We start from the raw sequence: 66943 nt of genomic DNA on the forward strand, positions 1-66943 counted from the left end.
TTAATGTGGTTTAAAGTTCAATTTATTCTCATTTCACCCTTCACACGATTTTATTATGCTCGCATAATGATAATAAAGTATCTTGAATCTTGAATCATTTGAGAATTTTACGTGTTTTAATTTAGAAACATTCTATTTGTGGGTTCGCCTGGGGTTCGCTCACCCCTGATGGGAATCACTGACCCGGAACGCTGTCGTCTTGTCTGGTGGCCCAGGTTCAGGTTTACCCAGATCTGTCAGCGTCGGTCTTCATCAAGCCCCCCCCCCCCGTTGCGCTTTGGGGTCGCTGCTGTTACCTTCCTATCTTTGTCCCCCCCCTCCCCTCCACTCCTCTGTCCTCCAGGCGGCGCTTTTGAAGTGAGGCAGCACTCGTTCTTCACTGAGGTGAACTGGAACAGCCTGCTGAGACAGAAGGCAGAGTTCATTCCTCACCTGGAGTCCGAGGAAGACACCAGTTATTTTGACAGTACGTTTGCTGTGGGACGCTCCAGACATGGATCACAGAGCGCTTTGAGTTTAGGAAAATCTGCACAACTTCCCAGAGCCTCCTTCAGCACTTCTGTAAACGTAGATCGCAGCTTTTTATAGAGACTCATTTTTCACTACTCTGTGATTTTCGCTTCATTTAGAACCTAATTAGCGGATAATGTGCGATCATTAAGTGAGACGGATATTAATGAGCACGGCTGCGATCGCTCTTCACTGTCACCCGTTATGATGCCATGATATCTCCTTGCTTTTCCTCGCCAGCTCGATCTGAGCGCTACCATCATGTCCAGTCGTACGACGAGGACGACACCAACGACGATGAGCCGGTAGAGCTGCATCGCTTCTCATCCTGCTCCCCTCGTTTCAGCAAGGTCACGTCTGAGCACGGCTCCCGCTTCCCTTTATGAGATTGTTTGACACATTAAAACGGGCGTCCATCGTTCCACGCAGCATTGTAACGCTAACTGTCCCGCACCTGCAGGTGTACAGCAGCATGGAGCATCTGTCCCCGCTGGACCATAAACCCTCTGGCGTGACTCTACGGGAGCACAAGGTCCCCCGGGAGGACCGAGTGGCCAAGAGAGAAAGTCTGGGCAGCTTCACCCTCAGGGACAAGAGCTGGAGGACTGGATCGCCTGAGATGTGAGATGTTGAAATGTCGGGTTGATTCAGTGTGCTTCACATAACGATGGTGTCATAATATGACATCATGACCTATGATAAGGTACGAATGGCTTGTTGTTGCAGGAAGCGCTTGTCCTGCTCCGAGTCCTCTTTCACCGAGAGTGAATTCAGCCCTCCTTCCGGCGCCCGACGACGCTTCTCTGCCCTGATGGACACGCACCGCCTGGCCTTCCCTCTGGAAGTTGGCTCTGAGCTGTCTGTCCCGAGCAAGCAGCCCCCAATGAAGACCAGGGGGGCTTCTCTGGAAGGGGCGATTGGCTCAATCCACTCTCAAGGCGATCTTAGACCATTCCTTAAAGACAGCAACGGACTCACGGCTGGAGGTCAGGGGGGGAAAGCGTGGCATCGTGTGTGACCCTAAACCTGTATTTGAGTTGAATTATTTACTGTCGTGATTCCTGTCACAGACAAGCATTTGAGACCAGCGGATGCATCGCCGGCTTTACCGAGCAGCGCTGCTGTCTCGGGGCTTTCGGACCCACAGGGGCCCCGCGGGGCCACCACTGACTTGGTGCTTCGCAGAGTTCGACACCAGCACCTCGCAGCAGAAGGAGAGAAACGTAACTCGCGTCCAGGAACCAAAGTGATCAAATCTGCCTCTGCTACAGCTTTGTCTGTCATCATTCCTGCAGGTAGCCATGCTGGTTAAATGATCGCCGCGAAAGAGCTGCAAAAAATGAATCAAAGAACGTATGTGACAAAACTTTCACTTCAACTCTGTCCTCAGTGGAGCAGCATGGAGCCTCCCCTCTAGCAAGCCCCATGTCCCCTCGCTCCTTGTCGTCCAACCCCTCCTCCCGGGACTCCTCTCCCAGCAGAGACTACTCCCCCATGGTCAACGTCCTGCATTCTCCAATCACCATTCACCGCTGTGGCAAGAAGTATGGCTTCACACTTCGAGCCATCAGAGTCTACATGGGAGACAGTGATGTATACAGCGTGCATCACATGGTGTGGGTAAGAGATAGTTCTTAGGTGTTTCTGCCAGTGTTAAGATTCATTTCTGTTCTCTGAGCCTCCATTAGAGCTCAAAGATGCAGAAAACGATCTTTTTTTTTTGTCAGTCTGAATCGGCTTGATTTCTAATCACAGCATGTAGAGAATGGAGGTCCTGCCCAGGATGCTGGACTTAATGCTGGCGATCTCATCACTCATGTAAACGGGGAATCGGTTCATGGTCTGGTCCACACTGAGGTGGTGGAACTCATCCTGAAGGTGAAGAATAATACTGACCTAAAGGTTTTTCTTTTTCCGGGTTTTATTCCGTAAATTGTCTCTGTTTAAATTGCTGATTTTATATCTTTATGATGTATCAAATCTACAGAGTGGAAACAGGGTGACAGTCACGACTACTCCATTCGAGAACACCTCGATAAAAGTTGGTCCTGCCCGCAAGTCCAGCTACAAATCCAAGATGGCAAGGCGCAGCAAGAGGACGGGAGCCAAGGAGGGACAAGAGTGTGTTACTGCCAAATCAATGCATCATCATCATCATCATCAATGGTTTATTTATTCTCACCAAATAACTTTTTGTCTTTTCAGTAAGAAGCGCAGCTCCCTGTTCAGGAAAATCACCAAGCAGTCCAACCTGCTCCACACCAGCCGAAGCCTCTCCTCCTTAAATCGCTCGCTTTCGTCTGGGGACAGTCTCCCGGGCTCCCCCACTCATGGCCTCTCTGCTCGCTCCCCCACCCAGAGCTACCGCTCCGCTCTCGAATCCCCTTACCTGGGTCAGTGTGGAACTCCAAGTCCTCGTGTCTGGTCTCATCTGGTTTGACGATCTGAACCAATCACTTATTAAGGAAAATATATTCTAAGATCAGGAAACAAAGTAAAAAAGCAAAGAGCAACTGAGGTGCGCTGTAGGAGTTTGTTGATTATAGTTTTCTTGTCAACAAGGGGCCAACAATTGTAGCTACGCACCAACAAAGACTGCTATCAAGTAAATAAATAACGGTTATACATAATACATGATTTTAAAAACAATCCCATACTGACTTTGCACATTTCTAATGAGGATAGAAAGCAATCGGCACATTTTTAGACCTCAATGATCTGCAAGGCTGTTGATGGAAAAACAATGCCAACATATATTTTGTTGTAAAATTGATAAAGTCCACTGGGAAATAAACAGCAGAAAATAGCATCACTTGCTGGGTGTGGTTGGATGGAGTCAGAAATATGCGGCTTTAAATTGGCACGCATTGATCCGCTATTGATTATAACACTAGAGCACGTTGAGAAGTATGAAGAAAATGGGTTCCGCTTTACTCTTCATCCTCAGACCTCATGTTTAAGGAGTATAAGAGACAAAAGAGCAAAGCAGATACTGTCAACAATTCATCGCCTCTTCTCCCCTTAGGCACCTCCTCCCAGGGCAGCTCCCCAGCATCAAGTACCCCCAACTCCCCAGCAGCCTCTCAGCACATGAGGCCCAGCTCCCTGCATGGCCTGTCTCCCAAACTGCACCGCCAGTACCGTTCCGCCCGCTGCAAATCCGCCGGCAACATCCCTTTATCGCCGCTGGCTCACACCCCGTCCCCGACCACCTCGTCTCCTCCTCCCCTCGCTGGCCACACGGTTGGGAGCTCCAACACCACCCAGGTGTTTGCCGCCAAGCTGCATTCCTCGCCTCCTGTTGTCCGCCCCCGTCCCAAAAGCGCGGAGCCACCCAGGTCACCCCTGCTGCAGCGGGTGCAGTCGGCTGAGAAGCTGGGCGCGCCATTGCTGCCTTCTTCATCCTCGTCATCGTCGTCGCCTTCTCCTCTGACAGGCGGGGTGTCGTTACGCAAGCATAGCCTGGAGGTGGCGCATGGCGATTACAGAAGAGAGTCTTTCCACTGCGAGCACAGCCTGCAGAGTTTGCTGGAGATGGAGGGAGAGAATGGTCCTGCTCCACCGTCTCCTTCATCGTCTTCCTCTCCTTCCCCACCGATGGGAGGGGAAGCTGGAAGCATGAAGCCTGTTAGGAGGCTGGGAAGGCAGGAGTCTCCTCTTAGCCGTGACACACTGGTCGCAGGAAGAGAGAAAGAGACCCAAACCACAGCGTCTGAGCCCACTGGGTCACGAAGCCAGAGTGTGGCTACAAATGTCGACTCCAAGACGAATACGGTGCTGAAGAAGGATACGAGTGTTTCTGCAGTGGAGACCAGTCCGGCTCTAGCTTCATCCGCTGCAGAGGCTAAGCCTGGCCCCGGGGACAAAGCTCACAAAGCTGGCAGCTGGACGTCCAAGAGTAGAACCGGTGAGAAAGCCTCCACCTCCAGCTCATCAAAGGGCTTCCAGCAACAGCAGAGCGCTCAGACAAACAATGGGCCTGCAGCCAAAGCTCAGGAGAAGACCGAAGAGAAAGTCAAAGGCGCTGCAGGCGCCGAAAGAAGCAGCTCGCAGAAAGCACCGTCTGCTGAGCAAAGCAAACCACGTGAGAAAGGAGGCGCCGCCGAGACAGCCAGAGTCAAAGGACCCGCACCCCCGGCTCCCCCCCAGGCCCACGGCCGCGCTGCAGCTCATGCACCAGCCGCTGCAAGATCCAAGGAGAAGGGCTCTAACAGTTACCGCATAGGGAAGAACGACAGACCACACCTGGAGGTCCTCGAGGAGAATCCCATGTCTCCGTCCTCCACTGCAGCTTCACCTTGCTCGAGCAAATCTCGGCCCACGTCTCCGGGGGACAAGGCCAGTTTTGTCACCCAGCTCACAAGTGTGGCCAAAACAGTGCTGGGGCCGATGAAAGGGGCGTCGCCAGAGGGAGGCCGGGCGAAAGACGGCTCCAGGTCGAGCGAAGAAAGCCGAGGAAGCACGGCAGGGAAAGCAGAGTCTTCGCTTGGAGCCGGCCGCCGGGCGGTGCAGACGGCCACCTCGGTCCAGTCCGAGAGGGGCAACAGCCGGGCCGGCAAGCATCACTCGTGATAGGAATGGGATAGGATCCTGCAATGGGATGTGAATGGGGGGGAGGGGGGGGTCTTGATGCATGTCTGTACATGGTAAATAAGAGAATCTAAAAACAACAAAAATGAAGCAGACCTTCAGGTAGTGATCACTGTGAACAAGACTTTCCGACCAACCATTGACTGTAAATAAGCAGAATTCAGCCAGAAATGGGCGTCGCTCATTTAGCTTGGTTTTCATTTTGAACGAACAACTCAAACTGTGTTCCCTTAAAGTTCAGTTACTTGTTGAGTTCAGGGTTTGCATCCTGTCGTCAGGAAACCGACAACGGTTCTGGAAGCTGGAGCGAGTGAGCAAAAATGCTTGCAGTGACGGCTTTGGATCAGTCGGATCAGTCGGTTCTGTTTCAGGGCTGAGTTAAGAGGACGTTTAGTTTAACTTGCACAGGGACACAATGCAATGTGCTAATGAGGTGCTAATGAGAGCAAAGGGTTGCATTAAGAGGGGCAAACACCGTTTTAAATGTTGTCTCCATTGTTCCGTGATGGTGAAGTTCCCTCTGTCGTGTGGATAATGTGGTGTTTCAGTGTTCTTAGGTCTTGGGAGCATGTAAGGAACCATTAGGACAGTAGAGTTTACAACAGAATAGTCTAGAAATGCTCATTCACTCATTATTTAACATTTATACAGACGTGCATTGTCCAATATTGCGTGTGAGGAAAAGTGCCAGTCATTTTATTTAGGGGTGATGGGATTTATTCTGTAAATGTGTGATGGATATGCAATTGCATTGAAGACAAAAAGATAGTTGTGGAACTCCAGGCTCAGAGCTGTCTTAGACTGCCCCCTTGTAGACGACCAGAGGTCTGCAGAGAAAGGTGTCCCGCTTGTCCTCTGGTAGTTTCCAGTTCATTCATTGTTGTTGTGAATCTTCATTATTTTGTGGATAAACTCATTCAGATCAATTTCAGAGGAGTTTTGCAGTATGTGCTCAAAAAGTCTTTGTTATCCACGATGGTGTGTTGGTCCCGACGCAGGACAATTTGCACTTTATTTTGTGTCAAATATATTTATTTTATTGCTTTTCTATTTATATTTTTGCTTCTTCTTATATGTACTAACGTTTTTAAATGCCATCAGATTGTGATTTTCTGCGTACCGATGAAATTAGTCGATTATGAAAGTTTACATTTAGTCTGAAGATTCTACCCCGTTGTAATTTCATTGCCGTCATATCCACGAGACGGAAGTTGTAATATTACTGTCGTGTCCATCATTACTGTCTTCTTTAAATGTTTAACTTTAAAAGAAAAAGAAAAACTCTCTCAATCTACATCAAAAACTGACCTTTAACGGCGCGACATATCTACTGTTGTCAAAAATGCAAAAAAGCGTTGAGAAATAAAAATGCTGAGAAATTTCTAGTTTCTGACTTTTTGTGTACAAAACGATCGAGACGTGTACACATATACGTACATGTGATACGTGTGTACTCTCCATCATTCACACAGACCTCCACCAAGCACCTCAGTCCCTCTATACTGTGATTTACACCAATCCAATCCAGAATACCAAAATATAATATGCTCCTGGTAACATTCCCAACATTTAGTGAAAATTCCATCTAGATCTGTCCAACTTTTTGAGTTCTGTTGCCAACAGACAAAGGAACACAACAGAAAAAACAACATCACTGTGAATTCAAGATAAAGAGAAGTGGCTACTGGTTTAATCATGAGATGCCTTTATTGTACTTTTTGGAATCCAGTGACACTGACACGAGAAAATAGTCCCATCCCTCCCCCCTCCTCCTCCTCCCCTTTATATTACTGAGGGGGGGCCTGCAGGGTGGGATGTACCGTGATCCCGCTTGTAGTCTTAAATAAAACACAGAGATAATAGTGAAGACACATCCAGGTGCATTTCCACAGACGGCATGCGTTCAAAAGCGGAGGCGAGGGAACACAGCGACTCCTGTGGGCTCCGTCTCAAAGTAAAAGACGACAAAAATAAAACCACTTTAAGAAAATTAAAAAAAAACAGCTGTCATGTATGGCCCTTGATCAGTCTGCAATTCAGGCTCCGTCGGATTTCCATTTACAGGAGAAAACAAAAACCAAAAGACACGACTATTCATAACAGGAAGAATGGTTTAAATATGGAGGTGGATGGTTGATAACTTTATTATTGTAGTTTTTTTAATTAATGGTATACAATAATGAGCTAACAGTTGTCTCACTAAAAATCAGCTCATCTAGGTAAAACTAGGCCTTTCCTCCGGCCGGCTCCCTGCTGTATCTACGTAAAATATATAATGTCCAGTCGAGGGGCTCAGCGGGCCGTCGAGCCAGTCGGGAGCGGCTCCCTTCAGTCCTCCTCGCTTTTTAAATGCCATCAGATTGTGATTTTCTGCGTACCGATGAAATTAGTCAATTATAAAAGTTTACATTTAGACTGAAGATTCTACCCCGTTGTAATTTCATTGCCGTCATATCCACGAGACGGAAGTTGTAATATTACTGTCGTGTCCATCATTACTGTCTTCTTTAAATGTTTAACTTTAAAAGAAAAAGAAAAACTCTCTCAATCTACATCAAAAACTGACCTTTAACGGCGCGACATATCTACTGTTGTCAAAAATGCAAAAAAGCGTTGAGAAATAAAAATGCTGAGAAATTTCTAGTTTCTGACTTTTTGTGTACAAAACGATCGAGACGTGTACACATATACGTACATGTGATACGTGTGTACTCTCCATCATTCACACAGACCTCCACCAAGCACCTCAGTCCCTCTATACTGTGATTTACACCAATCCAATCCAGAATACCAAAATATAATATGCTCCTGGTAACATTCCCAACATTTAGTGAAAATTCCATCTAGATCTGTCCAACTTTTTGAGTTCTGTTGCCAACAGACAAAGGAACACAACAGAAAAAACAACATCACTGTGAATTCAAGATAAAGAGAAGTGGCTACTGGTTTAATCATGAGATGCCTTTATTGTACTTTTTGGAATCCAGTGACACTGACACGAGAAAATAGTCCCATCCCTCCCCCCTCCTCCTCCTCCCCTTTATATTACTGAGGGGGGGCCTGCAGGGTGGGATGTACCGTGATCCCGCTTGTAGTCTTAAATAAAACACAGAGATAATAGTGAAGACACATCCAGGTGCATTTCCACAGACGGCATGCATTCAAAAGCGGAGGCGAGGGAACACAGCGACTCCTGTGGGCTCCGTCTCAAAGTAAAAGACGACAAAAATAAAACCACTTTAAGAAAATTAAAAAAAAACAGCTGTCATGTATGGCCCTTGATCAGTCTGCAATTCAGGCTCCGTCGGATTTCCATTTACAGGAGAAAACAAAAAGCAAAAGACACGACTATTCATAACAGGAAGAATGGTTTAAATATGGAGGTGGATGGTTGATAACTTTATTATTGTAGTTTTTTTAATTAATGGTATACAATAATGAGCTAACAGTTGTCTCACTAAAAATCAGCTCATCTAGGTAAAACTAGGCCTTTCCTCCGGCCGGCTCCCTGCTGTATCTACGTAAAATATATAATGTCCAGTCGAGGGGCTCAGCGGGCCGTCGAGCCAGTCGGGAGCGGCTCCCTTCAGTCCTCCTCGCTGCCGCTGGCCGAACGCTCCTGGAAAACAAACACATTTGTGTTAAAGATTTAACTCTATAAAATACTACAGAACTGTAAAAACACATTTTTCCTTTTATCTGACCAAACATTATTTATGATTATGCTTTACTTTACGTCACTTTAGAATAATCTGCTAATTTAGTTTCCTGACAGACAACTTTCTGACTTTGGTGTCGTGGGCGTACGAACGCTGGTGGGTGACAGGAAATGTCTGGTTTATGGTTAGAAACTTATTTGCATAAATGTAACTTCAAATATTAAGATGTTTTAAAAAAAAAGGTAAAAAGTCATTAATGAGCATCAACCTCGATTAAAGTTAAGTAAACCAATATTTTGTGGCTTTAGGGAATACACTGGTATACGACAACTTCCCAGCTCAAGAAACAGGAATGTCCCAGGAGCACCTGAACGCACCATTGGCCTCCAGTGGGATGTGTGCTCACTTCTTTCCTCACCTCCTCCTGCTCCTCTTCGCTGTCGTCGTCGCTCACCACCGGTTTGGCCCGGGCGCCGCGGCCCCTCCGCCGCTGTCCTCTTCCTCCTCGGTCCCCTTTTTCTTTGCGGCTCAGTTTAATCTTCACTTTCACTGAACGCGCTGTGAGAAAAAAAAAAAACGCAGTTTAATAAAGTGTCCCTTTAAATGATCGCGCAAAAGTAAGGCCCTGCTTTTCCGACACTCACGTTCAGACTCCGAGCCTTCGTCGAGCTCCTCGTCGTCTTCCTCGCTGTCCTCTCCTTCACTCTCGTCCTCCTTCTCGATCTTCTGTCTCACGCTGGTGAAGACGGACTGGAGCACAATGGAGTCCTCGTAGATCTGGGAGGTTTACAGAGAGACCCGTTAGCCGACCTTTTATCAGAACTAGCGCCGTTAGCTGGAGTGTGCGTTAGCGCGCGGCTCTGTGGTCACGCACCAGAGACCCCTCCAGGTTGAATGTCTGGGCATTTTGACACAACAGCATCACGTCCTTCTCCAGGTCATTCAGGCTCCGGTACTTGTGGCTCCGGATCCTCTCCTGGAGGCGGCAAAAGAGGACGGAGGTCAGAAACACGGGACACAATCGGAAGCGAAGGCGTCCCACGATGAGGAGCTGGCGTTCCTCTTCATCCTCACCTTGATCTTCCTGAAGTCCACCGGCTTGCGGATGAGCTCGTAGTACTCTGGGAGCTCCTTGCGAGACGGCAGCTGGATGAAAACCTCGCTCAGCTGTCGGCCATTGCTGCTGCGACAAACAAGCAGCAAGCTTAGTGGTGAGCGCTGGTTTGAAAGCGATCGGGCCGTGGCCGGTGGCTTCTTCAGATGACACGGACACAAAGCTTCAACAGAAGGGCCTCACCCGTCCTTGTACTTGATGACGGCGTCGACGATCTTCTTCATCTTCTTGGTGAGGGAGAGCGGGTTGGGCGAGAGCTTCTCGGCAGGCGGGCGGCCGCGCTTCTTGGCCTTCTTCACCTCCTCGTCCTTATCCCGCCCTCGGCCGCAACTGGAGCTCGGCGTGGACGGGCCGCCGTCGTGGTCGCGGTCTCTCTTGCGCTTTCTGGTCGTCTTCTTGTGACGCACTTCCTCTTCGATGTCCTCGAGGTTGCCCTCTTCGATGGCCTGCGGGGGGGAGGGGACGGACGAGAGAACTTTGAGCTCAGTTCACATGGATTCTTTTGCGCGTCCCGAGACGTAGCGAGACTTCGCGCCGTCCCACCTTCAGCCATTGCTTCTCAGTCAGAGAGTCGCTATAGTCCACCTCCTTGCGTTGGCGGGATCCTCTGCCAAACATCTTCTCCTCCTCCTCTTCGCAAGTTAGCCGCTCAACCTCGGCATCGTCTTTCAAGATCCAGCTGGGCATGTCGTCCTCCTCCATCAGGCGAGGTTTCCTCTTGGGGTTGCGGGCCTCCTCGCGACGGCGGTCTAGATCCATGCGCTGGAGCGATTAAAAAATAAAATGACGCAGCCGGCTTAGAAGCAGATTGTAAAACAACGTGACAAATATTGGGTGTAGAACCGGGCCCAACCATAAACTGCTCAAACTCCTCTTCAGTCCTGGCGATCATCTGATTGACAGTCTCGTCGTCCGGCACTTCATCTTCCTCCTGCAGACAAACGAGACTCAGTGAGCAACGAGAGAGACTCGGACTCGCGGGCTAACTGTCAACCTGAGGACGAGTCGCACGATGTGTTCCAGATTAAACTGCATTTGAACATTGGAAAGTAAAAAAGAGGAATAAAGAGGTGAAGAAGCTTGAAACGTTCAAGTATATAAACAGCCACATGCAAGTAAAGGAGGCAAAAGTTTATTCTGGATGAAAGCTCAACTCCTGAGAAGGAACCAAGAAAAGAGAAGTCCGGATCGCACCCACCCACGCCCCCCGAGTGCGGCAGCCTGCTTGAGTCCCGCCCTCGTCCTGCTCCTCGTGCTCCAGAATGGCCTGTAAGAAGGCCCGGCGCTCGCAGCCCGAAGACTTCTGGTCGAACATGCCGGCCTGGATGACCTTCTGGTCCACGTTCAGTTTGTACTTGGCCGCCGCCAGGATCTTCTCCTCCACACTGTTGACGGTGCAGAGGCGGAGCACGCGCACCTCGTTCTGCTGGCCGATGCGGTGGGCTCTGTCCTGGGCCTGCAAGTCCTGCAAGGAGTTCCACCGCACATTTAGCTGCTGCGATTGTGCACGGCACCGGAAACTACGGCAAACACTTCCACTCATTAGCGTTCTCGCTGGCGCCGATACCTGATGAGGGTTCCAGTCGCTGTCGAAGATGACGACCGTGTCGGCGGACTGCAGGTTGAGGCCGAGGCCTCCTGCCCTGGTGCTGAGCAGGAACACAAAGTAATCGGAGGCCGGGTCGTTGAACGTCTTCAGCAGCATGCCGCGGTCCTCGGCCTTGGTGGTTCCTGAAAAGGAGGACGGCAGCTGACTCGGGAGCGTTCCACATGAGCCGGTGACGGTTAGAGCGCCGGGTTTATGACCACGTGGCCGCCTCACCATCGAGACGCAGGTACTTGAAGTTCCGGTAGGCGAAGTAGTCCTCCATGATGGTCATGAGCGTCGTCATTTGACAGAAGAGCAGCACTCTGTGGTCGGTGGCCCTCAGCTTGGGCAGGATGCGATCCAGCAGCTCAAACTTCCCGGAGGAGCGGAACAGGTCAGGGCTGGAAAGGCAGGAATGAGGAATGATGCGACACGCCGCACATCCACACACACACCTGGAACGCCACGCTTCACTCACCCGCTCACAATTCCACCGGAATATCCCAGATGTTCGGAGAAAGACTCCTGTGGGGGAAAAGAAAACAAAAAAATAAAACGGTTCCATTCAATCCTGAAATATGATTCGACTCTTCTTCAAACAGATAGCACTTCTGATCCGTTACCTCGATGTGCTGGAACATGTAGGGATGGTTGCAAATCTTCCTCAGCTGCATGATGGTGTTCATCAGGGTCTTCGTGCCACCTTTACCCTGAAAAACGCCTTTAAACTTCCACTTACTGCATTTTGAGGATTTTAAATGATCGATCCAATGATCCTGAAACAGGAAGTGACTTTTAGAGGCATTTCCTGCTCACCTTCTTGTCTTTCTCGGACCCGTCTGTGAGCAGGACTCCCTTTGCCTGCATGTGTCTGTATAAGACCCTCTGCAGAGCAGACATGTCGCACTTGATCACGTACTCCACCTGTAAAAAAAAACAAGGGAAGGAAGCGAGGAATACATCAATACCAGGACCCGCCAGCAGGAGAGGAGGAGGCAACGTGCAAGGGAAGCCAACCTTCTCCGGCAGCTGGGCCTCCACTTCCTTTTTGAGTCGGCGCAGCAGGAAAGGCCTGAGGACCTTGTGTAAACGGCGGATGATGAGGATGGTCTCTTCTTCGTTAAGATCAACCTTTTAAGGAGAACGAGAGCGGCGGTAATAAGAAGCCGACGGGAACGGAAAGGCGTGCGTCGTTTTTTGTGCGCCCGACCGCCCGCACCTTCTCTCCGGTCATGGCGAACGGGGCGTTGAACCACTGCTCAAACGTGCTGCAGCTCTTGAAAATGGTGGGCAGGAGGAAGTTGAGCAGCGCCCAGAGCTCGGGCAGCTTGTTCTGCAGCGGCGTGCCCGTGAGCAGCACGCGGCGCGGCGCCAGGTAGTGCGTGTTCAGAACCTGGGTCAGCTTACAGTGGTGGTTCTTCATGCGATGGCCCTCGTCCACAATCATGTACTTCCAGCGAAGCTGCGGGAGGGAAAACGCACGGCTGAGCGCCGGACGCATCGCGACGCGCCGCCCGAAGCGTTCTTACCTTCGCCAGCACTTGCTTGTCCTTGATGATGTACTCGTACGTGGTCAGCAGCACGTTGAACTTGCCGCTGCGCAGGATGGGAACGAACGCGCGGCGAGCAGCCGGAGACCCCTGAAAGCCAACGCAGGCGCCTCTGATCTTTGCCCTTGAACGGATGTTTGACCTCGGGGGGGTTTTATTTATTACACTGTGAATAATGTCAACTGACCTTGTAGGAGATTTTCACCACCGACGGCGCCCACTTATCGAACTCGTAGACCCAGTTTGATAGAGTTCTGTCAGCGAAAGCAACAGGAGCATTAACAGCCGCGTATTAAATCGCCGATCGTCTTGGCGTTCGGGCGCCGGGGCTTACGATAGCGGGACGATGATGAGGAAGGGCCCGTTGAGGCGCTTGTTCTCCATGAGGTAAGTGATGAGGGCGATGGTCTGGATCGTCTTCCCCAGTCCCATCTCGTCAGCCAGGATGCCGTTCAAGTTGTTGTTGTAAAGAGAAACGAGCCACTCCAGACCTTTGACCTGAGGACAGACCGAAAGCGCAGAGACGTCAGAGGCTTCCCGGGACCGGCTCTCCTCGCGCTGCCGCCGCCTCGGACTCGTTTCCGGTTCTGTACCTGGTATTGCTTGAGCTGCCCGTTAATCAGCAGAGTGGACTGCTTGTCCACTCTCTCAGTGACGGCGTGAGCCACGGCGTAGTAGGACTGCAGGCCTCGGTTGAAAGCCGCATTGCCGTACTCGTCGTCCACGTCCTGCTTGGCGTGTCTGGCGGACGAAAGGAGAAATTAGAGCCGGCCTCGCATCCCACTTTCATCATCACCGGGGACGCCGTCTTACTCGATGATGTGCATGACATCCACTTCGGAAACCTCTTCGCTGTCCGGGTGAGGGATCTTCTTCTTTTCCTCTGCTGGTCCTGAAGAAGGCCGAGGCTGCTCCTCTTCATCTTCCTGTCAATTAAACAAAACCAAGAACGGTCAGACAGAATTACGAAACAACCGTTTCCTTTAACGCAGACACTGCTGTGGGTTTTTTTTTCGTACCTCCTCCTCTTCCTCCTCATCGTCTGAACCGCTGTCTTCGCTGTCCGACCGTGGCGCTACTTCATACCTGAAGACATCCAGAGTGGAGATTACAAACACAACACTTATTCCCTTATTCCGGAACAGCAGAAACAAACGGAACGTTTTGGGGCGTGGCTCAGCAGGCGCGACACCGACCCCGGGTTCATCTCCAGCCAGGCCTCCAGCTGGCCGGCCTTCGGCGCCTCGACGCCAGTCAGGATCTTCCCGCTGTCCACGTGGATGACCTTCACCGGCAGGTCACTCATTTGACTGGTCTCATCTAAAGGCTGGAGGAGGGAGGAGCAACGCCGTCAGGAAGACGCCACGAGCATCGACTGGCTGCACTTTGAGACGGCGTCTTGTCCACACTCACCTCTCCGTCAGGACCCAGGGCGGTAGCCCCGCCCTCCGCAGCCTCCGGCTTCTAAAAACACAGCAGGGACGCGTGAGTCGCTGTGCAAATGGCCTTGAAATGAAAGAACCCCCGGCCTTCAGACGCCCACCTTCTTTTTCTTCTTCTTCTTCTTCTTCTCTTTGAGGGCTTGCACGGCTTTGTGAGCGCGGACCAGCTCGGTGAGGTTGGCCACGTACTCGTCCGTCTGCTGCAAGAGGTAGGCCAGGCGCTTGTCTTTCTTTTGGTCGATGAGTTTACGGTAGCCTTCTTCGTCTTCGGCCTGAGACGGGATTCACAGAGAATGTTAAGACGTTAAGACGCTGGAGTAACAACCGTCCTGCTCAATAAGTCTCGCCGTTATGTCGTCTCACCATCAGCCGCCGCATTCGCTCCTTCTCGATGCGCTCGTTTTCCTTCTTCTGCTCGCGCTCAGTGTTGGCGTGATACGTGGCCACGGCTTTGGTGGCCTTCTGGATCTTCGCCGTGATGGATCGGTGGTACTCCTTGAAGTCCTTGGCGTGCTGCAGGATGCTGTTGAGGTATTCCTGTCGGCACAAAAAGCCACCGCTGTTATCAAGAGCTGGAAACAATGAGAATTAAATTATTCTGTTTAACCTGCTTTCTGCTGTTTGCCGTGAGAAAACGCCGCCGTTCCCTTTTTGCGACGCTTGTTCATTTGAGGTCAAACCACATTTTAAACCGGCGCCCGTCGACAGGAAGTGGGTTTTATTCGGATACAATCAGAATCCGGCTGTAAGAGCCGGGGTCCTCCGGCGTACCTGGTGTTTCTGGCGCCGTTTGCGCTCCTGTTCGATCTTCTGCTGCTTCTCCAGCTTCTCCGTGATGCGAGCCTCGCGGAGAGATTGGCGTTTGCTGCGCTTGTAGGCTTTGGCGTTAAGGGCGGTTTCCAAAGCGGTGTCACGGCGCATGCAAACCACCACCTCCTGACGCAGCTGTGGGCACCCAACAGGCAGCATGTTAACCTCCGACCCCTCCGCCGCCGGGAACGATGACGACGGTTCAGATAGAGACCGACTCAATGAGCAGAGGTCAAACGCGCCGTCGGTGCTCTAAACGTTCCGAGCAGATAAATGTCCTGATTGCTACCTGTCTCTGGAAGTTAAGCAGCCTCAGAGCTTTGAGCTCGATGGTGGCTTTGGTGCGGAGGTCACCGGCTAGAGAACCCGGTAGGTTCTCCAGCTCCTGGATACGATGAGCGATGCGAGCCTGTAGCCTGAGGAATTCATATTACACATGAGTAGTGGTCAATATATAGCATCGCCCACAATGCCCAGAGACTCACACATTCCTGGATAGGTGAATGAGTTAGAATCGGTTTGCCTCCCGAGCGCCACCGAGGTGCCCTTGAGCAAGGCACCGACCCGCCAGACGCTGCTCCCTGGGCGCGGCTACGTAGCTTGCCCTCCACTCGACCATCTCAACATTAATTTGTGTGTAAAAATTGTTTGTCGAGTGGAAAAAGAATTTCCCCGCGTGGGATGAATAAAGTGAACGTTCTTCTTCTGCTAAAAAAAACCCAGATCGCTTCCTGTGACCAATGTTCATTGTGGTTTAACCTCCGAATATTAAAAACGCTTAAAAACAAAAATCCAACACTGCTCGCAAATGTTTTTTACACATCTGTCCTTGCTCCGCCTCACCTGTACTCCCTCTCCTGGAGGATCTCGACGGGGTCCAGCCCACGAGGTTTTTGGATTGGGGTGATTCGGTTATGCTTCTGGTGAAGCATTATGGGAGGGGGCAATGCGGGCTGCCCCGGGGACTGTGTCTGAGGAGGCATTACTGGGGAAGCGGCAGGGGGGACAGCGGGAGGAGCAGGGGAGGGTCTGCCAGTGGGCTGAGGTGGAATCAGTTTCTGAGGTGGGTTGGAGGGGGCAGCAGCGTTTACCATCGGTCCTGGAACAGAGGAATCGCAGCAGGGCGGTTTTAAAGCAAGTACGCATTAACACATTGAGCGCTGAATGAGGGGCGCCTCAAGTCTGTGTTTACCTTCAGGCCATGATTTAGGCGGCCCATTGGTGGGCTGGCCTTGCATACCGAGGGGAACGCCTGCATGTCCAGGAGGCACCATATTGGGGCCCACCATGCCTGAAAACAAAACAAATACATATTTCATGGAATTTAAAAAAGACACGTTTGCATTCAGCCACTAGGTGTCTCTGCAGAGCATCAAATTCTTCTTTGTTCAAAACCTGATACAATTTATTTGGGATATGGCTTTCTGAAGCGACGCGTTACATGAACTCAGTAACGCTTCCTGACTCAACTCACCATGTGGTCTGTTGAAGTTGGCCTGAGCTGGACCTGGCCCTGACCCAGGCCCACCTCCAGGCCCTGCAGTGGGTGGCATGTTGGCCATTGGTTGCTGCTGCATGCCTGGCATGGGTCTCTTACCCTGCACAGCCAGCTGCAGGTGTTCTGGTAAGGGCTGACTGCGCGCCAGCATCTTGTAAGCCATAATCTGAGCCCTGAGTTGATGCAGCTGGTTCTGGTTGAAAGGAGTGGGCCCGCCTGTGCCGCCTGGTCCGACCCCAGCACCCGTAGGTCCGCCTGGACCTTGGGGACCACCACGGTTAGGCTGGCCCATTCCCTGGTTCGAGTCCCCACTGCCCTCCATAGGTCCAGCCCCGGGGCCGGAAGGACCTCCAGACATCATGGGGCCAGAGGGAGGTCCGTTGGCTGGGACGGGACTCGGAGCATGCTCGGAGCCTCCCAGTGGGGAGGGATAGCCTGGTGGAAAACAAACCAGATGCATGATGGGTAAAAGAGAATCATCTTCAAAGTGCTTTGAAGAAAGGTTTAGAAGCTTTGTCTCATACACAGTACAACGCTTTCTCTTCGTACATCTCTCTCTCTCTCTCTCTCTCTTCGTGTCTCTGCTCCCCGTCTACTGACTGTGTGCCTTTCCAGCTGCCTTTGTTGCTATCTGAAACGGGAAGCCCATGAACGCTGCCCCTCCCACTGTCCTGCCTCCCGCTGCCTCCTCATGCCGTCGAACCAGAAGCCACACGAGCACAAAAACCGGCTGGGTGGGTTCAGACACACACACACACACACACAGAATGCAGTGCGTCTACATGACTCAGTCATCTGCTCTTCCTTTGTGGAACCTTTCAGAGTGAAACAGGAGGTGCTCGGGTTGAGTCTCTCTTCAGCTGCTACAAAACGGAAATGTTTCATCTCCCCCGAACGTACGACGCAGGCTGAATAATTTGCGATGCCGTTACCTTGGGAATGTTGGTCCAATGGGCTTGGAGGGGGTCCCATCCCACTGTGTGCTCCTGGTCTCATGCCCATGCCCTTCATCTGGCTGTAACGGGGGTCATCAGGCATCCCCTTCTCATGCATGGCTTCCATGGGCTGAAAAACACACAACAACACATTTTGAGACAAGACTATGAATGGCAATGAGATAAATCAATGAAAGCAAACACAGAGCAATGACAACATGTCGGAGCGAAAGATGAAACCACAAACAAATAAAGCGGTTTAATACTTTGTGCATTTGATGCATGTTGTCCTGAGGATATCCTGAGGGTCCCTGTGGAGGGTGGGCGTGTCCCGACCCAGGAGGTCCCGGGCTCGGCCCCATCATGCTGTGGGCGGATCCTGGAGACGGGCCTGGGCTCGGGCCCATCATCCCACCTGGAGACGGACCTGGGCCCGGGGAGGGTCCAGGTCGAGGTGTCCCTCCCATTGGGGGGTCGGGGGTGGACATCTCTCAGGGGAAACTGGGAATGTGTGGAAGCAGCAAGTACCCCTGGGAAGGAACAGAAAAAGGAATTGGGACAACGATCAAGAACCGATCAGTGATGTTCACATGTTCTGTCCACATTACAGAGCAGCCCAGCCCACATCAATCAAGCTGAATTATTATTATTAAAAAGTTAGGATGTTGATTTCTATTCCTCCTAAAGCGCAAATTCACCGAGCAGCATCGGATGTGATCTGACAATATCAGTTTCGGCCAATAAAAATAAACAACCCGTAATAAAACTAAAGGAAAATTATGTGCCGGTATATGGACAGTAAGAATCCTCATTTCCACCATTAGCAGAATGCAGATGTTTGCTACCATTCAGTTAACAGGTTTAGTGTTTACGGGGGGAGACGTTCTGATGTCATTCACTGGAAATGACTCAGTCCACAAAGGTTTAGTCTGGACTTCCACAAGGACCGTCGATGTAAATAAGAATGATGACCTGTCCACAATGTCAGGGTTTGTTATGGTCACAAAAGATGTAAACATAACATATAATATCATTAGAATTAGAGTTTTATGCTCTGGATATGTTTAAGGCACAGACAGGATGTGAAATGTATGTGAAAAAAAACTTAAGACGTGGCTTGATGAGGACAAAAAAAAAACCTCCTTTAATTAAATACAGTCGAGAAGGAATTAAACTAAATGGATTGTTTTGGGTGAATGAAAGATGATTGAATCAAACTGGTGTTCTAATTGAACAGAACACAAAGAGGCAAGTGTGTGAACAGTTGTGAACGTGTTCAGGGGGAGATTCTCCAGCGACTAAAATTAGTGTTGAAATATAATTTAATTCAAGAAAGCATAGACAGTAAAAATAGATGTAAGACCATGAACTAACTGAATATTGTGGGACACTGCACTAGTCTGGATAACAAATACCTCTGATCATGCATGTTTGTTTTGAAGAAAGGGACATGGAAGACTTGTGTCCAAACGGTTTGGATTATAGTGTATTATTTTCTGCTATTTAAATAGTCACTTCCAGGATCAGGACTACAATAATTGTATTATATATATTATATTAGCCAGCATTTGTAGCTTGGCTAACGTTAGTCAGGCCTAGCCGGCTTTAAAAGTTCGACTAACATGTAATTTGACAAAGTGCAAACGCTGTCATTTTAAGCCCACGTTTCAAACGACGCACTGATGTGCACCGGCCGAACATCTGGTTCGGCCGTATAATCATAATTACACTTAAATTCTGGTAAAACTACAAAGAAAAGAAGCCGAACACAACAAATAAGCAGGCTGCTGACGATGCCTAGCATGCTAGCACAGCTAGCCTAGCCGGCCACGCTCTCCCGGGACAATCAGGCTGGAAAACGAGCCGTTTTTCCGAGATGTTTATCCGGATGCGGCGACACGTGAAAGGTTAGCGCATCGCTCATCGCCGGAGCCGATTGATCCATCGCGCCTCCCGTACTCCGGCTCGGCGCTGCGCTCTGAGCGCATTTCAAAAACACATTTCCATTCATTGTGCGCTGTCGCGCCGCAGCAGCTGCTGTAATGTCGGTCTTTCTCCCCCGCAGGAGGGGGGGGGGGGGTTCCTCAAAGGCACACGTCTCCTCACATCAGCGTGAAACAAGGAGAAACACTCCCGATCCAACAACGACATTATAAAAAAGGGACTTACGCGAGCGGTGAATGTTCGAATCCCCACCGGCCGCGGCGTCTCTCTTTTCCTCCCAGCCAGAAACAAAGAGCGATCTACCCAGTCGGGTTTTTTTTTTTTTTTTTTTCCTCCTCCCCCCCGCCCTCCCGGTAGATTGTATCGCAGCGACCGGCCCTGCGTGCGTGGCTCTAGCGCCCCCGTTCGACGCCTCACGCACTTCACGCATGCCCAGAAGGCCATCTGCCACGCCAGAGAAGCCTGCGTGGGGGGGGGGGGGGGGAAAGGTGGCTTCCCTGGAGAAATGTTTTAATGTTTCATTTTATTTATTTATTTATTTTAATGTTTTGCAGATATCCTTAAAAATAAAATGAGAACCAGATAAAGTAGAGTGACAGAGGAGTCTAAGGCGGTTCTTTCAAGTTGTGCAATTTTCCTCTTCAAACAAGCTTTAGAGCATAAATTAATCTATATTTAGCTTTTTGCCGTCTTGGATTGATACTCAACTTTATTTATAAAGCAATTTAAAACAACGGTAGCTGACAAAAAGTGCTGTACATGCATAGATTAAAACAAATAAGTGGAACATAAGAACAATAAATAAAAGTCGGCTACACATGGAGCTGTCCAGTGCTGATCCTGAAAGTGACGTCTTTTCTGCGGCATTGACTCGGGGAATGTTCTTTATCTTGCCCACTTCGGTTGGTTTTTTTGGTTTGGTTTGTCCATGACAAGACAAGGTGGTGGCTTTTTGGTTTTGCTTTGATTTTGTATCGATTCTCTTTGTTCCTGCGTGATTATTGCATTTGAATGGAACTTTTCCCTCATTATTAGATGTGTTAATTTATTCCCATCACAAACTTTGGTTCATACTTATGATTTTTCTAATTTACAGTATGGCCTTATCTCTAACAATTTTTAAGTTACAACCTTTTAAAAAAGTGAAATCAAATACTTTATTGTGATTAATGTGGCAGCTAAAGAGTTAAATAGAAAAATTAATAGTAATTTAACAGCATATTAAGGAGTAGTTACATTTATTTTACATTAAATGACATTATATTTAGTTAAATTTTTACTGTGTTACGGTTTACATTTGGCCTTTGGAGGGCAAACATAATGCTAATGTGGCCCTCGGAGAAAATGAGTTTGACACCCCCGACATAGAACAAATAAATAATGCACCTAAATGAAGGGTGTCGCCTGATGTGCAATGGTAAGTTGCTGTGGGAGTTCATGTTCAAACACATCTTAAGATGCACTAAACAGAATTAAACACAAGTTTCTTTTTTCCCCCTCAATCTGTTTATTAAAGATAAAAGGACAGGAAAACAATCCAGCTCATATTTATTTGTGGTAACATTGGTCCTTTTCAACTGGATTTGATCTCTTAAGTGTTTTTCTTTCTGTGGGAGTCACATTTCTAATTCCCTAATCCACCATAAAGACAGCACATCCTGTCACATGCTGAGAAACAGTGGGGGGATTGTGCATTTCAGAAAGCTTGACTTTGATGTTTTCTCTATCGTTGTTATTTTATATATTATTATTGAATAGGTTAAATAAAGATCTCATGGATAAAAGTCAAAATCTAACATCCTTCATCCAATAAAGTCCCTCGGACAAATATTAAATTAAATATTTCAAATTTAAAACAATAAATTTAAAAAAAAGGCAAATGAACCAGCAATAAAATATATCGTAGTGTGTTTCCGCCTCTGCCATGTCTTTTGAGAAATCCTCGTCCTTCGATGGCACAGCTTGTTTTTGCACTCAGTAGTAGCCACATAGTTAAATTCTCATATTTCAGTGTGTCCACTGGTCATAGATTTGATTTTCAGTTCATAATAGAACAAACTCTTCCAGGCTGTTGGTGGTGTCGCGACTCCTCCGCCCCGTCTTCCTCTGGATGTAGGCGACGCTGTCCGTGGGCGCGCTGCTTTCCTCATCCATTTGGATTTTCCCCTCCGCGAATATGAACATGAGGTACGTCTCTGCAGATGTGGAGAGCGCCTGCGGGACAAAAGAGACAACATTATCTATTAAGTAAATTCTGTAAGGCGACATCATGCTCAGATGCTTTTTACGCATCACTCATATCCGGGAGAAAGGCCAACCGTGTTTCATCCAAAAAGGTAAAATAGCACAGCGGAAAGGCAAATGCTTCACAAGTAGAGCCGGATGTCGGTCACACACCTCATGAACAATCGTGCGCAGAGATTCAAAGTCCTTTTGGCCTTTGGCATAGAAACCTATGGTGCAGCTGGGGTCCATGCGAGAGAAAGGCATCTTCCTGGGATGGTTACAGTGAAACGACTGCATGCGGAGTGAAGGCAAAATAAAAATGCCACCAAAGAGACAAAGGTTCCGTTAGAATTATCGACAGAGCTCAGTAATTCATACATGCGAGCGTCTACCGGAGCAGCTGGTAGGTGTGTCAAATGAAAAAAAAAAAAGAGGGAGCACTTCCTCTTACCTCCAAGGGAAAGTTCTCCTTTGTCATGTCTACCGTAGGCTGACAGTAGTGAGGGTCCAAGTACAGCAAATGGTCGTCTTTTGCGTACCGGGGACAGAGGAAGTCAAATAAGTGGAAGTACAAACAGCTGAGCACAAAGATCACGATGTCGACTGCATTACCCTGGAAGCCAATGAAATACAACGAGTGCTTCGGTTTGCCTCCGATAATTCCAATGCAGCATTGCAATGACAGGAGTCTCTATGGAGAAATAAAAGTGTTGCTCTTTGAACCATTTTGCTCCCTTTAGAACGTGAACTTCCGTTTTCAGACCACAGACATGTTAATTTATTAAATCGGCCGTGCAACCACATTGTGCACGAGGACAAGGGACAGAAGCATCATTTGCATAAAAAGGTGAAGGCACAATTGTTTGGGTACTTTGACACATGCGATGTAGGAAGGATTGAGATCTTGTCCTCCAAGTCGCACAGGAACCAGGATGATGAGAGACTTCCAGGACTGAGGGGGAGGACGCTCACACAACGTCTTCACATCGTCCAGATAAACTGAAACCGCAGAAAGGAGGAGACAAATCAGGACGAGACAAATCAGGAGGAGACAAATCCGTCTCCTCCTCTGGAACGTCTGTCAAAGAGGATTTGTGTTCCCTCACATCTAGAGGAAAAGGCTACATTGAGAAAACAATATTATGATAATGGTTAATAAATAAATAAAATCCCACTCACAAAATGAGCCTAAAGTCAACCTGTAACCACGGAGACGTGGTTACAGGATACAGGCAATAGAACAGAAATCACTCACTGGTGCAGTCTTGTGCAACATACACGACCAGATTGGGAAGGACGGCCGACGCCGCCACCGCTTTCCTGAAACAAAATGAAACGTACATCAGGATGCTTAATCCGGTTGTTTTCGGAGAACTGGACCAGCGGGTCACAACTTCAGGTCTCACCGGAGGATGTGTGCTGCAATAGAAGGTCCATACCAGTCCCCTGCCTTCTTCCCTGAGCTTTTCCCCAACTCCACCAGGCTGTGTATCCCGAAAGGAGCACCGGGACGATCTGCGAACCACGAGGCCACCCTTCTATGTGAAGCCTCCGTGGATCTGTCAAGGCACGAATCCAAGCTCCGCCTCCGTCCTCTCTTTGAAGTCGGTCCATTCTCTCGACCATCTGCGGCATGAATGACCAGCGGGTCCAAGTCATCTCTGACCGCACGGTGGCTCACAGGCCAAGTCCAATCTCAAAATAACGTGAAGATAAAGCGATATGAGTGTCGGGTCATGTGACTGTGATGGGAATCAGATATTTACCTCCGCCAGGGAGGTTACGTTTTTTGACACCGTTTGTCTGTTAGCAGGATTATGGAAAAACAGCTGGATGGATCTTGATGGGGGAAAACAAATCTGAAGATGGGTCTTGGTCTAACTTAGAGCCCATTATATTCTGAGAGCAAAATAAAATTAAATTTAACACTGAAAACTCCATTTATGGATTTAAAATTCAGTTAAAAATCAACTCAAATGCAAAAATCAAGCTACGCTGACTTAATGACTTTCACACACCAGCTTCCAAAAAAAGAAAAAATGTATTCTGATGCTCCAAACAATGGAGGAACACATTAAACCAGACAAACCGGTCCTGATCAAACCCAGCTACCAGACCCACCAATCACAGTACAGACGCTGTTATTGTGTCACAAACAAGCAGCTTCCTGAATACATGAACACATTTAAATGAACGTCTGGTCACCTGGAGGCATCAGGTGCAAGAACAGGCCTTTTGCTAGCAGCATCTGCCCCGTGCGTAGGACACAACCCCAGCCACTGTCAGTGGTCAGAGCGCCGCCTTCCAGCTGAGGGAAACCCCGTCTATATGTCAACCACAGCAGCGATACATAAGAGCGACGGAAAAGCTCACTCTTCTCTGAAACAGACGCAGCGCTTGAATAACTAGCTTCATGTGGCTTTAAAAAACACATGAAAAAAGAAATCATTTCAAGAGGCTCTGGCACCTTGGCTCTTGAGATCATAGGATTGCCCCAGGATGATCACGGGAGAGCTCTTGCTAAATTTGGATTTCTGCTTCAAGGACCAGCCTGAAACATGCAAGAGCACAAACAGGATCGTCTAACAAAACAATAAGATCCGCTTTTATTAAAAACCATTACTAAAACAAACCGTATTTGACACTGTTCCACACCGAGACCAACTTGGACTTGAGGCCTCTGTGCTCTGCCTCCTGGACTTCCCTGCTCTCATCCAGGAGCTGAGGCCAGGCAAACTCGCAGGAGAGGACGAGCCAATCGTCCATTTGGGCATCTGGAGGGTGCCGGCCCCGACAGTGCGAGGAGGTGGTGGGATTCATAATAACCGTTTTCTGAAGCAGTGTCAAAAATGACTCCTTATGTCCAATAGCTGCCCGCAAAGACACGCAAAATAATTATACAACACCACAGCAATTTACACTTAATTTGATTATTTTATCTTATAAATAAAAGAAGCCTTTGAACTCTTTTCGGGCCCTAAACAGAAGTCCAGCCGTCTCCACTCATGACCCGGATCTGGAGGACAGAGAGTTTTTACGAAGTGCATTCTGGCCCTGGAGCTCATTTCCTATTAAAGAGCTGAAAGTGAAAAACCTTGCATGACAGAAACCACATGACCGCACCTCGTGACGCAAGGAATTTCAGCTATGTTTATTCGATGCAGGAGATCCACGTACAGATGGATCGCTTCAACAAGCAGCCGTCCAATAATAAGAGTAGCCATTGATTCGTTTATCGTTCTCTGCTGAGTGTCATAAAAAGTTACGTAAATCAATAGGATCAAACCAAAAATGTGAAAAAAACTGTTCTAGTCATTTATAAAGTCAAGGTAATCTAGTAATAAATAAATATAATATAATATATAAAATAAATGTATTGATGTAAGATGCTGCGTTATCTTTATATGTACTGCAAGTCTCCAATGGATGTATTTTGTAAAACCACGAATTGTGGCTTTAACGACTAGAACTACGAGGAACTACTAAATAAATAAAACTTTGAGAAGCTTCAGTGTCTCATTTCCACCCAGTGAATGGCTCGCCAGTTGTCTAGCAGTCACAGCCAGAGGGATTATAAATGAATAATATTAACATCTTACCTTCAGTCGAACATCATCGCGTCGTCATTAATTACATTTCCTTGGGGAGGTTTTCTTCAGGAAGTTACAGCCACGCAAGCGCTGAGAAATTAATGACTTCCTGTTTATACTTACCACGTGTTTAGGCTGCAGTGATTGGTCAACAGTTGACCAATGAGCTTACACTCGTGTTGGTCCGTATGACAATGCCTCAGGTGTTCTCACCAACACCTGTGTCGTTATTGACTGCCACCGTGTTCGGAGGCACTGGGTTCGAGTCCCACTGTGGGAGTGGCACTGTGTTTTCATTGTGAAGGACTGCCAGGCCCTCAGAATTGTTGAGAATGAGGTTCAGAGAAAATACACATGAAAATTGTCGGGACCAACACACCATCGTGGATAACATAAAGACTTTCTGGGCACATACTGAAAAACTCCTCTGAAATTGATCTGAATGAGTTTATCCACAAAATAATGAAGATTCACAACAACAATGAATGAACTGGAAACGACCAGAGGACAAGCGGGACACCTTTCTCTGGTCGTCCACAAGGGGGCAGTCTAAGACAGCTCTGAGCCTGGATCATTTTTGTCTGTCTCAAAACACCAAACAAGACCTCGCCACTACGATGCTCTCAACATATCCATAGCTTTGTGGATCTGAATTGCATCTCATCATACATTTAAATGTAAACCAATAAAAATCCCATCACCCCCTAAATAAACTGGTGACTGGCGCTTTTATTCACACGTAATATGTCCTTTATTTCTAATCTGATTTAAGGTTTCCTCTCCTGAGGTCACTCGTTGACCCTGAAGCACACAACCTCCTTCCCTTCTAGGATCTCCAGACATGCAACAACACTTGTGTAAACACGAGGGGTCGTTTCTGCTGTGGACCTTCTTGTGTGGTTGATTTCTCACAGCTTGGCTGACTTTAAGAGAATCAGATACTCCAGCAGGATAATCTTCCTGTGTGAATGTGTTTGTACAGTTTGTATCTGTGTCACATTTTCAGGATTCATTTGGTATCCATCCTGTCTTTCTTTGCACCCGCCTTTTAAGATACACAAGACTATCTCAGCCGAATCCTAAGCAACTTTTCCCTTTTTTTTAAATGTCTCAGATCGACACAAACAGGAGGTTTCCCCAACAGATTCCTCCCACACCCTGTTACTGTTTCACCCCGCCTTCTGCAAAGTTCTTTATCCTTATCTTCTTTTCCAAGGCCACTGTTGGAAGGCCATTTTTCCGATTGCCTCTCGTCGTCAGCAAATGATGACTGACTGAACGCACAAAAGTGCGAGCCAAAAATCATTCCTGGGATTCTGATGTAGCAACAAAAAACACACCCACGCCCCCCTTCTTCCAGAGCACAGGAACCGATTTTATCTTCATCTGGAAAAGAACCTGATTTGAACTAGAAGAAGTGCACGTGAAAAGAGAACGAGAAACTGCTGGTTGCCAGATTATGTGATGAGAGTTCCACTCATCGTGAAATTAGTTTAGAGAACCTTTTTCATTTTTAAAAAGTCGGTGAGAGAACGGACCCAGTGTGTAGCAGAAGCCAGAAAATTCCATGTCACTTCTTATTAAATGCAAACCATTGTCCAGAGCGGTGGGTTTAGAGGTGGGCGGGAATGCGGACAGAATGCCTATCGAACAGGACACGGCTCTGTCGCTCTCCTTGTTCTCCTGCCTGACATGCTGCATCCATCTGAGAAATGTAGCGGCAATGTAGCTAAAAGAAAATGCTGAGCTACAAGTGTCCTAAATGAATGCACTTGTGCTGGAAAGTAAGAATATCTCCCTCAGGAGAGGAAAAAGCAGGCAAATGTCTGGGCCACCCCAAGAAGATCCTTCTTCATGTAACCGATCATATTGGAACATTTTGGGTGCTCTGTCTCTATATGACAGGAAGAGGGTCATTAAACGCACCACTATGACCAACCTGATGTACTTTAGCTTTGTGCTTTTGAACGAGTGCCACTGTTCCGGGGGAATCTTGCATGACGCATGCTGAGAGGAAACATCTGGATTATCAGGCCCTGCCTCCGCTCTGCTCATCTTAAAGTGATGTCTCTAGTTTAACTTAATCTCTGCTGCGGCTTTAAATCCCATTGTAATCTCTCTCTGGACCCGGTAAATCATTTGTTCGGTGATATTAAGACGAAAGCTGCGCCGACATGAAGCTGTTACATTTTGTAGGAGGTGAAGTTTGTACGAGTTCCCTGAGTGCAGGCTCTCTCTGAATACTCCAGATTCCTGCAACAGTCCAAAAACCTGCAGTGCAAGTGTTCTGACTCTAAATGATACAGTCATAATTTATATTTAATATCACTGACACTATTAGAATTATTAGTGAGAAGCCATCTTGTTCTGTGGACTGAATCCTGGTCAGTATCCTAAAACCTAGACTGTATCAATCAAGGTTATTATTGATCAAACATCTACAGTACACACCTCATTCATCCCATTTTTGGGGGGTCCTGAGGAGTATTTCTCATCCATTTCGCGCCCTATTACGCATAAATCGCAGTTAAATTTCAGGGGATGAAACATTCAATTTATGCAGATTCCACGCACGTCTTCCCCGAAGGGGTTAAATTCATAGTAAAAACAGACTCACAGCTCCGCCTCTCGATTGTGGAGGCTGTGCGCCTCAGAAATCACACCACTCCAGATCCCGCCTCCCTCCTCTGGGGGGGTGGGGCTTGGTTCCACCCACGCTTGGACCACATTGAAGTGATGTTGTCAAACATCACAGTGTGCAGAGCAGCATCCCTCCTCAGACCCGGCAGCAGAGACGCATCGAGGGGCATCGAACCTCAGAGAATCAGAGAGCTGTCCAGAAATCCTCCAGAGCGGCCGACAAACATGAGCCTGTCGCTGCTGCTCATCACCTGCTGCGCCATTCACACCAGTAAGTGCACTATTAGGTTCATTCATTAAATCCGTTGTTGGTTGGTGCGTTAATCTAATTTAATTTAATCTAGCAGTGCTGCGCCTCAGATTATTGCTGTCCGATATATTTTAGCAATATGTTACATTTATATCTATCCCATGAATGAACAGTTTATCAATGATCCTCAACCGTTGCAGCTTCCACGTTCACGCTTTTGTTTTTGTTATCTTCTGCTGGCTTCTTAACGGAGATGCATGTTTTTGCGCTTTTCATTCACTGGCGCGCTCCTTGCAGCACGAAAGGTTCTACCAATGAGGGGAGCGCAGTGTGAACGCAGTCTGGACCGGGCTTTCTGGAAAGCCGGGTTTTTTTTTTTACGCCATTCATTAAAGTGGGAAGTGGCGCCATCCGCGTTAGACATTTGGATTTAAATTTGGATTTCACCAGTAGTGAAACCAAAATCCCCCCCTCCCCCCACCTGCCTGCCTGTTTGCGTGTTTCTCTTATCACCTCCAACGCCCACATCGTGGGAATGAATGAATGAAGCGCCATTCATGGTCTTAACACCGACTCTGACGGGAAGACGCAGACAAACCTGTTCCCAAAACATGTTGGGACTGGTCATCACCGATATCTGCACTGGTAAAACATGCTGCACCCCCCATGTCCTGAAAAAGAGGAACTTTATTTGTTCCAAGAAATGTAATGGAAATGTACATTTAAAGTAATCATGCATAATGTCCTGAACTTGAATCCCATTAATAAATAAATATTCCCATCCTTGAGGTCATGAATCGTGAATTTTAGAATGAGAGTTTATCTATGAATGGAAACGTTCCACCGCTTTGTTGCGTCTGTCTTTCCCTCTGATGCATTCAGGGAACGTTCAAAATCAACCTCGGTTTTACGCTCATGGACAGTTAGTTAGTTATTTAGACTAAGTTAGACTGTTAGACTAACTAACGACCTGTCAGCCATGTTTGAGTCTGCCCGTTTACGACGTGGCCATTCACGATTCATGCTGCGTCTTTACCCTTTACTTTCTTATAGGCACCATCTTATAAAAAAAAAACTATTCATGAATAAAGTAAATCTCTCACTACATCAGCTCGTAAAGAAGCTAAATTCTTTGCTGCTTGTATTGAACACCTCCTTCAGGTGGCCCTCCCGGGTTCTGGGGGGCCAGAGGGAGGAGTGGCCTCCAGTACCTTTTTGTATTTTTCTTTTTTTTATCAGTGCTTCCTGTTCAGTTCTTAAATATGGGTGAAGGCAGAGAGACGCACATTTGTGCCAGCAGGCTCCAGAAACAGTGGAGTTTTAACTCTAATGTGACGATCAGCAGCAGCTCCCTGATAACAGCAGCGTGGCTGTTTAAACATCACCTGACGTGCGCATGTTTGTTCACGTGTGCGTCAAGCCCAAGTCATTATGTCCCAGCCAGTAGTTCTACCATCGGTGAAGACCTGACCCTCGCCATAGTAAAATAAAGCAACCTGCAAAGAGAAACGAACATTCAAAACAAGAATGATCTGCGATGTGCTGACAACAGTAGTTCTGACTGACATGCATGGTCCCAGGAGGAGGAACCCTCTTGGATTTGATGATCTCCAAACGTTGCCATGTTAGTGTCAGCAAGCAGCTGCACAGCTGCAGAGCTCTGTTGGCTTTGCGCTCTGCAGAGTCTTTATTATGTGACTTCTCATTTACAGTTGCGTCTGCGTTTTACGGGCAGCCTTTCCTCCATTGGCTCTCGACACCTGAAACTGTGAGGCTTTTTTTTTTATTTATTTTTTTAGCTGAACTGTTTAAATCTGTCTGCTGTAGATGCGTTGGCAACATGTGGAAGCAACCAGTTCCAGTGCGGGAATGGGAAGTGCATCACAGACCGGTGGGTGTGCGATGGCACGGATGACTGTGGAGACGGCACAGACGAGCTTCCTGCTACTTGCTGTGAGTATCGTTTCGCTCGACGATAGAACCGACAGCCCTCTCGGTCTGATGGCGAGGCGGGATCACTTACCGTCCTTTGTTTTCCAGTGGCCAAAACGTGCAGACCAACTGAGTTCAGCTGCAGCGACCGCCTCAGACAGTGCGTGCCGAGCACGTGGCGCTGCGACGGAAAAGCTGACTGTGAGAACGGAGCGGATGAAGAAAGCTGTGGTAAGAGGTCACGCACACGTCTGCCTTGCCTCAGCCCGCCCGTCTTTATTTGTCCTCCCCCCTCGCCCCCGTTTCGTCTTCTCTCTCTCTCTCAGCTCCGAGGCACTGCGACGCAAACACAGAGTTCCGCTGCAGCAGCGGTCAGTGCGTGTCGTCCGCCTTCCTGTGCGACGACGAGGCCGACTGCGGCGACGGCAGCGACGAGGCCAACTGCCCTCCTCCCACCTGCAACGCCGCATCCTTCCGGTGCAACGACAGCGTCTGCGTCCCCCGCCTGTGGGTCTGCGACGGAGACGCCGACTGCGCCGACGGCTCGGACGAGTCGCCCAGCAGCTGCGGCGCGCAGACGGCCGCCCCCCCGTCCCCCGCTCACCGGTGCGCGTCCTTGGAGTTCAGGTGCCGCAGCGGAGAGTGCATCCACGGTACCTGGAAGTGCGACGGAGAACACGACTGCGTTGATCGATCGGATGAAGCTGACTGCAGTGAGTCTTGATTGCAAAAAGATCTTGAAAGCATGATTTAAATCGCCATCGCTCATATTTCTACCCGTTACATCCCTCAAGCACGCCTCACCTGCCGACCCGATGAGTTTCAATGCGGCGATGGCACTTGTATCCACGGCAGCCGCCAATGCAACCACGAGTACGACTGCCAGGACATGAGCGATGAATTTGGCTGCGACAATGGTATAGGAGCCGCCTCCTTTTCGACCTCCTATGCAGATTTAAACTCTGTCTGTGACTCTAACTGCGCTTCTCACGTCCTCCTTGCATGTACAGCAACTCACTGTGACGGCCCGACCAGGTTTCAGTGCCAAAGTGGGGAATGCATCAGCGTGGAGAAGGTGTGCGACAGCCAGCGGGATTGTAGGGATCTGACCGATGAGCCTCTGGGGCAATGTGGTGAGTCCAGAAGCTTCGCGTTCATTACCGTCTGGTTAAATCCTGCTTTTACGCATTTAACCAGGGCGTCTGCAGCTCAAGGAGGATCATTTAGCGTCGATCCAAATTCCTCTTCTTCCCACTGCAGGCTTCAACGAGTGCCTTTTCAGCAACGGCGGCTGCTCGCACACCTGCAACGACCTGAGGCTCGGCTACGAGTGCCTGTGTCCCGCTGGGTTTCACCTGGTCGACGCCAAGCGCTGCGAAGGTAGCACCTTCGCACCTCTGCATTAAAAACAGTCCAAATCAGTGTCTCTCCCTTTTGACACGTTGCCATGGCATCGATCAGAAGAATATGTGCGATGCCAAGAAACGGAATCAGGCGGTGATTCTCATAATTTCCGATGTCGGCACACTGATATGTTCTTCGTAACAGATATTGACGAGTGTGCAAGCCCAGACACCTGCAGCCAGATCTGTATGAACCAGATCGGCAGTTACAAATGCCAATGTGAGGAGGGCTACCAAGTCGACCCGGCGACCAAAGCCTGCAAGGCTATCGGTAAATATCAGCCCGTCTTATGTGTTCTCTTACATTGCTAAAGAATAATGCATTCCAGTCCTTTAGCTGCATGGAAAATTGATATTTTATTTATAGGCCTTTAGAAGCTGCTAACATAAAACCATAACTCTGATTTCATAGGCACAATAGCTTACCTCTTCTTCACCAACCGCCACGAAGTCAGACGGATGACTCTGGATAAAAGCGACTACACCAGGGTGATCCCCCGTCTGAAGAACGCTGTCGCTCTCGACATGGACATGGTCACCAAAGAGATCTACTGGTCGGACATCTCCCAAAAGAAGATCTACAGGTAAGAAGGAATGACTGCAAATAAAAAACGGCCTTTATAGGAGGAGTAAGCAGCCTTTTTACTCCTCTCCGCTTTTATCCCAGAGTGCAGATGGACTTGGCCGAAGACCCCAGTCATCACAGCGCGATCATCAGCAGCAACATCGATGCTCCTGAAGGCATCGCCTTCGATTGGATCCATGGCAACCTGTACTGGACTGACGGTATACACGGCACCATCTCCGTGGTAACCGCTGATGGGAACCGCCGCAAAACTCTCTTCTCTGAAGACTTATCAAAACCCCGTGCCATTGCGGTCGACCCCCACAGCAAGTAAGTTTAATAGCGCTAACAAATAACCCAAGCCCAAATGTTTGTTTATTAATTTGCAATACATTCATCTTCTCAGCTTCGTTTACTGGACTGACTGGGGGAATCCTGCAAAGATTGAGAAGGCTGGTCTTAACGGAGGCGACCGCACTGCTCTGGTCACCGACGGCATCGTGTGGCCCAACGGGATCACGCTCGGTAAACACAAGCGTTCGTGCCTCTCTCGTGTTTTCACCTGCTTTTGCATGCATGTGTGTGACTTTATGTCGACTTATCCCCCCCCATCCTGGCCTTCTCCCCAGACCTGTTGAACCAGCGGCTCTACTGGGTGGACTCTAAGCTGCACACCCTCTCCAGCGTCGACGTGCACGGTGGCGGTCGGCGCACACTCATCGTTGACGAGCACAAGCTTGCTCACCCGCTGGGACTCGCCGTGTTTGAGGTGGACACATAAACCAAGAGCCTGTCAAACAGCCCCCCCCCCCACTGTTGCTGAATGTTTAAACTGGGTTGTTTTTGCTCTTCTAGGAGAAGGTTTTCTGGACCGACGTCAGTAACAGCGCCATCCTCAGTGCAAACAGGCTGACAGGAAGTGACATCACACCAGTAGCAGAGCACCTGTCATCGCCAGAAGACATTATTCTTTACCATAACCTGAAACAGCCTGCAGGTAGTGAAACCTTCCACATACCGTCCTGAATGCTGAATAAAAGTCTTCAAGCAGAATCAGTGGATTGGTTTAGCCCTTTAAAGGAATAGCTTTTAGAGCATTTAGACAAGTTTGGTAGCAAATCATTGCTGATTCCAGTCCGGTTAAGATAAGCTAACTGACTATCCTAGCGTATTATCTTAGATTTAGTGTATGTGCAGTGACTTTAAATTAAAATGTCATCCCCTTTTCTTTTGCAGGCAGAGACTGGTGCCAGATGTCTAGTTGTGAATTTATGTGTCTGGCAGCTCCTCAAGTGGGAAGACATCCCCCCAAATATACCTGCGTTTGTGCAGACAACATGACGCTAGCCAGGGACATGAGGTCCTGTGGAGCTGGTAGGTGCATTACAAAGTAAGACATACAGACGGTGCTCACTTACCGACGGTCTCATTTAACGAAGACTCGCAGTTGCGACGGGCTTTCCCAAATTTAAGCGAGTACGTCATTAAGTGAGGACCAGCTGTACTATAGAACAATGTCCAGACGCATTCTCTCACACTCGTCTTAATTCCATGCCTCGCCAGCTGACCCAACACCTCCAGCTCGGGAGCAGCCTCAGGTTCCGGTTGTCAGCACACTCCATCAGCAACCGGTGTCGCCAGGCGCCACACCGAAACCTCAGGTCCTCACCCCCACGCCGCTCCTAATCACAAGCAGCGAGACCAAGCCGGGTCCGCCCACCGCCGAGCCTCCTGTTCGGACCACCACACCCAGGTCAAGGGTCTCGTCCCCCGGGACCTTGAGGTCCGAAACCTCCCAGAACCCCACTGGGGCTTCAGTCACCTCTCCAGGTAAGTTTTAGTAAAATGTTCATTTGGTTTGTTTTGGTAACTCACGGAGATAAATCGATCCTGCTGATGAATATATTTAAATAGTGTCGTGTTTTTCTTTTGATACCGGTAAGCTTAGTGTTTGGGAGGTTTTGTTCCTTTTTGTCCAGACTGGTGCTCAGCTGATAGGCAACGCTTAGAATGCAGGTCGACTTCCTTGCATTATAATGCTTTGAACCGTTCTTCCAGATTTCCATCGTGGATTTGCTGCAGCCGTACCCAGCGCCGGCGCCACCCCTCCGTCGGCGCTGTATATCGTCTTAACTCTGGGTGAGTTGCTTTGCTCCTTGCACGCGGAACAAGCACACAGTGTGAAATAACTACAGCGCCGAGCATCTTGTTTTATCTTTCCCTCAAATCCCATGTCTGGCTCGCGCAGCCGTCCTTTGTCTGGTGGCCGTTGGCGTCTTGCTGCTGTGGAGGAACTACAGGCTGAAGAACGCCAACACCATTCACTTTGACAACCCCGTCTACCAGAAGACCACTGAGGACCAGGTGCACATCTGGAGGAGCAACAGCCCCGATGATGGGTACTCCTACCCAAAAGTGAGTACAGATGTTTTGTGCAGCTGTTTCGTCTCTCTCTGGTGTGTGTGTTTGGTGTTTAGTCTGACATCCATTGACTTACTGTCCTATCAGAGACAAATGGTGAGCTTGGATGAAGAGGCGGACAATCCGACCTTTGTTGAAAACTGAAAGATGTCGTGCAGAGCGGAAAGAAGAGCCTCGATGATGAACTACCTAAACGTTTTGTTACCTCACACGGCACAAAGCTAAGGAAGTCAAAGCCACTGTCACTCGAGCTTGAACGCTACATCGTCACAGACGGGGTGCTCTGCAGCGGGGAAAACGGGGAGCCACAGTTTGTCAGATTGCACAGGTTTTGTTTTTTGATAATGTATTCTCAACGACTTGCTTTTGCTTTCCCAGCTGTGTTGCTGGTTAATATATTTCAAGGGAACTCATCCAAACCAAGCGCTGAATGTCCTCCAGTTAACGTTGGGTGGAATTCACCGAGTGTTGTAAATATATCACGGTTTTGTATTTTTTATGTTTTATTTCAAGGGAAAACTTAGCGAATGTGACCCAAATGTTCCAGTTTGCATGCGTGTCGACCCTCCGAACACGTTTTCAGCTGTCGCCCCCGACTTGTGATCCTCGGCCTGTTGAATGTAGGCGACCTTTAAACCTTCCCTCTCTGTGCTCCTCCCGGAGTTCTCTGATTCAGACACGTGACCCGAGGAGCCGTGCCTGATATCTGCTGCTGCACGTGTACATTTACAACCAGCCGAGGAGCCGAGCCTCTGTCTGCCTTAAACCAGCGGTCGTCTCTAAGGAAACCAAGTGGTCGATTGTTTTTTTTTGTTTTCTTAACACAGTCTCTCTGAGCCCTATATTTCCCTTGCTAACACATTTGTGCTGATCTATTTTGTGTTGGTGCTTTTGGACTGTCGGCCTGTTTACGGCGAGTTGTGTGAGGTTATATGGTGGAGGCGCTCTGACTAGCGGCTAGTTAGTTCAGCGTGAGTCAGTCACCGGTTACAGGCTTCTAGGTCCTAAAGGGTGCTCATGAAGCTGTGCAGAAAATACTTTTACATCCACGGACTAAAAGCAGAGTGTAAATATGATGTTCATAAATGTAGATATTTGATCTTTTTTGATTAAAGGCTCGTGTTTAGACGTTGAACATGTAATGTACATAAATAAACGAGTCTATTTATTACAGAATTTCTCTCATTTTTTTGAAGACTGAAGAGTTTATTCATATTAAGCTAAACACCAATGCATCAAACTCTTTTGTCAAAGTTTCTCCTTCCTTCTAGCGACGCTACAGAAAACAAGTTATTTTGTAAACCAGCGGTTTTGGCTCCTTTATTTGTTCACGTGAATAACTTCATCAGGACCGCTCATTAAGCTCCAAACATGTTTTTATGACTTAAACCAAATTGAATTAAGACAAAAAGTGGATTTCTTTTTCATATAGCGACAGTGCATCCAGAAATAATTCACAGTGCTTCACTTTTTCCATGTTTTGTGTTCCAACTTTCATTTTCTTCCTCGGCATTCTACAAATAAACTTCACAAAAATCTCAAAACGCTGCTTTTCATGTTGTCATTCAGCGGTTTTGTGAGCAAATATTTAGTCCTTTGTGGTGGTGCATTAAGTAACTGTGAAACTGTGTCGACGTCACTCCATCTACGTGGCTGAAAGCAGCACATGTGGCAGATCTGCAGCTGCATATTCCAGTGTTTTCATCCGACACCTCTGGAATGCAGACATGGGGGGGGGGGGGGGCTTTGTAACTCTTCTAGAGAAAATGGGAAGCGTTTCCTAGAAAGTTTCACAGCAAAGGGCTAAACGGTTACAGTTTCTGAGAAATCCAACACTGAAAAAATGAAATCATTCACTTGGTGAAAACACAAACATGAAGTTCAGTCGACTTTATTAGAAACCGAGATCTACCATGACCCCATGACCTGGATGGCATCCCATTGGTGGAAGTTAATAGTACAATGATAATCCTGCACCCCACAGTTCAAATAAACACTGCTTCATGTGACAGCTTCAGGGCGAGTCGTAACAGGAGCCATCACAGCAAAGCAAGCCGCGCCGTGACCTCACGGATTTGCTTTGATCCAAAGTTCATGGCTGAGGAAAAACCGGAAGTTTTGAGCTGATGACGCAGCTGCTCGTGTTGAAGTAAACAGAGGAGGCGTAGTTCATGTTGACCGTCAGCCCCCCCTCCACACACACACATCTAAGTCAATCTGAACACAGTAATTATTAACACCGTACCATCGAACAGGCAGTCGGAACCTTTGTGAAAGCAGAGGCCCCAAACACTGATATCTGTTTTCGTTGGCAGCGACTGCAGAAAGAATTTACTCTTCAGAGAACGTCCACCTGAATTCCTCGACATCATTAATCATTAATGAGGTCAAGGTCACGAGAGACGGGGTGGATCACTCCAGAGCAAATCCTGATAAAGCCACAATCCGATAACGCCTTGCTTTATTGATAAATGAATTAACAAATCAGATCTGATGTGATCTCTGTTGCGGGAATGCAATGATTCCACCTCACCTGATCGGCCGGATGCCCAGAAGTTGAACCGTCGCTGACCTCTGCTCGGACTTGGAAGCCGTCATCATGTTAGTAGCGACACACGAATCAATTATGTGCAGAGGTTGTGTCCTTAAATCATCTCATTCTAAGAAGGGGCAACAATGTCCTTGTCCTCTCAGATGACCTTCTAGTTTTATCAACTCTTGTGACACTTTATGCCTTTGATAGGAAAAGGGATGAGAGGTGGATGATGACAAGTGAAACACACAACAGACAAAAACAAAAAAAAGCCAGATTCTATTTCTCATTCAATGAGTATATTAAATTGTCTTTGAGGATTCTGGTTTGTCCTGACTGATAAAAATAAATAACGCAATAAAATTTTGAGAACAGCATTACCCGGACGCAAATAAGAGAACACTTAGTGGTGTTTTCCAAATTTAAAAAAATCTGATGTAAGGTAATTGTGAAATTGTAATCATTAAGGAAAGTATTTTTATTTCACTGCCACTGAGCAGCACACGGACTTTCAGCACCATGGACAGCACCCAGGGCTGCGCCTCCAGACTCCCACCACTTGTACTGTAATACATGCTACAGTTTGACTGTACTTGTACTCTAACATTGTATCTAATAAATATATTCATCATCATCATCATCGATCGGCCAAAGTCAAAATATATTAGCGCGCCCTCTGCAGGACAAACAATGTAATCGCTGACTTGTACACCGGAAACCAGGTGAATTTGTGTTTCCATTTAAAAGCTTGCAGCTTTTACGTGAATCTCATATCTACCTTGAAAGTCATTCAACCGTCCCTTCAACTCCTCATTCATGACATTTAGATTATGCAGCTCTTCCATATAGGAATGACACTTTTCTTTGGCATCCTTCGCCCTCTTGGAGCAGTTCCTGAGTTTCTTTGTTGTCTCTTCCAGCTGCTCCTCTCTCTGCTCCAACTTTCTTTTCCATACTTCTGGACACCCACTATATGTATGATCCTGGAAAATTAGCATAACCTACAGTAAGGATAGCATGACTGGAATAAAGGGAATACATTTCAAGACTCGCAGTTGCAAGAAAACATGCATGTAACTTCTTCATTAATGTTGGGTACTGATATCTGGATTTTCCTTCGGTGTAAAGGTCTGCTGCTGTCCTGAATTTATAATCCAATATCTAATTCATTCAAAATATACAAAAAGCTGTATTTTTAGATTTTAGCATCTGAAAATATGTATTTATACCGGTACTCACCACACTGACTGCATGATCTGCATCTGCACTGTTTGCACCAAGAGCTTCTTCTTCAAGACGGTCGTCCTTCAATAGCCCCGCAGCTTTCTGTGACGTACGAGATCTTCTCGTATTGACTTGTTTCTTGAACGCACAGAGAAAAATGCATGTAGTGTTTGAAACACCGCCAATCCCTGACCACCCAACTTCTATGAGAGACCAACACATTTTTAAATCTGCAGGTCTAGTAACCCCCCAAGCTGAATCCTAAGTTTATTTAGAACTATATGGATTTATGGGTGGTTATACATTTGTCGGGCCAGCCTACCTTTAAACGTCGTGGTAAACCTACCAGGGTAGGCACGGCACCAACCCTTAGACGGACCACTTGTCCCGTCCTGTCAATAGCGCTATCAGCAAAATGAGAGCTGCATACCAGGGACCACGCTGAAGGCTTCCTGTCGGCTCGCCGGGTGTTGACCACCCACTGCCGGTGACGATCGGGGCTTTTGTCCTTGTTGGGGAATCTGTAAATGTGATATTAACCAAGGTGACCAATGTCAAATAGACATGATGCCACATCATGTATTAAAATACTAAATGCCTTCGTGATAATGGGTCTGCGGTCAAGACAAAGGCCTATAAAATCAATGTTAAACATAATAGTAATGTTACATGAAAGTAGTGTCATTTTGCAATTTATTTTGAGACAACAAAAATGTATATGCATAATAATAATAATTATACTGTCACTGGCAATGAAATTAAGACATTAAATCTATGGTTGAGATAAGACCTAGGATTTTACATATACGTGACAGGACCAAAACATTTTTTAAATCAATTTATTAATTATATGTTATCACAACAAAGCACGGCTACAATTATCGATTACAACATTTACGGTATGATTCTACTTCTATGACCAGCAAGATCATGCAGCAAGAGACCGTCATTACTTATTACAAGCTCCACAAATAAGTTCTTTATTTTTCCATTCAATGGATATAAATGCACACAATTCACACAAAACATGAACAACTGGAAGTGAATGCTTTAAGTTCTGGACAGATCTGTGTGCAAAGTCTTGACCAAATCTGCCCACTTGGTTCACTGTCAGGATTTATTCCCTTGTTCACTTACTTGTGAAAAGTAATGCCCGTAGCCTTACTGCTATCTTTCTTGTAGTTATAACAGTTCACTGCAAAGCACTGTGGCCCAAAAGACTTCTTCGCTGCAGGCTTAGCCTCTGCCATCTTCAGCACCGACTCCAACTTCCAAGATGGCGGACGTCCTTTCCCACGCATGCCTGGGTTGAAATCTCGCGATAACACAATCTACGCTATTAGACGTCTATGCCAGCGGCTTCAACCAGTTCCCTTTGCTAGCGTATGGATTATTTACTACCTTCGCCAAGGTGTTTATGTTTATAGAATAAAGTGTTTTTTTCAGGCAAAACTATGTCAGGCAAATCGGAATTGAGAATTAATCCCAAATTTGCGCAGAAATATGATAAATACCGACAGAAAGAAGAGCTTCAGAGACGTAAGTGTGTCACTGTTAGCTGGCGGTGGCTAACTCGCGGGCTAGCAGCACAACGTGGGACATGGCCCCTGGCTTTTTCGTGTCAGTAATGGCTTTAATATCTTTGTTGTTCTGCAGTGAAGGACAAATACGGTGACCGAGCTGATGAGGAAGACTCCGAGTCCAGCTCCGATGACAGTGAAGTGGTCAGCGAAGCTACTTGTCCCTTGCCTAAGTAGGAGAAGTGCTAACGTTGCTGCAATTTATGGCTTTACTTGAATTTCTCCTTCAAGGAATTGGACCCTAAACTCGAGCTGGACTTTTACCGAACCCTGTCACTGCTGAAGACCAAAGACCCAAAGATCTATCAGACAGACGCTAAGTTCTACTCTGAGGGTAAGATCACTCCATTGACGTTGCGTTCACAGCCACCGGGACATTGTAATTACTGCGGAATATAAATCTCTTTTTATTTTAGAGGCACCCACCCTCGATGAGAAGCCTTCGACGTCGAAGAAAACCGTAAAGCCCATGTACCTCAAGGATTATGAGCGTAAAGTCATCATGGAAAAGGGAGGGTGAGTAAACAAATCTTGAACTTTTAGCAGGGTTACTCAAAAAGGTCATGAACAAAGAGTTTGAGTATGACTGAGTAACCAGGGATGGTCTTGGTGGAAACAGATAATCAGCAGGTACTGATTCAGTCTGAATCATAAATCAAAGAGTGCCGACATTAGTCAGGTGATCCAGACCATGTGGCTATCAAAGTATCCCAAATCTAGTATTTTCAAAATACTACATACCAGTTGCTTCTTGGCAAGACATCAAAACTAGTATAAACCTGACGGCTGTGAGTTCTGAGGTAAAACAATTTTGTTCTACAGCAAATATGAAGACGATGATGACGATGACAGCGATGACGAGCAGGCTATCAGGAGGATGGAGGTATACCGAGTTCTCATAATAGAATCGGTGGAGACGCTAATAAGGGACAAATATCTGTAATTAAAGGTTCTTTTCTTTCTGGTTTTTATTAAGAGAGCTGCGTCTCCCAGCTACATTCAGGAGCAGCGGGAGCTGAAGGAAAGGTAACACTTAACCGACGCCAGGCAATCTGTCTACACGAGTAAAAGACGGTTTACGGAAGCTAATATCTCTCGACAGCTTCCTTAAATTTGTCCAGGATAGCGACAATGAAGACGATGGCGGTGGGGGAGATGGAGAATCTCAGCTGCTGACCAGGAGAATCAAAACACAGAACGAGAAGGTCGGGAACCGTCACCAGATACTTTTAACCCGGCATGCGGTGGAATCGGCAGAAACGTCATGCGCTGTTCATAGGACGAAGAGGAGGCGGATTATGTGGACTGGCTGAAGGGCCAGGCGGAGCCGGAGGGGGTGGAGGAGGTGAAGGACTTGGTGAGTGCAACACAAAATGATTTGATGGTAACTCGGATGTTTGTGTTTAACTTGTTTACCAATAAGACCGGTTTGTGTGGAGACAGAAATACTTACGGGACTACTGGAATGACCCGGCGCTGGATGAGAAGGAGCGCTTCCTGAGAGACTACCTTCTCGGCAAGGGCTACCGAGATGATGAAGACGATGGTGAACGGTATGCTGCCGTCTGTATGGCTGCCAGTTTTATTTTTATAGTAAGAACGTGTAACCAATATGAACTGCAACGTGTATGCCAAACACTTCCGACGCACGAAGGATTCCAACCTACGACGAGGTGGTCCGGGATGACGTGGAGGAATCTGAAAAGGAGGAAGAAGAGATGTTCTTGGAGCGGCAGGAAGCTTTTGAGAGAAGCTACAACTTCCGCTTTGAGGAGCCCGACTCGATGCGGGTCAAGACCTACCCTCGCAGCATCGCCACCTCTGTGCGCTCCAAAGACGACCGCAGAAAGGGCAAAAGGGAGGAAGTGAAAGAAAGGAAGCGAAAAGTACGCGCCATTATCGCCGACTGCCCGCCCTTTGATCTCTCCCGCTTCTCAGCTTTAAATCCTCCACTTCCTGCTTCAACCCAAACTCCCCTTTTGAAACAACTTTTCCAGGAGAAGGAGCAGAAGCACGAGCAGCTGAAGCAGCTCAAGAACTTGAAGCGCAGCGAGATCATGGAGAAGCTGAGGAAGCTCCAGGAGCTGACTGGAAACGAGCAGCTTGCGTTTAGTCGGGCTGACCTGGAGGGGGAATTTGATCCGCGGCAACACGATCAGCTCATGCAGGCGAGCGAAATCACGACGCGATTAAAACCGGCGTCAGACCTTCTCAGTATTTTCATGTCTGAAATCGAAATGATGATTTTTAAATGTCATTCTGTGAATAAACCTGGCGGACGGAACTCGCGTGAATGAATGAAGGCGTCTGGGCTCCAGTCCCGCCCCCACACGGGAGAGCTGCGTTTGGCTGATTGGAGCAATAAGGGCGTGCTGAGCTTGTTTGAGGCACACGTTTGGTGTCGCCTGCCTGCTGATTGGTTCTCTCAGCACTCGACACAGCTTTCAGAGGGAAGCTGATTAAACACGACTCCTCGGCCTCCGGACTCGCCCGGGTGTTTTACGTTTGGTTAATTAGCCTTCGTGCGTGAATGTTTGGTGGTGAAGATTCTACCGCCGCTGCTAACAGTGCAGTCGGTGTTTCCTTTCCTGCAGCATTTATTCGTCATCAGCAATGTGCTTAATTGCAGAAATTCTTTGGCGATGAATACTACGGAGAAGAGGAAGGCGAGAAGCCTCAGTTTGACGATGATGAATTTGAGGGTAAGATTTCTTAATGTTGCCTGATGCAGCAGCTTGTTTCATTGCCTTGAGTCGGTTTACCTGAAATATATTGTCCCTCTTCCCTGAAATCCTATTTATAATTTCAGATTCTTCTGGTGCAAATTGCTTTGTAAGATTAGATTTGAGTTTTTCAGATATAAAAAAAGGACTTACTGTATTTGGGAAAGCCATTTCTTTCTGAGAGTGTGCAGTTCTAAGGATGGTTTCTACATGGACTGACCTATTGCCTACCTGGCTGACGATAATGTGGATCTAAGCCTTTGGCTCGTTTGCTGCAGGGCGCTGGAACTGGGACACGTGGACGGGCGAGGACCCGGAGGACTGCGACGCGTCTGGTCTGCACTGTGAAGACGTTAATTTCATTGTGAGTTGAATCATTCATCCTGAAACGCTGCTTCATCATCTCCCTGCCCTGCAACGCTGTCTGGCTGAAAGACGCTTGTTCCTTGTTGGAACAGATGGATGCAGACTTTGACCCCAACCAACCAACGACCTCCAAGAGGAAGAGGAAGAAAGACAAGAGGATGCAGAAAGAGGATATGCCGCAAATGGGCAAGAGGAGGAGAAAGTCCTATTTTGCAGAGGCGGTTACAAAACCCAAACCGGTGTTTGACCCACGTAAGCGTCGGGATGCCGTCTGCCGGTCCCGAGTCTCTGAGTATCTTCAAGTGAAGGTGCTTCTGTGTTTTCAGAGGAGAAAACCTTTGAGCAGTACCTGGACGAATACTACAAGCTGGACTATGAGGACATCGTCGACGACCTGCCGTGCCGGTTCCGCTACAGGCAGGTCCTGCCCAACGACTTTGGTCTCAGCACTGACGAGGTGAGAGCACAAACCTCTGAACTCGCCACGCCCCCCATCATTAAAGTATTCTCTGTATGAACCGTGCAGGTTCTCTGTTTCTCTCTTCAAACTATCAGCTTTACCAGCAGACTTTTCGCTGCCTGCTTCCTTCCTGCTGACGGTCTGGTTGGCCGTTTTCGCTGCAGTGATGAGTGTCGGTGACTGACCTGGTATTGCTTCTCCTCCGGGAAGAGCTCTGACCAGAGATGATCTGAAATTAATCTTCTCTCTGAGCAGATAGAACTTCAGCAAATGCAAAGCGGACAGAGACTCGTCTGTTTGTGTCGCTTTAAACCAAAGTCCCGCCTTCTCCCCTCAGATATTAAACGGTGACGATAAGGAGCTGAACCAGTGGTGCTCTCTGAAGAAGACCTGCATGTTCAGGTACTTGTTCAGTCGCGCATGCTAAAGGTTGATGGTCTTCTTCACTTCAACGGCACTCTGATCATTTCCTTTGGGTCTCTCAGGTCTGACAAAGAGGAGAGTAGTGATTTGAATAACTACAAAATCAAGGCCCAGAATGAAAAAAAGAAGAGGAAAATATTCCGCTCCATATATTCGTAAGTATAACAAATATCTGCTAATTGTCTTTACACCTGTAAAAAATAATCCATCATTACTGCAGCAATAGGCAACGAACAATATGGCTTATTTCACAGAGAAAGTTCAGAAGGTCCGGAGACTAAGACCAAAGCGGGGACGAAGCAAATGAATCGTCTGAGAGAAGCTGAAAATGAAGAAGGGGATAGCGGCATCGCCTCCGTTGACCCGACAGAAGATTCTGTGGCCCAAACTGTAAGAGAGGCTGGGGACGAGGCAGAGGAGATCCTGATCCCCAAGAAGAAAAAGATTCAACTTGAAGAGAACCAGGCCGGGGTTTCTGCTGAGGAAGCAACACGTGAAACTGAGGTGAAAAGCAGGACTGAAGGGTCAAAGTGGTCCAAGAAGAAGCATTCAGGAAGACTGGGGGTGAAAATTAGAGGCCAGGAGTTCAGCAGACAGAGACTTGAGGCCTATGGCCTGAACCCGAAGAGGCTCTACTTCAGACAGCTTGGCCGAGAGAAACGAAAAGAACAGGGGAAGAAGGAAAAGCAGAAAAACAAGGCGTGAGACTCCAACTCGGAGAAGACTCATCAGATAATCTAGTTTTTATCAGACTTTAATACATTATGGAGATCCATATATGATCTCACAATGCTGAATTTGTATTAAAAATTTGATGGTAATTTGTGCAAGTTTACAATGTATAAAAATACATTTCTGAGGAGTTGAACCTGTTTCGGTTGCTGTTTAGCGGAGCCGAATAAACATGCGATTTAAACCACCTGTTTCTGGTATGTAGAACGTCCTTGACGACAGTGCCGTTGATTTTTGTAAAATCCTAAAGGTTATTTGTGCTGCTCTTGGCAAACTGAATGCTTTTTGTGTTGTAATCAATTGTTTCATAAATAAAACAAATCATGGAAATGCTCCGTATCCTCGCCAAACAATGAAAATTAGGAAATATGGCTGAAGTATGAATGCGCCTGGTCGTCGGCGCTGCCAGTAGGTGGCGGCGTGGACTTCAGTTCAGCTACCACAGAGGAAGAAAAGCAGGAAGGGGAAGAAGAGGCGCGCTCAGGATCTGAATTTGAATCTCGGGAGAAGAGTTGACCGGTTTGTTGTTTTTTAGCTTAAATCAAACTTTAGCATACTGTCGCCACTAACTTTAAATTTATTTATTTACAAGTTAATTACGTTAATTTGCAAATGTGACTGGTACGTCGGTGTCGTTTACGCGGAACGTACCGTGGAGCTGTCGTTGCTAACAGTAAACAGAGAGGCGGTCCTGCGGGTTAGCTGGTGTTTCCTAAACACGCGTTGTCTAAACTGTAAAGTTAACCCGCATTTAACTTTCTCGAGCGTAGTTTTGTGGTAACGTGAACTGTTTGTCTGACTGTAGATACGCCTTTGAGCTGATATAATACCATCTTTATTCCGACTAAAGATGTTGGCTAAGAGGCAACAGCTAAAATCATAGGGGCTTGACATATTTTGGAGTATGACTAAACTTCTGTTGAATTAAATGTGATTATTCCTTCCACCACTGGAGCAGCACGTGTTTGTTTGTTTGTTTGTTTATTGGTATTCATGATTGACCTCGCTCCTATTCTAAATCTTCTCTGCTATCTGCTCGGTAGCATCACCGCTATGGCTCAAGGTCATAAATTCCAAGACTTGGAGGAGACGGGCGAGGTGTTGGTGGCGTTCATCAACAGCACCCAGCCTGAGAAACTGAGACAGATCAAAGACGAACATCGGGCTCTTTCTGACCAACACATGGAGACAAAGAACACCGTGATGCAGATTTTAAAAGGCGAGTAATCGGACATTAATGATCTCTTGTTTCTAAGCTGCCACTTCTTTATATTGAGTCTGTTAGATGCGCAGTCACTGCCATGTAAGCAGCAACTAACCAGATCATTTTTTTAAAAATCCATTTCCCATCACCCTTCATTCTCAGACGTGGTTCAGGCTGAAGAGAGCGTGGGCCAGGGCCTGCTGGACATGGGAGAGCAGAAGAAGCAAAAGGATGACGAGCTGGGGGATGTGGAGGAACAGCTGAGGCAGTACACTGCCAAGAGTCAGAACATGGACTCCGAGCTTCAGTATCTTTTATGCGACTGTACGGCACAAGAGGGTTTCATTAGGTCTGTATTTCTCTATTTACCCGTTTCCTTGTTAGCCTCCTTAATTCTCGTTCAGATTCCTGCAGAGAGAGTTGGAAAGTCTGAGAAACACCGAACACGAGCTTCAGACTCTTCAGAACGAAGTGGATGAAGATACCACCGAGGTCATCCCTTCGGCAGTGTGAGTGTCAGAAATCACATCACTGCAATTAAACTATCAGCCTCCGGCTAATCGACTGCTAAAAGAATCACTGGCAGCAGCTCCCATTAACCCTTCCTTCGACAGGTACGTGGCTCAGGTTTACTACCTAATAACCAAGATCAAGTGGGAATATGACACACTACCCGACGTCTTAAGAGGAGGTACGGTGTTTGTGTGCTCGTTGTTTCTGTTAGCCCTGTGTGTCGTGTCAGCGCGGCCTCAGATCATTTCCTCCTCTCGCAGTGCACTACAGGGCAGACCTGGCCACCCCCATCAACATTGACAAGTCGGCGCGATCTCGGAGTGAAATCAGCGACCAGCTGTGGAGCTTTGTCAGCCCCGAGTGGAATTCGTAGGATGTCGTTGATGATTTTTGTTTCCTTCTGTCCTGTAAAATGTTTTAAATTACTTTTAATATAAAAAATAAGAAAATATTCGACTCTTGTTTTAGGATTCATTTCATTGTTTTATTCACGTCAGAGTATGTGGTGTCTGTCGAGGCATCGCCACTAGAGGTCGCTGCAGGTTGTGTCCTCGCCTGTAAGTGCGGGTTTATGCAAAAACTGCTTAACAGGCTTTCATAAAATTTAGTGCAAAGACATATTTGAGATGCCTTTAAATTTAAGTCAGATATGCACAAACAGATTTCACATTTGTAGATGAGGCTTTTTTATTTTATTTTACCTTATCCCTAGCTAGTTAAAAACAAGTGAACCCGTTTCTTGAAGATATGGGACAGGTCTTTTAGATGTTGACTTATAAATATATATTGTTACTGTGGGAACCTGTAAATGCAAGTTATACAATAAAACATGAATCACAATTCGGCTGAATGTGCAGAGAATAATTGCATATTAATGTAGCAGCACTATTGTTTGCCATCATCTACTGCAACGCTCTGGTGGTTTGGAGCAAGCAGGGTGGCATTTGGGGAGGCCAGGTCACATCCTGTGAGCTTGAAGAACCACACTGCCATGTGCGGGTTCTTTACGGTAAGCAGAGCAGCTGCATCTGCAGCTTTGCCCACAGACTCGGTGGCACGTGGTTCGCATGCAGATGAAGCTCGAACCAAACATCTGGCTTTATTTTTCTCTTTCATTGTTCATTGATTTGACTCGTGAACTAGTTTACCTTTTAATGCTAAATATCAACTCGTTTCTGATATTAACTTTAGATGGGTGGGTCTTAGTGGTGCTGATGCGTTTGATGCAGGGTCAATGGCTCAGTGTCGTCACATTTCTGTTGTCTTTAACGCTTCATCTATATTCACGAGCCCAATTTAGAACAACAAAATGTTGATAGAAAAACAATCTAATTACATCTGCAAGTAATTCATTTATAAAACAAACTAATTAACGAGATTTTAATGCTTTTAATGTACTTTTTTTTTTACTGTATAAAGTAATTTCAGCATCTTGTTGAACTGTGAATAATCACAGTGGTGAGTGCTACAAATATTTGTTTCGTTGTGTAGCAACAGTCGTGAAACTTTCATTCACAGACAAACAAAACTTGATATGGAAATGAGATTAAAGAAAAGACCAATAACATCATTCACATGTTTTATTCAGTGCACATATAAAACTGGCATAACTTAAGTGATACTTTTACAGAACGAAACACGGCTAAAGGCAATAATATATTTACAAAGTACACTAAAAATATCAGTTCATATATATTTTATTCTTTTTACATTTAGGTACAGAATGGAAACCTGTTCACCACAGTGACGCCGCCCGCCCCCGGCTCTCTGAAGCCTGGTTTCGGTCTGTTATCTCAGACGGTTGCATCTTTCGTGTCGCTGAGACGTCCTTGTGTGCTGAAGCCTCCTCCGCCAGCCTCATTGGTCTTTCATCTCACGTCGCTCCGTACGCAGAAGGACCTCCAATGCTGCAAACCGCTCAACACAACGCTCCACGTGATGTGTGATCTCGCTTGGGGGGGACTTCCACCCAGCATTACTGCTGACCAAAACTCACATGGCAGAAATTACATGGCGTTGGCATCAAAGTCTGGGTGTGGATTCTGCGTGTTTGTAGAAACATGTCATTAAACGCTGCGCGGGGCGAGGAGCTCGGGGGAAGCGTTTTGCCCCGGTCGATCAGCTTTGCGGCGTAATTAGCTGCATTTAAGTGAAAAGTCTTTTGATTTTTACTTCACATGCAATTATAAACACAATTGGATCACCTTTTTAAAATTCCACTGGCCTTGATTTCAGTATCTAAGAGTCAAATGCAATGCTTTTTTTTTCAGACAACTCATGAATGCATTGACATTTCCTCTTTTTCATAAATAAAACGTTCAGAATTTGTCTTAAAAAGTCCACGTCTCTCCCGGTTTGGACGACTATCGCACGACGAGCTTATTCTGTTCTACCAAATGTCAGCTCCTGTTGTTCATGTTGGCTCAACAGAAGTTTGTGTTAGTGCTGCAAGTCCCGCCAGCGGTGAAGGAGCTTGCTGTCATGTCCTGGAGATCCTCGGGTAAATGGCCTTGATAGTCGAGGGCGTTAAGTTACTGGAGGACGCCGTCGTCTCCAGTCCCTCCAGTCGGTGAGAGGCTGCGTCGGCCTTACTGGTGCTACAATCCAGGAAGGGCAACCCGATCTTCTTCACCTGCCCGTCTTCCGTTAGGAGGCAGTGCCGGCAGAGCAGCCTGATGATGGCCCTCCTCATGTCCTTGCTGGTCAGGGTGTAGATGATGGGGTTGAGAAGGGAGTTGAACATGGCGATACCCAGGAAGTAGTCTGCCTTGAGGAGCACCTCGCAGCTTTGGGCTGGACAGTAGAAGTCCAGCAGGAGGAGGATGAAGAGGGGCAGCCAACATGCGATGAAGACCCCCAGGACGATGGTGACGGTCTTCAGCAGGGACATGTACTTCTGGGACTTGCGGTAGAGGCCTTTCCGTTGTGGAACCGAAGCCAGGCGCTGGGTGTTGCACTTGACAATGCGGAAAATGCGGACGTACAGCACCACGATGGACATGAGGATGGCGCTGAAGATGGTGATGCAGAACAGGATGTAGCTCTTGGCGTAGAGCGGGAGGACTGTGGAGCATCGGGGCAGCTGTCCCATGCAGTTCCAGCCCAGGACGGGCAGGATGCCCAGCAGCACGGACAGCACCCAGCTGGCTCCGATCAGGGCAAACATCCGGCCCTGTTTGTCCCCCTGGTACGGCTTCATCCTCACCATGGTAACGTGCCGCTCGATGGCGATGGCCAGCAGGCTGACGACCGAGGCTGCCAGCATGATGAACACGCCCCCCTCCCTCAGGAACCACAGCACCGGGGTGATGTTCAGCGTGTTGGCACCAGACATGATGATGTTGACCATGTAGGTGAAGCCCGCCAGCAGGTCGGACAAAGTCAGGTTGCCCAGTAGGTAGTACATGGGCAGATGGAACTTCTTGTTCTTCCAAATGGCCACAAGCACCACGGCGTTTTCTACGACTATGAGCAGGCAGACCAGCAGGAAGACGATGGCCTCCGGTTTGAGTCCATCTGTGTACTTGTTCTCCTTCAGTTTGCCCGTGTAGTTGTAGTGCTGGATGAGGACTGCGTTGTTCTGGTACTCCTGAAACATCTGAAGCATGCCCCCTGAGGAGGGAGACATGGGCATGGAAGAAGAGCGTTCGGCACCGTGGAAGGACTCAGTGGCCATGTTTGATGCTTTCGGAGGTAGACTCTTTTTGTTCCTTTCGTGGCACGAACATTAAATCCACAGAGATGGTGTCAGATAGTCTGGTGGTGAAGCATTTCTTTTTCTCTTTGGGTTAAAAAAAAAAAAAAAGAAGCTGTTGTGGGGGTGGAGAGAAAAAAAGTTCCTTTAGATGTTATCTAAAAGGATTTCCTGTGGTTCGAAATGTTTTCCTCCAAAATAAAAAAAGAAAATCTGTTGTTTTCAATGCCCGGTCCGGCCACTAGGAGGCGACGAGAGCCAGCCTGCGTTAAACAAGGGCGCAGAAAGAGTCAATAAATAAACTATAACATAAAACTGAACCTGGAGAAAAGGTATAAACATCTATAAAACCCAGAAGGTATTAGGTTGAGCATACATGAACGCGCTCTTGTGTAAATGTATTTAATTATAGTTTAAGCTTTTATTAATTCATTGATCTATATTGAAACAAAAGTTTTTTCCTGATTTAAATCTGCATGAGACTAGGGAATAACTCGCAAACAAAGGTTTACGCGTAATTTCTGGTTAAATACGCACGAATTTAAGCATCCAACTCCTGTTTTTATTTTTATTTTACCATGCGTACAGTAAAAAAAAATGCAGCATGATTATAACGTCAAGTTTTAAAGTTATTAAAACCTCGTCAACAAGCAGCGCAAACGCGTTTCACGTTCCAAAAAAACATCTTAAGAGTTCCAACAGGGTAGAAACGCAACTTTAAAAACAAACACACTTCCACCCACCTGAATAAACGTGTAAATATCCAGTGAAACTGTCGTGGATGGAGACGCGATCCCACGGCCGGTGGAGAGGAGGACGCGCACTATCACCGCACCGCGTCAACTGACATGTGAGCGCGATGCGGGAGCGAAGCGGGGCAGGACTCGACACGCAGTGGGACGGCCCATCGCGATTATCCCATTAACGATTCCCCAGTTCCTTCGTTTGACCCTGTTTGTGTTTTATTTGCCCTCAGGAGGAATTAGAGCTCGATGACGGGCTGTCTGCTGCGTCAGAGCAACAGAGGAGGAAAGTGACTCTTATGTTTTGTACTCATCTGTTTGCCCCCCCTGTTTGATTGCCCCCCCTGTTTGAAGTGTGACTGAGGCTGCGGATCGTGATGCTGCTCTTCTGGTTTGTCAGATTGTGTTGAAATGTCCGTCTCTCCCACAGCTGTGCGATAAGCAGCGTTGCGCACAGACGCAAAACCGAAAAGCGCAAGTTAATCAGTGGAAAAGTTTTGTGCATTTCAGAGTCAGATGGGCTTAATCCGTAATTATCTTTTAGCTAATGCATACAAATATTCTTTTTTTTTTTTTTTTGCCAGACTTAGAGGTCTTTATTCCCTGTAAAGATCCCCCTCTGTCATTTTAAAGACAGATTAAAGTTTCAGCCCAGAGAAACATGACTGAAATTACTTAAAAGTCTTAGAATTATGTCATTATTTCTCCTCCTATTAGTGTTGAGAAAAATCTTACAGAAATAAACAGTTTATCTCTCTCTTGTCTGGGTTTAAATGGCTTTAATCACCCTTTATATCTTTATACAAGTCCCAGCAGGAACAGCAGACGCCTCTTCCCCAAATCCATTTGTCCTTTTCCTGCCAGCTTTAAGACAACTAGTTCCCAGAAACGTCTGGTGCGTTGTTCTTTAACTGATTCATCATGCAATATAGTAATATTGATTGTAAATTATCCGTTTTCCAGCAAAGTGGCCACACATGTTCTGCCTCCAGTTCTTTCGGATCAGAGCGTTTGGTGGTTATTTTCCATCCAAATTGAGCAAAAAATAACAAAATAATGTCACTAATAATACTTAATACATGCAATTATATGTATTTTTTTAAACTATATATTTCGAGTTTTAAAAAATGGCCATAGAAACAGGTGGTTTTATTTCATGGAGAATCATTTCCTCTGTAGGAGAAATGCCACAGGATATGCCAATTACCAAATTAGAATGGTAATAAAGGAGGATTAACCCACAACACTGACTCCGGCTGTAGAATGAGGGACATTGCATCAGAAGATGGCGGGCGAGCGAAGGCCGGCCGGGGCCTTCTCTAAACAGGATGCTGCCTCATTGTGCCTCGAAAGGAGAGGCACATCCTTGAGAGGAACAACAGATGAGGTCACTGGTAGGAATCGACACACGGGATCAAGGGGATGTGACTGCAGGGTTGACGTGCAGCAAGCGCTGAGGTCACATCATCATTTCCACGGCAGTTTGTGTTAGACGTGACTAAATGTGCTGCCTCAGAGACTCCACACCTGCTTTTACCTCCCGGCTTCTATAAATAGACGCTTTCTTGCTCACGTTTTAGCTCCGGCTGCTTGTCTAACCGCACGTCTCGGACCAGCGGGTTCCGGTTGCAGCTCGTTGTTCCCTGAAGCCCACCCGGGAGACGGGAGATAACCAGGTCCAACTGTCAAGTTGCAGTGAACCCCCCCCCCCCCCCCCCCCCCGCGGTGCCACTGTGACGAGCTCTCAGTGTGCTACCTCTGATTAGTTTGCACACAAAGACATGACAGCAGGACTGTCTGCCCCCCCCCCGTCACGGCTGGTTCCCCCAGGTCACAAGCAAGCCTGTGTGGACTGACCAGACTGGACCCACCCTGTCCTCTCAAGGCCTGCGGCGTGGGAGGTTCTGTCTGTGTCCACTGTGTTCTGTCCTACACTCGGGGGTGAGTTTTCCTGTGACGCCAGCGCGCCCGTGGAAAGGAAGTCAGCCAATCCTGCTTTTGTCATGAGGTCCGGCTTGCTCGTGTTTTCGGCTTTACTCACCCGGTGACGAGACAGAAATAATCATTAAGTATCTGCTTGTGTTTTCCTCCCTCTTTTAGGACCAAGGTCTCACACAGCCCAACCCAAAACATCTAGAGGAGCCCTACGGCGCTAAATTCACACATCGGGACACCAAGACGAACCCGTTGCGTGCCTCGAGTCTGAGGCGATACCGGCGGCTCACGTGAACACGCCACCTCACAGTGAGGTTCTCACCGCCGGCTACCAGCAGCCTGGCTTAATGCAACAGCAAAGCGGGACAAATCACACCGTCATGTTTCAATAAGGTCCACCTTTCATTCTTTCTGAACATGACGTGAAACAAAACGCTAAATAGAGACCTTCGAGAGCGGTTCTATTCGAGGTTTACCGGACCATAAAGGAGCCCAGGATCCAGCGCTACTGTCTGACCAGTCGTCCCCCCTAGTGCTGATGAACGGGACGTTCAAGTTGGACAGCAGAGACTGTCCCGGACACCAAAGCTGAATAAGCACTTCTTGTTACACTTCATCCCCAAACGATGATCATGGGAATGATGGCAGAGTTTGTCTGAAGCCATTCCCATAGCCAGAAGCTAGTCAAGCGAAAAGCTCACGAGTTAACATTCGGTCTCGTTTGTCTAAACCGTAACTGATAAAGGTGATTGTGTATTTATTCATATACGATCCTGGAAGGAGCCCCTAATCCCTCACAGAATGTTAAATTACGGTTCATTCATGTAGACTCAAAAGGGAGAGCTCTAAAATGTCGACTCTGTGAAGCTCTACATTTGGGAAGGTCTTGAGGAGCTAATGAGGGAGAATGAGACACTAACCCCGAATGAGGAGTCTCAGCGGGGCCTGGTTAGCCTTCATTTGGAAACGATTTGACGTCTTTCTTACAGGATCTTTAATAAAGTGGCGAGCGGACGGCTGGTGATTTACGAGAACCCTACAAATAGCCAAGTCCAGCTTCTGCTCCTTGCCTCCCGAGCAGCTGTGCTGGGCTGCGACCTCAGTTTGAGCTCCTAATGAGGGCAAGAGCGCACGTAAATGTCGGGCGCGCTTCTTTTCCGTTGCCATTCCGTGCGCTCCGGATGCTCCCTGCTGGGCTCCAGCCAATCTCACCGCGTGCTCGTCCTCCCTTGTCCTCGACTCGGTGACTCACGGCCAAAGCATTTCACATCGAGATCAGACTTGGACCCACGACGGTAGACCCCAAACCCCGGCCACGCCACAACAAGGTTTGCGCCGCCGTGCCTCCTGCTTCTCATTGAGTTGTGTTTTCTCCATCACGCACACACATGCAAATCCAAAGACAAACCAGGAACGACAACAACAACAGCCTGCATCTGTTGAAGAAAGGGACATTTCCATACAGCCTCCTCTATGTCGAGGAGCGCGTCGACGCCTGCTGACGTCTCATCCCGGTTTACGTCTCTGAAGCTGCCCATGCGTTTTGAGTCCAGGATCTGTTCACACTAAAACGCAATCATTTATTTATTTATGATATAAACTAAGTTGATTGAAGGTTTGCGTTGGAGTCAGGAGGCTGATAAGCTTTTTTGCCGGAGCTGCTAAATGCCGGCAGGAGATTTTGCGGCACAAATAAACACAGGAAATGGCTTCCATTCAGGACACTTTGATTAGATGTAAAGCGAGCAAATGGGAATGTCAGTTATGTCATTAGGAAAACACAAACATCCTCGTCTCCCGTGGCAACTGCTCACAGTCTCTCGCTGGAGTCCGAGCTCAGTCCTTGCCGTTTCCACGCAGCCGATGATGGATGTTTGGCCCTTCTCCGTGTTTCCTCCACTCGATTACAGCTTTGTTTATTAATGACCCAGATTTCACTGCTTCCCATAGATCTTCTCTGGCTGGCAAAGTCAGAAAATCAGGTTTTCATTATTCCGGGAGGACATTTCTGTCAGCATTGCTGACATTTGATCGCATTAAGGGAAATATTAAATACATTTTCTGGCCAAGTTTTAGATGGAAATTACTTAATACTTAATGAGTGCGTTAGAATCTGAAGCTCAATCTAGCAACCAGCTAGTTTAATTTAGTTTAGCTTATTTTAGCACGAAAACTTTCTGCTGCTTTAGAACAATTTAGAACAATTAAATTAATCAGAATACTTTATTAACTTCCCTCTGGGATTAATAAAGTATTCTGATTCTAAGGTCACGGATACCGCAGAATAAATCAAATAACTCAAATAACTCAAATGTTAAAGTGATTTTTTAACACAAAGTTTCACTTCACTCCATGTTTGGTTCGGTTTTTCTCCACATTCCGACATTGCAACATTTCACCTTCCAGCCTTTGCCCTCGGCGAGTCCGGCGTTCACAGATAAACCCGGAGAAGTCCAGGTCAGCTCTGATAAAGACGCTTTGTTTCCTAATAAGGGTTTGCAATGGGAATCATATTTTTTATATTCCACTCAAATAGAAGCACATAAAACCAAAACTGCTAAAACTGGCTGGAACCAAAATGTACTACGGCCAAACTGAAAACGGTTCCTCAGTCCTAGAAGGTTGACGTGGAAGTCGTTTCCACGGTGACAATGCCCACAATGGCGTCGGGTTGTGTGGCTGCCTTGGCAGGCTTGCTCATGCATTCATGCATATGTATTTTTTCCACGTTGGCTGTTAGCGGGGCTACAAGTGAATGGGAAGCTTGTTTTGGGATGAGCTCATTTTGGAGGACAGAATGGAAGAAAGAGTGAAGAGCATTCCCACACCGGGGGGAAAAGGGGGGGGGGGGGGGGTGAGAAGAGGGTGAGCGTGGGCAGGGAGAGACGGCATGGTGGGGGTGAGTCATGAGAATCACTAACTGGCCTCTTATGGGAGCTTTATTCAAACTTCTTCCATTTCTGACACAAGCGATTGCTCTCGCTATCGGAGGTCAGGTTCTCGGAAAAGATCCGGTCTCTTCCGCGCAGAGCCAGCGTGGGCATTTAGTACTCGGGAATAAAGTCATAAACTACTCCCGTTGTGTCACGACCCCATTGTGGAAATTAAACATTCCTCTCTGAGACTCGCTCTTAGTTTTTTGTGAGCGCAGACGTGGGATTCCTCATGCCGAACACGAGCTCTGAACTTTTTGTTCCTTGGAACGCCAGTAGCTGCACTTTCTTTGCTGCTTTTCAAAGGACAAAGCGGTGAATGAATCCTACGGCTTGTTTATAAGCCCATGAAGGCCTGCAGTGGTGCATGTAAAGGAGGGGGGGGGGGCAAACAGGTAGGGGCAGATTAGGAATACAATAGTCAATCTCTTATGTATTCAGGGAGAGTCACACATATGTAGCCACACAAACGGATTATAAATGAGTCTACCGCTGCCATGGCAACTCAGGTAAACGTAACTGTAGGGTACTTAGCATGGTGGTTAAAAATACCCCGTTACACCCGTCCATTGTCCCAGTTTAATAGCTGCACCTTCCAGCATGCAGTCCCACCGGCCGGTCGCCGGTTCACCTCCAGAGAAAATAAGGCAGTAAAGCGAACCGGGCCGGCTTCCTATCAGGAAGGCTTGAACCGCACGGATAGCGTAAGAAGGCCGATAAGACTCGACCACACGTGGTGGATTACGCTCAAAGTTCTCCCTTCTTCTCATATCTGAGGCCCTTTTTGTTTTTTTGTAGTAAATATAATCCGCACATTGTTCCGCAGCGGTTCCAGAGAAGCCGAGCAGTAACCCTTCATTACGGCCGCTCTCTCTGAATGTGGCGTGGGGCCCGAGAGGGGAAGCCAGCAGGCCGCTTGGCTCACTCAGACCGGCGGTGTTTCACTCATCCTGTGTTTAAGAAAAACCAAAAGTATTGTTGGGCCCGTCTCTGGTTTCAGTTGCATTGAAAAGCCGAAAGAGAGAAGGAATTCTGGCCGTTTAAAGTGGCTGTTCTAGTCACGGATTATTGTCTTTACTTGCAGGTTTACCTTTTCTACCTGTGTCTGGGCTCATTTTTTTTTATTGACGCTCCCCTCTCTGTGTCATTTCTTTTCTCATTATTGCTGCAACAAATGTGTGTGAAAGTTTAACCGCAACACAATAGCCTGATCCCAACCAGCAGAACAGGTCATTTGTCGCTGGCGCTCGCGGCGCTGCTAGAGCCGTTCCTGCAGGAAGCCCATTGCTCAACATTTGGAGGTTCTCGTGTTTTTATTGGCAGACGCATTCCCAACTTCTGGAACCAATTAAAACTAGCCGAGCCGCTGACGAACGTAATCACAAACGGTCGCTGCACACTCAACTCTGAGCTACAAATCACACGCTATTACTATTTGCACAAACGCAAAGCTGCTGGTTAGTTCCTGCTAATCCGCACAAGAAGCAACACACATCCATTCCAGCTCGTCGTGTCGGCTTCTCGGACAAACATTCAAGCCAAACAAGTTCACGTGAAGCAATTCACAGCATGAAGGTGCAGAAGTTTCCTTCAATGCTCTTTTTTCCAATTGCAATCGTTTGCAGCCCTAACACAGAGCAGAATCACGTGCACATGAGCGCGCCAGCGTGCTAGGGTAGGTTAGTAAAGGACTTGTCTCATTAGTTTAGCTCGGTTCATGTCCATGGAGAACATTTTTCATCCCAAGAAGATGGTATTTGTTAGAGCTGGAAGGTTCAGCACAGATAATAAAGCTTCCGCTGGATTTCCTGTCTCTGTTCCTTCAGGTATCGACGCTGCAGAGAACGCCAAATCACGAGTCAAAGTTCACTTCAGCTTAACTCGCATGAAATATTAACTTGGGTTTACTTCAGTCACCGCCTGACTGAAATGATTTTAGGGTTAAGGAGTTTCACCAAGAACTTTAGATCTAACCTGGGTCTCCCACCCTGCCTGCGTGGGTCGTGGAGTCATGGGAGGTATTCCACTGTAAAACAGTATCAGGGGACAAAGGATTTATTCTTCCCGGTCCCTCCAGACCCCGGAGGCCGAGTAACTGTAGCCTCACACGGGAGCGCTTGTAGCGACGCTCCTCTCGGTTCCCAGGGAGCCGAAACTCCCCCCCCCCCCCGTCTACGTCTACGTCCGGATGCTTTCACTTTCACCGGACGCAGCTCCCAGCAGTCGTCTTCTTTTAGGTTGTCATGCTGAATTCTACGGAGATTGATGTTATGATGAGGGGAATGAGGAGCTGGGCCATTCCTGCAGAAGGTCGTTTATTTGAACACATGGTTGCCGTTATTTCCGTGATTAGCCCTCCAGATTCCGTGCCTGATCTTCTTTGGAAGCGACTCTGGTGTCTTCATCTTGTTTCAATTTGAGCCAATTACCTCTGAATCCCAATCCCGCCGTCCTCGCGGAGGGGAATGACGCGCTCAATCACTACAAACAGATCATCGCACAGCTCGAGATGAGGGGAGGTTTACAGATCGGATGGAGCGGGGTTTGCTTCAAATCGAAGGCTTTACTGGAAGCCTTACGAGGGAGATGATTCAGGAAAAGGATGGGGAGCTGGGTTCCCGTTTTGTTTGGATAGCAGCGGCTTTAATGAGATGATACTCAGCCAGTCAGGATCCCCGCTGGCGTGTTTGCATTGTTAGGGTTTAAGGATTTGCATCGACGGAGAGTGTCTGGACGCCACCTGTGGCCTCCCCTGGAGAGAGCCAGCCGGTCCTGCTGAGCCTTGAAGGCGTTTCTTTCGAAGGACGCAAGTCGCAGGTCACGGTTCTCCCAAGTCTCTTCACCACGTGTCTTGTCCGACAAGCCGAAAGTAAAGTAGTCGTAGTGTGTGTTTTGCACGCACAATGACATGAAGATTACATTTAAGCTTCTTTGAAAGGAGATGCTGCGAGGCAGGACTTACGCTAGACCTGCAGACGATTATGTCCTCGATAGAAACCGGCACGGAGAATCTGAGGGTGGGCTGATTGAGCCGTTTGAGTTTTACACAACACTTCTCTGTGCATTGAAAGAAGAAGAGACTCACTGCAGAGTTTTCCAATAAATCAATAAATATTACACACACACACACACACACACATAAAACCAGCCCCAGACAGTCTCCATTAATTGAGCTCAGACAACGGACAGGAGCCTCCGGCTGTCTGACGCCTGCAAACATCTACAGTAAAACGTTTACGAATGAAGCGGCGAATGAAGATGGCAGTTATATTGCAGTGGGTCGTCGTCCCCCCCTTTAAGAAAGATGCATGTGCATCACCGCAGCATGTTGGCAATTTTTGCAGTGTAAAAGCTCAAATCTTCTGGGTGGAGCAGGTGTTTACTTTTAAACACCACAAAACACGCTGACGTCGGTCGCGCCTCAGACTGGACCGTTTCACACTTCACATTTTCTCACACACACACACACACACACACAAAGTGTTTCCAGAATAAGCAGCTTAGTTACTGGAAAATGAGGGGTTATATTTTTAGAAAATGTAAACTTTCTTCTTAAACAATGAACATTATTCTATTATTTTTAAGGAGGTTTTTTTGTGGGAAGAACTAAATAAAACACGGAGAAACTTATTCTAATTCATGCATGGGGTTGGGGTTAGGGTATTCTGGACAAACAGCAACCGAGCGCAACTTCTTCCATCTGATTGGTCAGTCGCACGCACAAGCCCTGCCCACCTCACAGGTGCACCATGATGAGTTATTGCCGTCCGTTCGGCCACCTGCCTGTTGGGATTGAAATGTTATCCTGTCATCCGTGACTAACATTTGTCACAAAACCTGGACCAACACCGGCCCAGCGACCGGCCCAGCGACCGGCCACGGTGGCCAGCTAACGGCAAGCGACAGCTGAAATAATTCCTTCCCTCACTGCACAACAGTTTTGGGAAGAAGGCCCATCGCAAAAAGCCACAGGAAGTTACGTGAGGTTTGCAGGAAGTTAACGGTGATGGCCGTGAAGTGTTTTTGAAGGTAAGCAGGTTTATGCACCGGACGACAAACGGCCTGGATCCTTCCCTGGTTGAACTCCGAACAAGATACAACCTGTCGAATAAAGAGCCTTAAAGGTCTTAGTCAACTTTGTAATCTGTTAATTGTTATTTTCATCGGATGAGTCAACGTCTGAGTCATTGTGATCGTCTTCAGCCCGATGTTTCTCACGTAGCTCACAGCCAGAAGGAGAAAGTGCGCTGCCGCCGTGTCTGGCTTCGGCGCGGAGGCCCGTCCGATGCTCGCCGTTCATGGAATCGCTCCGCTCTGAGGTGGGCGTGTCTTGCTTTTGTTCCCATGACTTCACTGTTTTCAGTTGTTGCTCTTTAACCGATTTGAAAGTCTGTCCACAGCTGGACTGCATCACTGCAGGAAACTCTATAAGACTATAAATAGATACGTGGATCACAAGTGGTCATCTGGTTTAATTCAAATATGTTGCCCGCGGGCTTGAAGCTAAACGAAGATAAACGCTGTGTGATTTCAGTTCCTGCAAGTCATTTCCCTTTTAATGCAAACGTCTCTGCTGCTTGCTTTGCACCGATCTTTTCCTGCACATAAAAAAAACAAAACTTTGGCATCAAAGTCCTTGCAAGCCCTCAAAACGCCGCCATCATTTAAGTTGTCTTTGTTCCCAATTCAAATCAGCAATAAAAAAAAATAAAAAACATTCTCCCAAAAAAGGTCAGACTGCTTCTTTCAAGTTCTGTCGACTGGTTTGTCTCGAGAGCAGCAGACGGTAATGGGTGCCTGACCGCACAAGAGTTCTCGCTTTGCAGGAGATTACAGCAAAGCAGTGGACCTCACAAGCCCACCCTGCCAGGCGGACCAGCTTTCAGCTTCTGCACCCGAGCCCATGCTGCCCTTTGGAACATCTCTGCTGTTTGGGCTCGTCTCAGAGTTCGACTAATGGCCAGGAAAAGGCTGCTCGGTTCAGGGGAGTCCGAGCTTTGTCCGCTGGGATTCTTAAAAGCGTAGATGAAAGACGAGGAGGAAGATTAGCGGAAGTGACAACAGAACTCCCCTGGTGAGAGCCACGGTCGTGGGGTCCTTCCTCATGGCTTCTCATTGGAATAGGGCCAAATGCCTTCTGCAGGGATATCTGGCTTCAGATCTCAGACAAAGTCGAGAGCAAACGGCAGCAATCAGAAGTTTAACCTGAAAAAGTGTCTTTTAAACAATGTCCAAATCCCCACCGGTGTTTGTTGTTTCCCCTCCGACCGCAATTAACGCTGCATTGTCTCCCTCGGTGATACCGCCGGCGTGCCGCGTGTGTCTAGACGCATAGATACAGCTATCTAAATCACGGGCTTCGTCCCTCGCTGTGGGGAGAGTGGGATTCCTGAGCCCATTGTTTCGGAGGACGTTCCGAGGCCTTGATGTGGGCCCCGGGAGCAGATAAAACGCCAGAGACGAGGATGCGTGTTTGCTCATTATTAAAAGCCGCTCAGGAAGCACATGGCTTCACTGACCACTGATGAGCCCTACTCGTTTCCTATGGTTGCCCAGGAAACGGCGCAGGTACGCACCGTAAACCGGAAGCCGTCCCCGCCGGCCTCTATTCTCAGATTAGAATATGCTTGTGGCATAAATCTAAGAGGACATGAGGTTCTTTTGTTATCTGTAAACGACTGTGACAGTGTTCTCCAGGCGGAAGGAGTAAAGAACGCGCTTGTAGCCGTTATCAACCACGCGCACACACACACACACACACACGCACACACACACACACACACACACACACACCATTATCACAGCTTGTCATCAAACACTCATATCCCCACATTGTCTCAAGGAACGCTGACCTCCGCTGCGGATCCAGCCTCCAGCCCCCCCCCCTCCCTCTAACAAAAAGGACTATTCCGCCCCGTTTCTCAGCCCGTTACATGTGAACCTGAAGATCCCTCTGCGTGTCTAAAATTGGAACTAGATTCCTCCTCGCTGGGTCGTCCCCGAGCTCTTTGCACGCTCGTTTCCTCAGATTTGGGATGCAGCTGTGGCCTCGCGTGACGTCTGGGGGGGGCCGAGGGGGTCAAGGGGTCGGCGGAAGGCACTGAGGGGGGAGTTTGGATAGGCGCCGCGCCAGGTTTGAAGAAAACGCAACTCAGCATCGTGGAGATGGGAGAAAAGACTTGTTTGTGCTGCTCCTCTTTTGACCAGAGGACTTGAAACGTCCACCTCTGGAGTCTGAGCCCTGAGGAACCCCTCAACATTATTGAACGTTGTCATCAACCACTCATGAAAGTGCGATCATCACTCACCACACGAGTTCACCACCGCCACTCGTTTTATATCCCATTAACTGAGGAGTTCACATAAAAAAGAAAATACCGCTTTTATTTTCCTCTTTTACTTGTCAGGTCTTAAAACGCCAGCCGTTGTTTAACCCTTTAATGGCTGCAGCCACATTCCTGATGCCTTCGAGTATTACAGGAAGTGCGTGTATTACACGTTCAAATGAATTGAGGCCTGGAGGAAAACGCTCTTCGGCCTGCTGTCTTCAGTGATCTGTCTTTGTGAGAACGTTGGCCTTCCCACAGGAAGATGCCCTCCCACAGACACACTGAGGCCCGTGGAGAGCCGTGGGTATCGGACCAGCTGACGCCGGCGTCACACAGGAATCTTTAACTCGTGCCTCGTCAGGTCGTTTCTTTTCAGCAGCTGTTAAACGGAATGATAAACCAGTAACTCACACTCTGAATTGCTTATTCAGCACTTTTAAGAGTGCGATGGTGCAACTCTCTCTCCTGCAGTTGTTTCCCCATTGTTCCACAATCAATGCCACTGGAATCAGAATGGATCCGCTCTGTTTACACTGGTTTACCTCCGTCAAGGAAGTTCTGTTTTGTTGGCGTTTTATCTGTCTGTCTGTCTGTCTGTCTGTTAGCAACATAACTCAAAAGGTTCGGATCTTGATGAAATTCTCAGAAAATGTTGGGAATGTTACCAGGAACAAATTATAAAATGTTGGTGATGAACCAGAAGAGAGCCTGGATTCTGGATCACTTTGGAATTTTCGATAACATTGCTGTCAATGGAGCTTCAGAATGTGTTCCTCAATATCTCGGTTGATTATTGACCGATGCTTATGGAATTTGACACAGTCATGTAGGGTGGAAGCCTCTATCTCACCACTGAATTTAATGTGGATCGGATCCAGAATGCGGATATTAGCAGGATGTTTTTTTTATGTAGATACACTTGTGTTTCTACCTGCTGTGTATTTTATATTAAAGATCTTCACTTTTACTTTTCATTGTTGGTGTATAAAGATACCAAAAACAATCTAGAACCTTTTGGTGATGATCCAGATCACCATGTGGACGGTGTAGATCCAATTAGGAGGGGAATGAGATGCTTGGTGGAGGTCTGCGCTCTCCGTGTGCTTTTCTAGTTTTAAAATTCACTGAGCATCATTTTTACATGGCACCTGCAGAACCCCCCCCCCCCCAACTCAGCCAGGAATCAGTTTGATGTGATAGTAAATCAGTGGAGCAGCATGCATACCTTCAGGATCCTCCAGTGTTCTGTAAACTGGCTGTCTGGAGATACTAAACAGAGCGTGGGATTCCTGATAAGATAAAAGTCAACCAATTACAATCCGGTCACCAGAGGTGAAGGGCCTCTGCCTCCTCGCTGTCTGCCTTGTGTCCCAGATCATTTACAAGTTGCAAAACACGACGGAGGGGGGAAGCATCTCCCTCACAGTTTGGTAAATATTGGGATTACATTCTTAGATAATCCTCTTGTGATGAATGCTCTGACAAGGTCTCAGGGATTATTGGGGCCTCTCTCTGTGGGGAAACAATGACATCATCGGCCGGAGAACAGAAACAGGATATCGGTGTGACTGGTGTCGAAACATTCATCTGTTCTTTTACTGTCTCTGTGCTTCTGTAATATTTCACCATCATCTCTGGTGTTTTCCAGGGAATTAGATATTATTGCTTGTATTTTCTTGTTTTTCTACAGACTCACTTTTACACAAGTCTATAAAGTCTCCTGCTACTTTTAGAAGATGCTCGGATCGCTCGGAACGGAGGTGGGAATGAAAAGCAGCGCCGGGAATTGGATCCTTTTGTCGGAATGGAAACCCACGAAGGTAAGTGGAGTTGAACTGGCTCTACCCGGTGGAAAAGTGTGCTTTAATCTGCCAACCTGATGCTTCCTTGCTGCTGATATCTTGATCTGATAGCATGATCTGAGGTTTGACCCAGATTTGCTGTTTCAGCATTTAGCCACAGTTCTCATAATAAGAGCGTCGACATGATGCCGTCTGGTGACGTGGTTTCAGTCTGTAGGTGGCAAAGCCCTCCGGATGTTTCTCTTTTCTGCTTATGTTTGTTGTCCTGACGGACCCGCTGCGGTCTGGGTGCTGCCTGAAGATCTGTGGACACGAAGACACTTTGAACTTCTCTATGTCTGCATTAGAAGCGTCAGGACTACTCTAATGGCGGCTTTGCATGGCCTGCCGTCTTCGGAGCATCAAAGCATCATTCTAACGCCGGAGTTATCATCCTCACTTCTTTTGTCAGCTTGTTTAATATTGTCCCAGACCAGCCGAGGGAGAGGAGCGGGTTTTTAGGATTGTTTCTGGAGAGCATTTAGTGTCTCCTGTGATCTGTGGGAGTCTGGGAACTGCTGCGCCAGGAATGTTTGGACTGTGTATTTGAATGAATAATAGAGCCGTCTTGCATTGCCGTGACGTTCACTGGGGAAAGTGGCAGCTATTTTCATGGCTCGCTATTTATTTTCTTTGAATTAGAAACCGATAAACTTCACAAATCCTCTCTGAACCGTGAACAAACAGGGACTCGAGACAAAGTCAACCCGATGATGAATATTATGCAAACAACAACATTTTCATTTGGTTCTGTTCTTCTTTTGATGTTTCTGTTCTTAAAGCGCTGCTGCTCCCGTTGTCACGGTTCCCAGCACACACCTCCCAAAATTCTGAATGCTTTCTCAAAGCCAACAAGACTCTGAGACTTTGGCAGCGTGAGCCTTTTGGTTGGAAGAATCAGAGCGCCAAGTGTAGCCAGCAGGTCGGCAGAACGGCAGGACAGCAGGACAGCAGGGCTGCTTTCCCATCATTCTCTCCTCTCCTCTGTTGTTTTAACTTCCTTTCAAGCTAAATGGACCCACTGTGGGCATCAGACCGCTGCTCCATCATGTTTTCTTCTCCCCCTTCTTCACTTCAGACAGTCCCCCTACTTTTGCGGCGGTGCCCCGGCTGGACGAGGCCCTGGGCTGTTGGTTTTACGGCGGTGCTTTTCCGTCACGGTTTTATGAATGCGGCGAGCGAGGGGCCACGGAGGGACAAAGAGAGAAAGCAGGAGAAAGAGCCGGATGGAGAGAACAAAGCGAGGCCGAGAGGAAGAGGGGACTCCAAAGAAAGCTGTGGCATGTGACTCGCGTCACCTCTTGGTCCTTCCTTATCACTGTAATATATCTGCCGCAGCTTAAAGGAAGTGCGTCCTAATGCTCGCCATTCCCTCCGGAGTCACGGCATCGCTTTGGAGAACTTCCAGATTCCAATGGAGGGCGGCGATTAAAACATGTTAGACATCTGCGTCACGGTCAGGAGGAGGAGGAGGAGGAGGAGGGGGGTTTGAGGCTCTGCTGGGGTCTGGAGAGGCCTGAGGGCGGGGGGTGAATCCTGTGGTTGTGTGTAGGAGGAAGGCGATGGGCCCACCCTCCTTATGGAGCCCACTAGCTGATGAGGAGTAAATAACAGGGCTGACTGAGAGAGGAGGAGAAACGCTGCAGCGCCGCCTTGTAATCACAGTCACCTCGTGCACATGGAGACAGAAACGTGCACCCTGAACACACACGGCTGTACGGGGAAAACCGTCGGGGGGCCTGTGTTTTAACTCTGGGCCGTTCACACGTGTTTTTTCTTTTTAGCAATATGACGGTTTAGTCACACACACTCATTCCTGGGTCAATGAAACTCTTTTGTATTTGAACCTGGGGCTTATTTGGCTTCACTTTCACATGACTCTCCTCAACAAAATCACAGGCTTAAGAAGATGGAGGGGAAAAGAAACCCAATGCGGCTTTTCAGCAGGCTCTTACCCGCACAATAGAGAGAAAAGAGTCGATCCCGCACAGCTGCTGCGGTGTGAGAGGGATTTTGGTATCGTGTGATTGAGGCTTTGCTGCAAGGCCTGTGCAGACGGGACAGCGGACAGCGGGCAGCGAGCACATTCTCTGTGATCGTGTGACTGCCTGGAGCTTGGATCTCGACAGATGAAAGCCTGAATTGATTCGCAGCTTTCTCCGCCCCGCAGCACAGAGCTGCTCGGTAGCATCACGGCTCTGGACTGCTGCACACTTTGTGTCGTCAACAACCTCAAGATGATCTATCTGGACTGGAGGTGTAGATCGTGGAGGCGGAGGTGTAGATTATGGAGGTGCAGATGGTGGAGGTGCAGATCGTGGTAGATTTCACCACCGCGCTCTCAAGCGCTCTTGATTTTCGGTGAGAATCTTTCACGGGACGCCAAAAGCAACAAAGATCTTTATCCGATTAGCTCCGTTCAACTGCCACATGTTTCCCCAGCTCGAGTACCACAGATTAAACCGTTCTTGTCTTTCATTCCTGTTTTTCTTGGCTTATCAGTCAATTATAAAGGCAACACAAATTGTTTTTCCTTTTTTTTTTACGCGCTTCGATTGACCTGACACTAACAGCAGCATTCCACGTACACAGCCTACAGTCAATAAGCTGTCATCGCTGGTTCTCCTGCTGCAGCCGGTTCCAAATAATCCTGTCAGGACCTGTTTAGTCTTTCTTACGGGGACACGTTACCGTCCCAGTGTGCTTGGGTGGATACGTCTAATGGCGTCACGCTCTTCTGTCAGCACTCATAGGTCCGAAAGTTTCTCACGGGTCTAGCAGAACCGCTCCCAACGACTGCACGTTCAAATGCATGCATGTGTTTGTTGTGTGGGGGGGGTTACGGACAGAGTGCGCCAGGTGACCTGAGTTTCCCCATCATTGGACACTCGTCCCCCGGAAGGAGAAAAGGAAGCTGCTGTGAGTTGGTCAGCAAAAGATACCCGTAAAATCTTTAAACCATTGACTTGAGCTTTTAGATTAGAACCAGAGACAGGACTGGAGAATGTGAGTCTATATGCATGACCTATGTCTTGTGTTGTCC

General features: G+C 47.7%; 7 protein-coding genes, 1 long non-coding RNA gene and 1 other non-coding gene across 11 annotated transcripts in view; 5 read left to right on the forward strand and 4 right to left on the reverse strand.

Moving 5' to 3' along the window:
• The window catches only part of LOC137905523 (microtubule-associated serine/threonine-protein kinase 1-like), a 26617-nt gene extending 21535 nt beyond the window's left edge, over positions 1 to 5082 (forward strand). The window contains exons 18-28 of the mRNA XM_068749768.1: positions 344 to 466; positions 751 to 860; positions 971 to 1131; positions 1237 to 1496; positions 1581 to 1805; positions 1901 to 2130; positions 2266 to 2388; positions 2498 to 2631; positions 2716 to 2903; positions 3536 to 4251; positions 4297 to 5082. Coding sequence (XP_068605869.1) covers positions 344 to 466; positions 751 to 860; positions 971 to 1131; positions 1237 to 1496; positions 1581 to 1805; positions 1901 to 2130; positions 2266 to 2388; positions 2498 to 2631; positions 2716 to 2903; positions 3536 to 4251; positions 4297 to 5082 — 3056 coding nt within the window. The remainder of the gene's footprint in view (positions 1 to 343; positions 467 to 750; positions 861 to 970; positions 1132 to 1236; positions 1497 to 1580; positions 1806 to 1900; positions 2131 to 2265; positions 2389 to 2497; positions 2632 to 2715; positions 2904 to 3535; positions 4252 to 4296) is intronic.
• Positions 5083 to 8060: 2978 nt separating this feature from the next.
• On the reverse strand, positions 8061 to 18184 carry smarca4a (SWI/SNF related, matrix associated, actin dependent regulator of chromatin, subfamily a, member 4a). The gene is made up of 33 exons (XM_068750143.1): positions 17963 to 18184; positions 17694 to 17826; positions 16738 to 17196; positions 16456 to 16554; positions 16107 to 16362; positions 15553 to 15679; positions 15225 to 15398; positions 14817 to 14990; positions 14555 to 14725; positions 14425 to 14472; positions 14208 to 14338; positions 14031 to 14097; positions 13825 to 13919; positions 13605 to 13752; positions 13346 to 13509; positions 13199 to 13265; positions 12991 to 13101; positions 12681 to 12923; positions 12479 to 12592; positions 12278 to 12385; positions 12085 to 12171; positions 11940 to 11986; positions 11696 to 11862; positions 11441 to 11604; positions 11099 to 11338; positions 10727 to 10804; positions 10417 to 10635; positions 10057 to 10319; positions 9834 to 9939; positions 9634 to 9735; positions 9398 to 9536; positions 9178 to 9317; positions 8061 to 8719 (listed from the first exon to the last, which is right to left on the reverse strand). Exons 1-33 carry the CDS (start codon positions 18182 to 18184, stop codon positions 8687 to 8689), a joined length of 4896 nt encoding a protein of 1631 aa, XP_068606244.1. The 3' UTR covers positions 8061 to 8686.
• Positions 18185 to 21139: 2955 nt separating this feature from the next.
• LOC137905637 (cysteine protease atg4da-like) lies at positions 21140 to 25504 on the reverse strand. Its single transcript, XM_068749880.1, has 11 exons — positions 25466 to 25504; positions 24500 to 24736; positions 24334 to 24417; positions 24072 to 24245; positions 23273 to 23561; positions 23122 to 23186; positions 22738 to 22865; positions 22479 to 22557; positions 22318 to 22394; positions 22038 to 22157; positions 21140 to 21854 (listed from the first exon to the last, which is right to left on the reverse strand). Exons 2-11 carry the CDS (start codon positions 24684 to 24686, stop codon positions 21684 to 21686), a joined length of 1374 nt encoding a protein of 457 aa, XP_068605981.1. The 5' UTR covers positions 24687 to 24736; positions 25466 to 25504; the 3' UTR covers positions 21140 to 21683.
• Positions 25505 to 28321: 2817 nt separating this feature from the next.
• Positions 28322 to 36055, forward strand: ldlra (low density lipoprotein receptor a). Its single transcript, XM_068750288.1, has 18 exons — positions 28322 to 28367; positions 30174 to 30299; positions 30387 to 30509; positions 30605 to 30991; positions 31073 to 31195; positions 31289 to 31411; positions 31539 to 31658; positions 31827 to 31952; positions 32094 to 32265; positions 32349 to 32576; positions 32653 to 32771; positions 32876 to 33015; positions 33102 to 33243; positions 33483 to 33620; positions 33810 to 34076; positions 34305 to 34385; positions 34495 to 34661; positions 34755 to 36055. Exons 1-18 carry the CDS (start codon positions 28322 to 28324, stop codon positions 34809 to 34811), a joined length of 2685 nt encoding a protein of 894 aa, XP_068606389.1. The 3' UTR covers positions 34812 to 36055.
• A 1690-nt stretch (positions 36056 to 37745) lies between these two features.
• On the reverse strand, positions 37746 to 38877 carry LOC137906170 (uncharacterized). The gene is made up of 3 exons (XR_011105876.1): positions 38747 to 38877; positions 38440 to 38562; positions 37746 to 38183 (listed from the first exon to the last, which is right to left on the reverse strand). It is a non-coding gene; the product is annotated as an uncharacterized lncRNA (long non-coding RNA).
• A 917-nt stretch (positions 38878 to 39794) lies between these two features.
• Positions 39795 to 45032, forward strand: kri1 (KRI1 homolog). The gene is made up of 18 exons (XM_068750034.1): positions 39795 to 39963; positions 40081 to 40148; positions 40236 to 40338; positions 40421 to 40520; positions 40827 to 40887; positions 40981 to 41030; positions 41107 to 41209; positions 41284 to 41361; positions 41448 to 41557; positions 41659 to 41890; positions 42002 to 42172; positions 42634 to 42706; positions 43006 to 43091; positions 43186 to 43345; positions 43420 to 43550; positions 43891 to 43955; positions 44039 to 44131; positions 44231 to 45032. The coding sequence occupies exons 1-18, from the start codon at positions 39879 to 39881 to the stop codon at positions 44679 to 44681; spliced, it is 2220 nt and encodes a 739-aa protein (XP_068606135.1). The 5' UTR covers positions 39795 to 39878; the 3' UTR covers positions 44682 to 45032.
• On the forward strand, positions 43712 to 43808 carry LOC137906193 (Z30 small nucleolar RNA). Its single transcript, XR_011105883.1, has one exon. It is a non-coding gene; the product is annotated as a Z30 small nucleolar RNA (small nucleolar RNA).
• A 729-nt stretch (positions 45033 to 45761) lies between the features above and the next one.
• On the forward strand, positions 45762 to 46798 carry spc24 (SPC24 component of NDC80 kinetochore complex). Its single transcript, XM_068749769.1, has 5 exons — positions 45762 to 45927; positions 46075 to 46219; positions 46317 to 46421; positions 46527 to 46603; positions 46686 to 46798. The coding sequence occupies exons 1-5, from the start codon at positions 45762 to 45764 to the stop codon at positions 46796 to 46798; spliced, it is 606 nt and encodes a 201-aa protein (XP_068605870.1).
• Positions 46799 to 48003: 1205 nt separating this feature from the next.
• On the reverse strand, positions 48004 to 58950 carry s1pr5a (sphingosine-1-phosphate receptor 5a). Of its 3 annotated transcripts, none has more exons than XM_068749943.1 (2): positions 58918 to 58950; positions 48004 to 50005 (listed from the first exon to the last, which is right to left on the reverse strand). In XM_068749943.1, exons 1-2 carry the CDS (start codon positions 58948 to 58950, stop codon positions 48905 to 48907), a joined length of 1134 nt encoding a protein of 377 aa, XP_068606044.1. In that variant the 3' UTR covers positions 48004 to 48904. The 3 variants fall into 3 exon arrangements, with proteins under 3 accessions (XP_068606044.1, XP_068606045.1, XP_068606043.1); XM_068749944.1 differs by lacking the exon at positions 58918 to 58950 and having other exon boundaries at positions 48004 to 48985; positions 49058 to 50032; XM_068749942.1 differs by lacking the exon at positions 58918 to 58950 and having other exon boundaries at positions 48004 to 50345.
• Positions 58951 to 66943: the final 7993 nt, after the last annotated feature.

This window comes from Brachionichthys hirsutus, chromosome 16, assembly GCF_040956055.1.
Source record: "Brachionichthys hirsutus isolate HB-005 chromosome 16, CSIRO-AGI_Bhir_v1, whole genome shotgun sequence".
In the NCBI taxonomy this organism is placed as follows: domain Eukaryota; kingdom Metazoa; phylum Chordata; class Actinopteri; order Lophiiformes; family Brachionichthyidae; genus Brachionichthys; species Brachionichthys hirsutus.

Bases quoted from the DNA above. Each gene is read 5' to 3' on its own strand.
- smarca4a (XM_068750143.1), bottom strand. From the start codon at position 18,184: ATGTCCACCCCCGACCCCCCAATGGGAGGGACACCTCGACCTGGACCC. The intron at 15,680-16,106 runs GTGAGGCGGAGC...TGAATTCCTCAG, and splicing joins CTCCAGGAGAGGGAGTACAG to GCTACAGGCTCGCATCGCTC. The intron at 12,172-12,277 runs GTGAGCAGGAAA...GGCGTTTTTCAG, and splicing joins GGTCCGAGAAAGACAAGAAG to GGTAAAGGTGGCACGAAGAC.
- LOC137905637 (XM_068749880.1), bottom strand. From the start codon at position 24,686: ATGAATCCCACCACCTCCTCGCACTGTCGGGGCCGGCACCCTCCAGAT. The intron at 22,395-22,478 runs GTAATGCAGTCG...GGTACGCAAAAG, and splicing joins GTATTTCATTGGCTTCCAGG to ACGACCATTTGCTGTACTTG. The intron at 22,158-22,317 runs GTAAGAGGAAGT...CTCCGCATGCAG, and splicing joins AGGAGAACTTTCCCTTGGAG to TCGTTTCACTGTAACCATCC.
- ldlra (XM_068750288.1), top strand. From the start codon at position 28,322: ATGAGCCTGTCGCTGCTGCTCATCACCTGCTGCGCCATTCACACCA. The intron at 33,016-33,101 runs GTGGACACATAA...TTGCTCTTCTAG, and splicing joins TGGGACTCGCCGTGTTTGAG to GAGAAGGTTTTCTGGACCGA. The intron at 33,621-33,809 runs GTAGGTGCATTA...ATGCCTCGCCAG, and splicing joins CATGAGGTCCTGTGGAGCTG to CTGACCCAACACCTCCAGCT.
- kri1 (XM_068750034.1), top strand. From the start codon at position 39,879: ATGTCAGGCAAATCGGAATTGAGAATTAATCCCAAATTTGCGCAGAAA. The intron at 41,891-42,001 runs GTACGCGCCATT...CAACTTTTCCAG, and splicing joins TGAAAGAAAGGAAGCGAAAA to GAGAAGGAGCAGAAGCACGA. The intron at 42,707-43,005 runs GTAAGATTTCTT...CGTTTGCTGCAG, and splicing joins TGACGATGATGAATTTGAGG to GGCGCTGGAACTGGGACACG.
- spc24 (XM_068749769.1), top strand. From the start codon at position 45,762: ATGGCTCAAGGTCATAAATTCCAAGACTTGGAGGAGACGGGCGAGGTG. The intron at 46,220-46,316 runs GTATCTTTTATG...ATTCTCGTTCAG, and splicing joins AACATGGACTCCGAGCTTCA to ATTCCTGCAGAGAGAGTTGG. The intron at 46,422-46,526 runs GTGAGTGTCAGA...TTCCTTCGACAG, and splicing joins GAGGTCATCCCTTCGGCAGT to GTACGTGGCTCAGGTTTACT.
- s1pr5a (XM_068749942.1), bottom strand. From the start codon at position 50,101: ATGGCCACTGAGTCCTTCCACGGTGCCGAACGCTCTTCTTCCATGCCC.